The 72089-nt window shown below is 46.2% G+C and overlaps 1 protein-coding gene across 1 annotated transcript; it reads right to left on the minus strand.

Moving 5' to 3' along the window:
- Positions 1–18903: 18903 nt before the first annotated feature.
- Positions 18904–23743, minus strand: LOC144734430 (carbohydrate sulfotransferase 6-like). The gene has a single exon (XM_078616618.1). It carries the CDS (start codon positions 23608–23610, stop codon positions 22405–22407), a length of 1206 nt encoding a protein of 401 aa, XP_078472744.1. The 5' UTR covers positions 23611–23743; the 3' UTR covers positions 18904–22404.
- Between the last annotated feature and the right edge of the window lie 48346 nt (positions 23744–72089).

Here is a 72089-nt window from a genome sequence, read left to right on the forward strand (position 1 = left end):
GGCCGCACATGAACGCCTCTTGCATTTGGGAGTAAACAAAACGCTTGCTCTGCTTCAGCGTGACTATTATTGGCCGGGGATGGGGAGTGACGTGGTGAATATTCTAAAGGGATGTGTTGATTGCGCCAGACGGAAACCACCGCCCGTGGCATCTAATCCACCGCTGCAATCTATTCAGGTCTCGCGCACTAACGAGCTCGTTGCGCTCGATATTTTGGGGCCTTTTCCAGTCACGCCTAGGGGTAATAAGTACCTGTTGGTGGGTGTCGAATATTTTACCCGGTGGCCTATGGCGTGGCCACTAGCCAACCAGTCGGCGGCGGCTGTGACGGACGCCTTTGTCCAGGGCTACGTCCTGGACAAGGGGGCTCCCGAACGCTTGCTGACCGACCAAGGGAAACATTTTTCAAGTAAATTGCTGCAAGAGGTGTGCGACCTATTGGGTACTAAGAATGTGCGTACATCCCCGTACCACCCACAGACGGACGGGATGGTGGAGAGACTCCACAGGACTTTGACTTCTATGCTGTGCCAGCAGGTGTGTGAGGCACATGTTGATTGGGACCTGCAGGTCCCGGGGGTCCTCGCCGCGTATAGAATGGCCCCCCATTCAGCAACGGGATTTTCCCCATTCTATCTGATGTACGGTCGGGAAGCCGACCCGCCCATGGAAACGCAGCTGGGCCTGTCCGCACCACAAACAAATTCGAAATTGGCAGAACATATTAAATTTAATATCCATAAGCTGACAGAGGCAAGGGAGGCCGCACGGCTTAATTCGCGGGCTCGCCAAATTGCAAACGAGCGGTTGCGTGCACGGAAGGTGTCCGTGCACGACTGGAAACCAGGTGATAGGGCCTGGCTGCATTGCCCTCAGGCACCTTTGGCTACGTCGCCTAAATTGTTGAAGCCATGGCGGGGACCCGTGGAGGTCGTGCGGGTTGCTCGCCCCCAGTGCGTTCAAATAAAATGGGGAAAGCGCCGTTGGTACGTCCACCCCTCCCCACTGAAACCATTCTCGCCTCCATATGGCCTCCCTTTGTGTCGTGAGGGCCGAGCATGTGACGTGACCGACGACCCAAGGGGGGAAATGTCTCTGCCTGATCCTCACATGTCTCCGCCTGATTTGCTCCCAGGTGTCTCGGAACTGACAGCTGCCGACCACCGGCGGCCGGATCTTCGCGGCGCGGCCGGTCCTTCCAGGCCCGATCCGCGCCGTCCAGAGCAGCCGGAGCCACCGGACGGTCGTCAGCGTCCCGTCCCATACGTCGAGGCGGCCGGAGCGCCTCGTCACTGCATGTAGTCGCAGAGACACTGGACGCGTTCATTTTCTGGAATTCGCTTTTATTGTGTTGTTCGTCGGGCTGTACATAGCTTCTTATCTCGGTGTTGTGTGTGTTGTTGTTGACTTTTATTGTGTTGGTTGTCGATTTGTACATAGCTTGTTGTTGTTGTTGTTGTGTTGTTGTTGTTGCGTTACAGGGCACACTGGGGGGTGGGGTTTTTCTTGTGTTGACGTTGTGTTGTGTTGTTGTTTAGCAGCCGGGCCGGCTGCGAGCTATGTGGGAGGGGGTGATGTAGTGGTGATACGCGCTGGGGTAGGGATCGTGTGTCAGCGCGTAGTGATTGGCTGTGTGTGTTGGTGACGCGCGCTGACGGTGAAGGATCAGGGGTCAGCGCGGGGTCATGGGTTATGTGGTAGTGATTGGCTGTGTGCCGGTGACGAGCTTGAGAGGGAGTGATCGTGTGGCAGCGCGGCGTGATTGGTTGTGTAGTGGTAACACGCGCTGGGGAAAACGGATCGTAGGAACAGCGCGTCGTGATTGGTCAACTAAGGAGCGATGCTCACGTCGAGGTCCGCATACACTCCGTCTCCCGTGAGCGGGGACTATATAAGGGGATGCGCACAGGCGCACGGGAAGAGGAGTACCAGCGAAGACTGAAGACGGAGGAGGAGGCGGAACCCTGGGACCCGGGGCCGAACGTCCGTGAGAGGGCCGGCTCGTGGGACTCAGAGGTTGTGGCCCACGCCCAAGCTGGGGTGGGCCTGTAGGCTCCACGGACGTTACGGGGTCAAGTGAAGTGTGTGTAGCCGGAGGAATAGAAGCTACACGAGTCAAGTGAAGTGTGTGTAGCCGGAGGAATAGAAGCTACACGAGTCAAGTGAAGTGTGTGTAGCCGGAGGAATAGAAGCTACACGAGTCAAGTGAAGTGTGTGTAGCCGGAGGAATAGTAACTACACGTGTCGAGTGAAGTGTGTGTAGTCCGAGGAATAGAGACCACTCGTTGTATAGTGACAAGTCAAGATTTAATAAAAAGTGTGTTACCCGTCAAGGAGTTTCCTGCCGTCATTCAAATACTTCACAGGTAACAAACTGAGATTAGGAGCACTCCCTTTAAGAGTGTGCTCCTAATCTCAGCTCGTTACCTGTATAAAAGACACCTGGGAGCCAGAAATCTTTCTGATTGAGAGGGGGTCAAATACTTATTTCCCTCATTAAAATGCAAATCAATTAATAGGATTTTTGACATTCGTTTTTCTGGATTTTGTTGTTATTCTGTCTCTCACTGTTCAAATAAACCTAACATTAACATTATAGACTGATCATTTCTTTGTCAGTGGGCAAACTTACAAAATCAGCAGGGGATCAAATACTTTTTTCCCTCACTGTATGTATGGCCTTATCTCACCAGTGTTAGACCAGAGAACAATGGCAAAAGACAAAGGTAATTCCAATATCAAAGCATTAATAGCTTATATCTATAAGTATCAAGACTTGATGCCTTATTTATTTGGTGTTTAAACATCTCAACACCTGTATTGCCTTTTTATTATGTTGTCATCATCTTGATACCAGCAAATTAGCATCCCACAGAAATGTCTTGTTGGTGTCACTGCACTTCGTTCATCTCGTTTGTTTAGCTGGAGCCCGGACGAGAGAATTACTCCACACGATGCTCTCCTGCACCCCTGGATGACTTCGGAGGAGACAGCAGCAGCAGCTGCCAACTCTCCCGCTGCCCTCACCCCGAAAGCGATTACAGAAGCCGAACTTCCAGGACCGGGTGTCTCATCCGACTGCCAGAAAAGACCGCCTTCCTCCAAGAGCGAGGATAAGGCCCGTCGGAAGAAATCCAGCATGGTAGAATCATCACCACCATCGCCATCACCACCAGCAGCGGCGGCGGTGACCTCAAATGCTGTTCTGGCGGCCGCCATCAGCCCCCGCTCAGCGACAGCCACGGTTAGGGACACTGCCCCGCCGCGGCCGGCGGTTGAGAGGCGGGAGATGTCCCCGGCGCCGGATCCGGGAGCTGTCCCCATGACCCCCTTGCCGGCCAAGCTACTCCACCCCTACCGGGAGACGGCCGGATCCGGCTCCTGCCGAGCCGAGCCAGGCCACGCGGAGGGGGCGGCCGCCGCCGCTGCCGAGATGGGCAGTGGGTGGCAGGGCCGGGTGACTGACGTAGGAGAGGAGCCGCCAGCTGCGGTGGGCACATTCTTCGGACGTCTCTTCTGCTGCTCCTGCTGCTACTACTACGGAGACTATGAATAGAGCGCGGGGCCCTGCCTGTAGAACCAACCACCACCAGCGCCTTCACTCATGGCACTCTATGACATGGTTTAACACAACAAAAAAAATGACAGTGTAGAATTATTTAGGTGGCAGGGGCGTGCGAAGTATCGAGGAATGAGCGACCGCGAAAGAGGGTGAAGGAGGGGTAAGGAAAGGGGAGGGGGGATGGAAGAGAAAAGGTGAACTTGAGAGGAGCAGAAGGAGGTTAAGAAGGGGGACTGCTCACAGAAGGACTAGGAATGGGATTGGGCACGGAGAAGGACCGGGAGAGGAACTCTCTCTTCCACCACACACACACAGCAGCCGCATTCAAGCACAATCGCCTTGCGTGAGGGATCAACGCTCTATACCGCACGTGCAGACGGACACAGATGGCGATCAGTCTGCTCGCTGTCCCCTTTTCATCCTGACAGTGGTGGCTGTGGCTGCATGTGGCTGCCCGTGGACCCAGCGCTCTGGAGGCGAGGGTCGTGGATCGCACAGTGGAAATGCTGGGGGAACTGTCTTCCCCGTGGGTGGGTGTCAAGAAAGGGCCGTACCCCCTGGCTCTGCCAGGAGAAGGCGGTTCAGCAGGAACCTGAACTCCAGCTGCTGTTTCTGTACGATGGGATGAAGTGCTGTTGCCCCATCGTGCTCCCGCGTGCGTTTTCTCCGGGTACTGTTGGTTTCCTCCCTAACATATAATGAACACTTATTTTTCGCTGGCCCGGACATCTTAATATAAAGGGGACTGCAGAGCTCGGGAAATTGTTGGTAGTGCTTGCTCCTCATTATCATGTGTCTGCTGCTGCTGATGGCTTCCCGATCTTCTGTGATTCTGCACTCCTGGGGCTTTCTGAGTTGTTCTCTTTCTGAGAGTGAGTGAACATTGTGTGGCATGGTACCTGTGTAATAAACGACTTCCACGACGACTCTGGACTGGTGTCTTTTAACAGAATGTCTGCACAGCTCCGCGCTGTCTCTCTCTCTGGGTAGTTATCTTGCTCCCTCGTCCACTGCTGCGGTATGTCTCTCTCTCCTTCCGCGCTGCTGGCTGGCGGCGTGCCCGGAGAGACGGCTTCACTGGAGGTTCGCCACGTGGTCGTTGGCGAGGAGAGGTAGAGCGGCGATGCAGTCTGGACCCGAGGCTTCCCACACCGACCACGAGTCCTCTCCTGCCTCTGCTTATATGCCCCCCGGTGGAGCTATGCTCCGCCTACGGCCACGCCCCCTCGTGGAATCCTCTAGATGGTTCTCGAATATTCCCCGTAGCTCCGCCCATTACCTTTGGCCTGGATTGAATCCGTACTCCAGATTGGACACTGGTTACCCAGCGGTGGCCATGCAAATGTCCCCTGTAACCCCCCAGGTGGCGCTCTCTCATTGCACCTGTAAACGTTGCATATGTATTGTACGTTGCTGTTCATGAGCGTGACCGATGTTTAGGCTGTCGTGGAAGTTGAACCTCTGATAAAACCTTGTCGATATATCTATTACTCTTTCTCTTTATGCATTATATAGTTTCTTTGTATCCATCTTTCACAAACACGCTCCATTACAAATGCTACGTGTTAAGTGATTTCAGTGAATTGCGAAGCCATCCATTCATCCATCCATATTCTCACCAGCCAAGGGCTTAATGATACTATTTTTAAACGTTCAGAAGCCATCATACATTTGCAGAGAACCGGAATTGAAATTTTGCCATGACGAGTCGTGCTCCGTGAGGGCATCTCCAGGGTTAGAGTGTTGTAATCTCGCCCCTGGTTTACCATATCAATCCAGTCTCCCTGCAAGAAGAGCTGTGTGTGTTAGATCTAACTATCACAAACGAATTCAACTGTGAAGATTATGTGGAGTTATTTTTATCGTTTCAATTTCCATAGCTTGTCAGTCGCCTGAAGCGTCATTTAAAAGCGCGGCTGCCCTGCCCATTAATCCTAGAGGGACTGCTTGGACACAAACAAGATGGACCACATCCCATGCTTACGAGGTCTAAGAGCTCTCCAGAGTACAGCAGTCTCTGTGAATCTATGGCTCTTTATGTGAATCCATCAGTGTATATGTGAGTCTATAGGTCTCTGTGTGGGTCTATGAGTCTCTGCGAGTCTTTTGTGACCAGGTTGAGACCACCAAGTTGCTATGCTTGAGGACCCAGATTAGAAACCAGGGGAGTCTCAGCAGTGTCAGCTCTCACCTGAGCCACCCTGCCACCTCAGCACCCAAGGTTAGAGGACTGCTGATGATGCTGCTGCTGATGACGATGCAGATAATGAGGATGTAAGGCTGCTGATACTAACGGTGACGATCCATGAGTTCTCTGAGACGATGAGATCGGCTGCTGCCGAGTTCCTCGGCGTCTCGTGTCTCGAGTCCGTGGTGCTCTCAGAGTCACTGATGAGCTCTGGATCTCTGGAGGTCATGAGTGGAGCTCGGGAGCTCTAGGCCAATACTCAACCCGTTGGGCTATCGATACCCCCTTTGTTGAATTTTGTTTAAACCGAGTATAGACTCCTTTGCCTGACCCAACGTGCTTCTGAGAACTGACTGTATGAATAACGAACATCGATATAAAATTTCACACTTATAGATCATGCCACGTACCACTTGGGACATTGGCACGTTACCCCCAGGGGTCTTCCGCATACCGCCAGTTGAGAACCACTGCTCTGGAGCTGTACAAGTGAGAAGGTGAGGAGTGGAACTGTAGAGGTGAGGAGGTGGTCACTGCTTCTCGTTGTCGGCGTGCGTCTCTACGCACTCAGCAGCGCACAAAGTCAATGCTGTCCGTACCAGCATCGCCGTCTCCACCGCCTTGCCACGGCACATGGGGCACGGCACGCCTGGCATGGCACGGAACGCCGGGGCATGGAACGCTTGGCCACGACGTAATCCACTGTCACTACACTCCAGTAACAACTCAACAACAACACAGCTATTTTGCACATGCACGCAACTCACAACCACAACTCGATTGTTAATTTTTTTTTTAACTATAGATAGTGTCTATTTTCTCATTCTTTAGAGTGTTCTAAACATGTGCTTTGAGTGGCAGCTTTGTGCCACAAATGTACCCCGCATGACGTTGACTTGACACGGCATACAGCACGGCATAGAGAGCACACACACATAGTCACCACACACACACAGTTAACACACACAGTTAACACACACACACACATAGTCACCACACACACACAGTTAACACACACGCAGTTGTGATACCGCCGCCACGAAGCCGTTCAGCAGGCGCCCCATCTACGACCTTGCCACCACCAAGCGACGGAGCCGACCCCACGTCCCCCTCACCTCACCTCACATGAACACACCCGCACGCAATTTCCCCCCACCCATAGAGCTGGAAGGGGAGGTCACCTGATCAACCGGTTTTTATCCGAGAAGCCCTTCTTATCGGGATTGACTTTCACGGTTTCCGGCGACCAGGGAATTGGACGACCTCCCCCGACGCTACTTTGCACCGCGGCGCTGCGACCGGCCTTAAGATGGTATGGTCGCGGCGAAGGGCATTCGGCCACCGCGGTTGAAACGCATCCCCCCACACACACCCCCACGGGTCGACGAGACAGGCAGAGGAGGGACGGGGCGGCATAGTTTAGGGTGCGCAATTGATGGGGCAGGTGGTGGGGACATGCGGAGGCTCCGCGCTTAACTTCCGCAGCGGGCCGTGGTGATGGACGCCGCTGCATGGTGCGCAGGAGCACGGCGCCATGCATGAGAAGGGGATTAATTGGAATTGGCGCCGCACACGCAGCACATCCGATTAGCATATCAAAGGCGCCCGGAACCGCCGTGCGCGTGCTAGCGGGCGCACGTCCATTGTTAAAGAAAAACTGGGAGAGGGCCGCCACCACGCTCGGAGCCGCATTCCTTTGATGTAGGGAGGATAAAAAGGGGGCGCAAAGGGGAGATCGCTCTCTCACTCCAGCGCCAGGCGACAGGACGCTCTCCAGCCCAGCGACCCGAACGTCCGTGAGACGCATCGAGGTACGCTGCGAGTACGGGATCAACGGACCGCCGTGGGCACCTAACAGTGAGTAAGGAGGTGAAGTAGGATCATAGCCGATAAATAGGGAATAGGTACAGGGGTAGTGGAATAGGCCAGCCTCGTCGATTCATACTGATTTAACATCAATTCCCAGGTAGCAGACAATCAATCATTAATAGCTGACCGTGGCCTCGTGTGATATCGTTGAACAGTGTGCCGTGTGTGGAGCGGCGTGTGTGCACGTGCGTTCACTCCGTGTATGATACAGGTGCGCGATCATAACGTGAGTATTCAGTGGTGAGTGAGTGCCGCGGGGAGCTGGGTGCCTGAGTGCGCGTACATTCGCTACGTGTCGGATACGGGTGCGATTGGTAACGTGGTTATTCGACGTGGAGACGAGTGCTGCACAGGGTGGTAGACGGGTACACGCTCGCAGCATGCGAGAGCTGTACGTGACGGTGTATGACGTTTGATTGATGATGCTGTGCATACGTATGCTCACAGCATGGGAGCGCTGCGCGAGGCTGTAACGGTAGGGGCGTCGCGTTCGAATGCCGGCGAAACCCTAGCGGGTAATAGGTCGGTGCGGCAACGCAACTGGAATAGGGGATGCGTGAGGGAGAGACCCCGGGGGCCAACGGCCCCCACATTGGTGTCAGAAACGGGATGATCCCCCGCACCCCCAAGGGAAAGAGGCCCCCCAACCCAGATTAAAATCAAATGCACATTTACGGGCAAAGGAATTCCATCATGGAAATCGTTTGCCCGCAGCATCAGGGGGGCTAAAAAGGTTAATGGGTGGTCAGATGAGGAGGCGTTGCAGCAGTTAGAGCTACATTTAGATGGGCGGGCAGCTGACTTTGTAGAAGCTTTGCCCGCAAGCGCACAAACACAGTGGGAGGAACTAATGTGCCAACTCGAACGGCACTTCGGCACCTATGACGAAGAGGAGGCGCAGGCGGCCTTAGAGGCACGCCGCCGCCAACCCGGCGAGGATCTGCGAGATTACGCCGAAGACGTACGCATGCTGACCCAGCTCGCGTACCCAGAGTACGAGTCAAAAATAATTGAGGGCCTCGCCGCCGGGAAAGTCCAGTGATATTTGGCACGCACCCCGTGGTGGCAGCCAAATGTAGACGTTGCACGCATCTCCTTTAACACCCTCGTCGAGCGCGCGCGTAAATGCGAGAAGCTCTCTGGTGAGCGCGCGCAGCCTCGAGAGAGGGGACGAGAGTGCGCCGTAGCAAGCCTACTCTCGGACGAGGAGGAGGAGCTCGCCATCGCAGTAAGGGGACGGGCAAGGGAGCCCCAGAGACCCAGCAAGACAACCCCGGGGTGGGTAGCCGGGTTACAGGCCGGCATGGGAGATATGATAACCCAAGTAGACGATAAAATGAGCCGAAATATGGCCAAGCTACAGTCTACCAATGAGACTGAGATGGGGGAACTACGCTCGACCGTAGGGGGGCTGGCCGGGAGGGTAGCCCAATTAGAGTCCGATGTGGGACAACTGCGTACTGGGGGAGGGAGCGGGCAGGGTACCCGCTACGGAGCCGCCACCCTTCCCCCTACATGCCATATATGCGACCAACGGGGACACCGAATGAGGGACTGTCCTCAGGTCACTCAAGCTAGACAAGAGCTAAGGTCAAACACCAAGGCCCCCCTAGAGAGGGGACCACCGGGGGGTTAAATCGATGTAGCCCCGACACAAACAAGCTGTAGTGATAATGGCGAGCGAGTGATCTCCACACAGGTTCCAGCAACAACGCCCACGGAAACGGTGACTCCTGGCGACTGGCTACGGGAGCTGGTGGCGGGGATCACGGGGGCCACGTCGCTGGTGGAAGGGGAGGTAAACGGAATGCGTACCCGAATCCTGCTGGACACGGGGGCGGTGGCCTCGCTCGTGAGCGCAGCGCACTGCAGCGCGATCGGGGTCGACGTGCGTCACCTGCAGGCCCCGGACCGCGCGCTGCACACGGCGAGCGGAGCCGGAATGGGGTTGCTGGGGAGAGCCACCCTAGAGGTCCGTATAGGCAGCCAGGTGTGCACCCAGGAGTTCTACGTGTCAAGTGCGTTGTGTCACGAGTGTATTGCAGGTACCGACCTCCTAGAAAAGCTGGGACTCAACGTGCAACCCCGCCAGCGATGCGCCACCATGGAGAGCAGTGGCGAGCGGATTCCGTTCCTGGGACGAGAGCCGACGCACCCCCGCTTCGCACCTGTGGCCGCTATCCTGGCGACGGCAGTCACCATCGGGCCGCTTACCGAGATGCTGGTGCCGGTGGCAACATCCCCCATCGACCCCGCGCTCCGACCATCAGGGGAGGTAATGTTAACTCCTCACCCGGAGTTGGCAAAACGGTATGGGGTCGTGGGATCCGCCACGTTGGTAAACGCAGATGGGGACCGATTGTTTATGCGGATGTTTAACCCTCATAGTACCCCAGCGATACTGCGACGGCGCACCCCGATAGCCACCGTACACCCCCTGCACGCACGCCACTCTGACGACTCGGTGTTCGCACTCTGGGCTGAGGACCCCGGTCGTCCCGAGGGTGACCAGGACCTGGCCTGGCGAGTCGGCCCGACTCCCCGAGCCGAGGTCGTTCCCCTGCTCGACGCGTTACATGTGCCATGGGCGGATTTACCTAAGGGAGAGGCCGATCGGCTGCGTGAGTTACTGCAGGAGTATGCCGACGTGTTCAGTGAACACGACTCGGACGTGGGTCGGACCGACCTTGTTAAGCACCAAATTGACACCGGTGCAGCCCGACCCATCAAACTCCCTGCGTACCGAGTGGGCTCACCCGAACGCGCCCAGATCAAAGAGGCGGTTGGGGACATGCTTCGCGATAACATAATTCAGCCCTCAGCGAGCCCCTGGTCAGCCCCGGTGGTACTAGTAACGAAAAAGGATGGGTCAACCCGGTTCTGCGTCGATTACCGTAAATTGAACGCAGTCACGTTTGGCGACGCCTTCCCCATACCCCGCATCGACGACACTTTTGACAGCCTCGCCGGAGCGCGATATTTTTCCACCCTCGATTTCGCATCCGGGTACTGGCAGGTGGAGATGGCAGAGGAAGATCGACCGAAAACCGCGTTCACCACCCCGATGGGACTATTCGAGTTTCGAGTACTCCCGTTCGGACTCACCAATGCGCCCGCGACGTTCCAGCGGCTGATGGAGTTGGTGATGCGGGGCTTGCAATGGGAACAGTGCCTGATTTACTTGGATGATGTGATAGTGTTCAGTAGATCTTTGTCTGAGCACTGGTCCAGGTTACGAGAGGTGTTCCAGCGACTGCGAGCGGCTCATCTCAAGCTTAAGCCACGTAAGTGTTACATTGCACAACGCGAGGTGGGGTACCTCGGGCATCGCGTCAGCGAGGCAGGCGTGCGCACCGATCCGGAGAAGGTACGCGCCATAGTGGAGTGGCCACGGCCAAGGAATCTGACGGAGATCAGATCATTTTTAGGGCTAGCCACCTTTTATCATCGATTTGTAAAGGGATTCAGCGAGATTGCATGCCCCCTCACCCAACTCACCTCCCCTAAGCACCCCTACCAGTGGACGGGGGCCTGCCAGACGGCCTTCACCACTCTCAAAGACCACCTCAGCCACGCCCCCACCCTCGCTTTCCCCGATTTTACCACCAATTTTATTTTGGACACCGACGCCTGCAGCAGCGGGCTGGGCGCGGTGTTGTCACAGGTACAGGATAGGGCGGAACGGGTCATCGCGTACGCCAGCCGGACCTTGAGTGGGGCCGAGCTGAACTATTGCATGACCCGCCAAGAGTTATACGCCGTGATTTTCGCATGTAAGCCGTTCCGGCCGTATTTGTACGGCAGGAAATGTCGCGTACGCACTGACCATTATGCTCTGCAGTTTCTTCTTACATTCAAGGAGCCGGGGGGGCAGATGGCTCGGTGGTTGGCGCAGTTGCAGGAGTACAACCTGCAAATCGAGTATTGGGCTGGCGGACGCATGCAAATGCGGACGCCTTGTCGAGGCGGCCCACGGTGTACGCCGAGACAAGGGCGGAGGAGGCCTGCCCATGTTTCATGGGGGGACGCTCCCGGCAGGCACCGGACCCCCGAGAGGCCGCGGCCACTGACCCCCTCCCAGCGAGAGAGAGTGCAGTGTGCGCCACAGAGACCCTCAAAGGTGGCACCGAGGATCCCGTCGACCGCCCGGCAAGCGCGGGACCCACGGCTCGGGACCCGGCGGATCACCCCGCCCCGATCGGACGGATCCAGGAGGACGTCGGCTGCGCCTTCCCGGGCCTGAACGATGAGCAGCTGAGACAGACCCAGCAGCGGGATCCCGATCTGGCGGCATTGGAGGCGGCACTGCGGGAGGAAAAGAGCGCCCTACCAGGACCCTGGAGCGGTTTGTATGGCCTGTTGTGTGTGCAGAACGGGGTGGTACGGGAGTTAATCGAGGCCGCCAGCCGGGGTGCATCTGTGTTCCTGCCCAGGTACGACCCCAGCTGCTACGGCTGGTGCATGACCACCCACTCGGGGGCCACGATGGGGAACGACGCACTCGAGAGACCCTGCGTCGCCAGTATCCCTGGCCCAAATTGGCACAAGACGTGGCCACCTGGGTACAGGGCTGCCGCGCCTGTCAGCAGTGCGGGCCGAAACCGGTACGATACCAGGTACCCCTAAGACCGTTCCGCGTCAGCCGCATGAACCAGCTGGCTGGGATCGACCTACAAGGGCCATTCCCACGGTCCCATCGAGGCAACCGGTATATCCTAGTCGCAGTAGAGTATTTCACCCGCTACCCCGTGGCAGTGGCCATCCCTGACAAAACGGCCCTGGTGGTGGCCCGGGCATTCGTGGAGCATTACGTACTTAAGCACGGGATCCCAGAACGAGTCCTCACCGACCAGGGTAGCGAGTTCGAGGCCGAGCTGTTCCAGGCACTGTGCCGAGAATTCGGAATCCAGAAGGACCGAACCACAGCGTACCACCCCCAGGCGAACGGTATGGTGGAGCGCATGAATCAGACCTTAGCGGGGAAACTCAAACGTATGGCGGCCGCAAATCAACGGGATTGGGACGAACACCTCCCCTACGCACTTTACGCCTGTGCCACCACCATACACACGTCGACGGGACAAACCCTGTTTTTGATGATGTTCGGCCGTGAGTCTCGTTTACCCGCAGATCTGCTGTTCGGCGTTCCTTCCCCCCAGCCGGAGGAGGGAAGCCGCCCCGTGGAACACCTGATGGAGACCCTGCGAGAAGCCCGAGGCCGAGCATTCCCGCAAGGGGAAGCCGCGCATCGGCGGCAAGAACAGGGCTCCCGACCCCGCATGGAACCCCCCTTATTCCTGACCGGCGCTAAGGTGTGGCTACACACCCCTCGCGTCGGGGCCAGGCAGGTGGGGAAACTGACGACCTACTGGCGAGGACCCTGGACCGTGGTGCGGCAGATCTTCCCCTGGATGGTACTAATCTATGGCAGGGAGAGGGGTCGAGAGACGGTGGTCAACGTCCGCCGCTTAAAACCATGTAAAGCGGCCCCGGCGAGAGAGAACCCCGTCGCCCGAAGGCCCCGAAATCCCGGGGTACCCGCACCCCTCGTGTTGGGGGGCCTCGCACACTACATGGGCCCCGCCGGGCCCCCGAGACGCCCCGATCCAGTCAGGAGATGACGCGGATGACGGCTCCTAAATCCTTCTGCTGCTGAGTTTGTGCCCCAGCCCGCAGGTACCAAGGGACAGGGAGAGCCGCTGGAGTGGAGGAGGACGCCACCGCAGGAGCTACAGAAGATGGAACCACCCGCCCCGAGACCAGCCACAAGGTCCGGACGGATCCCCCGAACCCCGCAGCGTTTCCTCGTGGGCGCGGCCCAAGCAAGGTGCTCCAGTCAACCCGGGACAGGGACTGAAACCTCGGGGGGCTATGTGATGCCGCCGCCACGAAGCCGTTCAGCAGGCGCCCCATCTACGACCTCGCCACCACCAAGCGACGGAGCCGACCCCGCGTCCCCCTCACCTCACCTCACATGAACACACCCACACGCAATTTCCCCCCACCCATAGAGCTGGAAGGGGAGGTCACCTGATCGACCGGTTTTTATCCGAGAAGCCCTTATCGGGATTGACTTTCACGGTTTCCGGCGACCAGGGAATTGGACGACCTCCCCCGACGCTACTTTGCACCGCGGCGCTGCGACCGGCCTTAAGATGGTATGGTCGCGGCGAAGGGCATTCGGCCACCGCGGTTGAAACGCATCCCCCCACACACACCCCCACGGGTCGACGAGACAGGCAGAGGAGGGACGGGGCGGCATAATTTGTACCACATCACTCCATCGCATAGAGAAGGGAGGGAATGACTGTGGCTGAGAAGACCTGAAGCTTCGTGCGGAGCGACAGACCAGGTAGCTTCCACACAGCGTTACGCAACCAATGAAAAGATATTGCTGCTCGACTGATTCGGAGTGAGACCTCTGCTGTTAAACTGGAGCCGGTCATAAGCACACTGCCCAGGTATGGGAAACTCTCCACTCTCTCCACTACTGCCCCATCACCGATTGGGAGTTGTGGGGGTGGAGTGTCTGATGGTACAAAATACCCAGGCAGGTGCTTAGTTTTGGTGGGGCTGATGGTAAGGCCTCACCCTCTTAGTGGCATGCTCGAGTCTCAGCAGCAGCGTCTCCAACTCCTCTTCTGAATGAGCAGCTATTACCAAATCATAGGCATACATAACGTGGTTGACCAATAAGGAGCCATCCCTTGATCACACCCGGGCGTCGATCAGCCTCCCATTATATCTGTACCAAATGGAAATTCCCCCGGTACAGCTATTGAAGGCTTCACGAACTACGCGGTCAAAATAGATGTTAAATAATGTGGGAGCCAGAGGACATCCCTGTCGCACCCCAAGGTGTACAGGGAAAGGCTCTGACTCCCAGCCACGTAGTTTTACCCGGGCCCACTCACCATCATGAAGGTCCTTAATGATCGTGAGCAGAGGGACTCCGAAAGCACGAAGAACAACCCAGAGCCCAGGCCTACTGATGGTATGATAGGCCTTGACCAGGTCAATAAAGCAGAGATGTAGGTCTTGTTGGAATTCCCTACACCTCTGCTGTAGCAGACGGACAGAAAATATGGCATCTGTGCAGGACCGCCCTTTCCTGAAACCGCATTGGGGCTCCGCAAGCCTCTCCTTAGCGTGCCTAGCAAGGCAATGTTGAATAATCCTTGCCAGGACCTTTCCCGGCACACTGAGGAGTGAGATGCCCCTGTAGTTGTTACAGTCTGTGCGGTCCCCCTTCTTAAAGAGGGGGACCACCAGGGCATCCTTCCAATCCTGCGGAACCCGTCCAGTGGTCCAGACTGTTGTTATGATGTCATATAGGGCAGTCTGTGCACAAACGCCACCCTCCCTCAGCATTTCGCTTGGGAGATCATCTCTGCCCGGTGCCTTTCCTGGTCTCAGACTCCGGATCGCCTTCAGAACTTCCTCAACAGATGGCACCTCAGCCAGCCACTCACAGGGGGTAACCTCTTCCAATATTTGAGGCACCACAGCCTCAGCAGGGTTATCCCCACGTTGTGCCTCCGAAAGCACGAAGAACAACCCAGAGCCCAGGCCTACTGATGGTATCATAGGCCTTGATCAGGTCAATAAAGCAGAGATGTAGGTCTTGTTGGAATTCCCTACACCTCTGCTGTAGCAGACGGACAGAAAATATAGCATCTGTGCAGGACCGCCCTTTCCTGAAACCGCATTGGGGCTCCGCAAGCCTCTCCTTAGCGTGCCTAGCAAGGCAATGTTGAATAATCCTTGCCAGGACCTTTCCCGGCACACTGAGGAGTGAGATGCCCCTGTAGTTGTTACAGTCTGTGCGGTCCCCCTTCTTAAAGAGGGGGACCACCAGGGCATCCTTCCAATCCTGCGGAACCCGTCCAGTGGTCCAGACTGTTGTTATGATGTCATATAGGGCAGTCTGTGCACAAACGCCACCCTCCCTCAGCATTTCGCTTGGGAGATCATCTCTGCCCGGTGCCTTTCCTGGTCTCAGACTCCGGATCGCCTTCAGAACTTCCTCAACAGATGGCACCTCAGCCAGCCACTCACAGGGGGTAACCTCTTCCAATATTTGAGGCACCACAGCCTCAGCAGGGTTATGCCCACTTTGTGCCATGATGTTTTCCTGGCTGAGAGATTTCCCCTCCCCCAGGACCTCACAGAAATGCTCAGCAAATCTGCAAACCTGTTCCTGGGGGTCGGAGATTGGATCACCGTTTTTTCCAATAATGATGGTAATAGGTGTGGCGCTGCAGGTTACTTTTTAGATGGAGTTAAATAGTGGTTTGTGATCGCGGGCCACTGAGGCAGACTCTATCTCCTCAGCAACCCGCGACCACCACCCATCCTTGCAGCGCCTTACGGCTCTCCGAACCTCCGAGCGAAGGCTGCGGTAAACCTCCTCATTCTCTGACGTGGGATGCTGTAGCCGATGAGAGTGGGCTTGTCGCTTTTTCTCAACTAACCTGAACACCTGTTCTGTCAGCCAGGGTTTCTGGGAAGGTCTGGACCGCGTACCCAAAGCAGCCATTGCAGCTGCATGAGTCACAATCCTAAACCTCGCCCATTTACCCTCGACATCAGAAGGAGTGGGGGATGATGCCAACCCCAGCTGCAAGCGATGATGAAATTCTCGCTTGCAACTTTCATCAGCTAACTAAGACCAGGCCTCTTTTGGTTGGAATGGGGTCCTGGGTGTACACCCACCACCGGAGTGGAAGAATGGCAGGCACATCTTACAGATGATTAGTCGATGGTCAGAGGGCAGATATGGTAGGTCCTGGTGTCAAGGACATGGGCTCGCATCCGCTGGTCCGTCACTATGTAGTCCAGCAGATGTTCTTGCTTGGACCCGGCATGCATCCATGATGTTGTGTGGATGCGCCGATGCCGGAAGAGCGTGTTGGTAATTACAAGCCTATGGGCTGCACAAAAATCTAGCAGCCTCCTACCGTTGTTATTGAGCTGATCTGGCCCATGCCTTCCAATCACTCCAGACCAGGTGCCAGCATCATGACCAACTCGGGCATTGAAGTCACCCAACAAGATGACTCTGTCCCAAGTGGCCACTTTAGCCAGCACCTGTGACAGGAGGTCATAGAAGGCATCTGACTCATCGGCTTTGCCTGCATCCCTCCACAGATGTTCGTCTTCGGTTGGGGCATAAGTAACCACGACCACACACACACACATACACACAGTCATACACAGTCACCACACACCTACACGCAGCCACTACACACCTACACCCCTATGGAAGCCCCAGTGAGTAACACTGACCCCTTTGGGCGTCTGTCTGCTATGTGGTTCCCTGCTGTTTCTGTTTAATGAACCACAAGTTTGGACAGAAGGGCCATAGTCTGAAACGTCACCTATATATTTATTTATATTTCGGCAGTGTTGTTGAATGTATTGAGGTTGTTGTTGTTGGCCGTGCCTGTGCCCCATTGCCCACGTAGCACGGTAATACCTCGATAAGCAACCGTTATACGACGTTTTCAGAACGAACTTCCGTATATTACCGTAATATTGGTGGTAAAGCAATTTAGTAACCGAACAAATCACGGTCCATGGGCAGGTGCCCACTGCACGTTTACGTAATTTTGTTGTTTCTACATTCCTCCGTCTTGTAGTGCCATTCTGGCCCAAGCAGCGGCCACATCTTCCTGGCACAAATCTCTGATGTGGTCGTCGTTATTGAGTCATTCTCTGTGTAGCTCTTCCTCTCCGACGGGCTCCTTCCATTTTTCCGAACGACGACGACGACTTTATTGTTCCTGTTGTTGTCCATCCTACTACGACTAAATAAATGTACTGAAATAAAATGCACTTTTTCTATGTACGGCACTATATAAAGAACAATACAATTGGGACCTTTTTGCCAGACACTGGTGAAACTGGGCCCTACAGAAGCCTGTCTCCGGTGTAGGCCAATCAGTTTCAAAGGCAATGCAAATATATAATTATCAGAGCATTTTTGTTTTCATGGTCACCACAAGTACCGCGTGTGGTTAATGCAGTAACACTATTCCTTGCAAAATGTTTCTATTTGGTGTTTTTTGCAGGAAAGAATAAAACCTATTCTTAGCTTTCCTTAACAATACAATTATAACGGATCAGAAAATGCGTGTTGACATTCGTCTCAACCAATCAGCGCACAGCTACGCACTACGTCACAGAGCGCTGGTGTGTGGTGCTTACAAAAAATAGTTGACACTTCTGAGAATTTGCAACAATACCACAGGCTCTGGAGACCACCTGGAGAAGATTCCATGCATGCGTTGACAATGATGGCGAACAAGTGGAGACTCTTTGACTTTCTGAAGCTATTAACATACATTTGTTATGTTACAGTGTATTATCCGTTATTTTTCTATTAAAAACTATATAGCCCATATAAGTGTTTACATTATTTTGAAGCGTATTTTACGGTCCACTATGTTTATTTTATCTTAGTCGTTCTTTTATTGTTAACTAGCGGCAAGTACCCGGCGTTGCCCGGGTCCTAAAATATTTCAAAACTACTCTTAAAAATGTAACAGCAGTGCATACTGTGGTGGTACCTGCTTTCACTGCAGCAGTGCATACTGTGGTGGTACCTGCTATGATTACAGCAGTGCATATCGACTGTGGTGGTACCTGCTATCACTATAGTAGTACATGCTGACTCGAAAGCAGTATTTATGGACTGTATAGCACAAAGTACTCACCTGACAGAGTGGCGTGGTGAGGCCTACTCCCGTGCAGAGCCTCCGGCCTCGCCTAGATTGTCCAGCCGGCCGAGGTGTCACCTTGGCAGGCTAGGGCTGGGCTGCTAGCCCCCCCCCCCCCGAGCCACGATCTCCCCGGCCGCTCTGCAGTAATATCTACGGCCTATAGTGGTAGCATCTAGCGACTGTATAGTAGTAATAACTGCACGCATCGGGGTGGGGGGGGGGGACATTACACAGTGAAAAATGTACCTGAGCGTTTAGTGTATTTTTTAATAGCATTTTTAACGCGAGAAAATGTCCCCCTCACTCCCACCGAAGGTGTGCGACTTGGCATGGGCCGTTCCCCCCACCAAAGGCGCGTGAGTTGGTATGATCGTGCACACGTCATAAATAAATGAAAGCACGCAAACATCGCACTAAATCGCTAGTTAAACTAATTTAAAGTTGACGGATGTGAAAAATGAATAGCGCTTGATCACCGCGGGGTTTACGGCGTGCGACCTGGCTATTTTTTTTCACGAAAACCCCACCGTTGGAGAGCGACCACACACAAACCCACACACAACTTTTGACTTTTTTTTATATATAGTGTACAGTATAAAATATTACATTCATATTCAATATAATTAGTCTTTGTTTACAATTTTAATCGTCAGTTATGAAGTGCGTACAGTGGGAAATGATAAGTTACGAAGGCTGGGAACGAATCCTCACAGTGGTAATGTTATAAGTTGTCATAAGTTCAATATACGACGTTTCAAACAAAGGGCTCCAGCAACGTACCTACTATCGAGGTTTTACTGCATTATCGAAATATTCTGTAGAAATAGATTTGTAAGAAAACTAATTTTTTTATGTCACCAGGTAAGGCCCCGCTGAGCTGTGCAACTCTTGTTCAGAAGCGACCTGGTCATCACAGATGATAGCTCAACGAAGTGGCTTATCATCATGTCGAAATGTATATCAGCCAAATACTCAAAACGCGTGACGTCGATTCTAAATGTGGAGGGGGAAAACTGGAGGAGACCCGGAGACAAATCTCCGCCTGCCCGCCGTACCTTTCTTCATTATTGACAACTTGCAGCTCAGCACACGGCAGATGCATGCGCCGCGCGACTCACGACCTCCTCTTGATACCAAGATCCAGGATGGTCATGTCTATGCGCCGCTTCTCGGTGGCAGCCCCAACATTTTTGAACGATATCCCTCTGCACATTCGCAGCATCACCTCAATCGCCTCCTTCAAGAGAGACTTAAAAACTCACCTCTACAATCATGCTTTTGAGCGACTCTGAGCTTGGCTCCGCGCCTCTGAGTTGCGGCCACTACGTCTGCAAATTTGCGCGCGTTACAAATTGAACTATTATTATTATTACCACGGGGAAAGAGAGACATGCACGGAAACTCTAAATATACAGCAGCAGGCGTCAGGGTCGGGATCGAACCCACGGCCTCCTGTGTACTATGCGAGGTAGTTAACATCTCGCCACCACGGCGCCCCAAATACCAGCAGGATCAGACTTTTTTTTATCGCGCTATATAGTTTTTGTGTTCAACTAGGATCCATGTCTAACAGTGGACCCTTACATATAACATCCGGCAGTTCAATGCCATTAGTTTGAGCGAGCCTGACTCCACCGTGGAAATCTTTACAGAGTATGGCTTGTGTTAAATCAATGTTACTGACAAGGCTGTGTCGCTCACATGATATGTAAAGCACTTTGTATCGTTTGTGGCGAGACAGGTAAGTGAAGGAGGATGAGAAGTTGTGTCTTCTAAGTGCCGTAATGCAGTAGTGTAGATTGTGCACTTGTCCACGTCGCCGTGTGTAGTAGCTGTAGTACACATGCCTGTCCACCAGCAGGCGACACCACGAACCCCAAACCTGACAGAACCGAAGCCCTAAACTCGAACTCTGATAACCTCAAACCCTTACCCTGATAACCTCAAACCCTAACCATGCCCTAATCCAAACCATGCCCCTGACCATAATCCGAACCCGAACCTCGTACCCTGTTTTAGAATCCGTATTAATCCTGGAGCAATCGGATGAGCTATGAAGCTCTTTTTCAAAGATATCCACAAGGGACACGGGGTGAGCAAAGTTGCAAGAACCCCTAAGCCTATCAACTAACCATAACCCCTAACCATGATGGACGAGCTAAGTTTGTGTTGTGTTGTTAACTGGACTGGCTGGTGCACCACTGCAGCAGCAGCAGGGGTCGCGGTGGCAAGGGGATGTTAACTCCCTCGCCTGGTACACATGTCGTGGGTTTCGAACCCGACCTGATGCCTGCTGTATGTTAGAAGTTTGCGGTGTCTCCCTGTGGTCGCGTGGATTTTTCTCTGGGTCCTCCGATTTTCCCCTCCACGTTTAGAATCAATATCACGTGGTTTAAAGTATTTGGCTTCGACAAGCTCCCTCGTGATGATGATAAGCCCACTTTACCGAGCTATCATTTGTGATGGGCAGGTCGCTTCTGAAAAAGATTTACGTAGCTCAGTGGTTCCTTACCCAGGAGGTCGCGTGGCTGATGGGATGTGTAAAATAAAAAAATGTCTGCAGACACAGGTACCATATGGAGGCTTATTCTCTGATTATGTCTCGTGAGACTTTTATTGTTAAGAGTGCACGAGCCGCTGTGACGTGGTGCAGGCATGTGGCGGATAGCGAACAACAACAACGACACGGAGCAACAACAAAAACACGGAACAACAACAGCACGGAACAACACGGAACAACACAGAACAGCAACATCACAGAATAACACGAGAAAACACCAACAATACGGAAAAACAACAGCAGCACAGAAAAACAACAACACGAGACAACAGCACGGAACAACAGGAACAACAACAGCACGGAACAACACGGAAACAACAACAGCACGAAACAACACGGAAGGACAACATCACGGAACAATAACAACACGGAACAACAACATGGAACAATAGCAACAACATCAAGGAACAACAACACATAACAACAATAACACAGAACAGCAACACGGACCAACACAAACAACATGGATAAACAACACTGAACAACCACAACACGGAACAATAACACAGAAGCACAGCAACAACACGGAACAACACTGAATAACAGCAACAACAGAACACCAGAAATAACAGAACCGGAACAACAACACGGAACAACAGCAACAACAACACGGAACAACAGCAACAACAACACGGAACAACAGCAACAACACGGAACAACAAAAACAACACGAAACAACAAAAACAACACGAAACAACCGGAACAACAACACAGAACATCAGCAACAACAACACGGAACAACCGGAACAACACAGAACAATAACAACACAGCACAATAGCAAAAACACGGAACTACACTTCTTCTTTTCTACAGTTACATGCTAATCCTTCACATTAACATTACTAGCCCCGGCCACTTCTTTATAACCCTTGAGGTACTCCCATTTCAAACCTTTTTTTAAAACAGTCTGCCTCAGCAGCAGACCATGCTTTCCCACCTGATGATGGACGCTTGTGTTACGCCCGAAACGTGATTTATTTTATACCTACGTGACTTTACCGAAAGAACCAAAGAGTATGGATTCCTGCAGTCACGAAAGCTTCAAATCAACACGATAATTACTTAAAACAACACACACGAACACACACACATCTTACTTCCGCATATATATTGAGAGAAGTGGGTGCTTAGACCGTGACCTCCCTGTGGATCTCAGGACACTAAGGACATGAACGCATAGCATCTAATCAGTGCAGCAGATAACAATAATGAATGCCACATAACTCTCCATCATTCGCATCACCCCATCGACCACTCTCTATCACGTCCACGCTCTATCACCTCCATCGCTTCATCACACCCTCGATTGATCACATCCATCCCCATCACTCTCCATTCATCTCCCCTATTTTACTACCACCAATCGACATCATCCTCCATCTCTCCCATCACTCTCGATCATCCCATCTCCTATCACCATGACCCTCCATCACTCTCCATCTCTCCTACCACCATGACCCTCCATCACTCTCCATCACCCCCATCTCCCCCACCGCCGTCTATCTGTAGAAGGCGTCGATGCTCGCGTTGCGGAGTTCGCCCGCGCTCGCGAACTCGCGGTAGCGAAACCTCCGCATGGCCGCGCGACATGCGCTCTGCACGGCGCGCGCCTCCTCGAAAGGGAGGCTTCGGCGCCACTTGCGCGCCACGGCGGGCGACTGCAAACTCACGACGTCGAACTCTCCCGCGCCATCTCTCTGCCCATGCGTCATGACCTCGACCCAGGCCGCCACGGCGTCGGGCAGCTCGATGCCGGCAAAGCGGAACATCTCCCGCGTCATCCTCGCGGGCTCGCTCACCAGGTCCTCGTAGCGCACCGCCATGTAGGCACCGCTCAGCCCCCCGTCGACTCCCGGTGTCCGCCCCTCCCGGCGATCTCCCTCGGCGGCGGCGGCGACGTCGTCGTTGCTCCGGCAGATCGCCTCCATTACGTCGACGTCGCGCGACGGGCGGCCGGCGTCGGCGCGGCCAAGCACCGCGCGGTCGTCCTCCTCGAGGCTGACGCGCGACAACTTGCGGCGCGACGCGAGGACGGCGCGCGGGTCCCGCACCAGGTGGATGATCCGGAGGCGCACGCCGGGGTCGGCCACGAGGGGACGCAGGGCGCGCCCGTCGAAGAGCCGCACGCTCTTAACGACGGCGTGGCGGCTCCGCTCGCACGCGCGGCCGATCCCCGCGAAGGGCGCGGCGCTGCACCGCTGCAAGCACCCGTGGGCACCGCTCGCGTTGGCCGCGGTGGCGGCGGAGCACGCAGGGAGCCGACAGAGAGCCGCGCTGTGGTGGAAGAGGAAGAGGGAGCCGAGTCGGCGAGGCGGAGCGATGTAAAACTCCAGCGCCGTCTCGTCGCAGGCGCACAGCGAGCGCAGGAGGTCGCGCGTGGCACCCCGCAGCGCCCGCTCGCCGCTCGTTGGCACGGCGGTCCACACGTGCTTCAAGGGCTCCATCAGGTAGAAGACTTCGGGGTGCTGGTTGAACACCTGGCCCAGGAAGGACGAGCCAGAGCGCCAGCTGGACAGGATGAGGGTGTTGGTCCGCTGCTGCTGCTGCGGCTGTTGTGGCGGCTGTGTGGGTGTGCTGCAAGCGCCCAGCAGCCGCCACGGAATGGTTCGTGCCAGGCCCGGCGTTTGGTAGAGCATGGAGACGATGGCGGCAAGAGAGAGAGCGAGGAACCCTAGCAGCAGATGGCGACACGATGGGAACGCCATGGCGATAGCGCGAGAACAACAACCAGTCTTCTCCTAAACTCTCCCCTTAACTCTCTCGACCGAACCCTCGCTCTCTTCCCCCTCCTGCCCCTCCTATGCACTGCATCCTCTCCAGAACGCGCGCTCTCTCTCTCTCTCCGTCCCCTCCCCTCCCCTGCAGAGTTTCCCAGACAGCGGAAGATTACCTTGTCCTGCCCCCCCCGCCGCACCTCCGATTAGCACGGTTGGCTACGCACGGTGCGAATGAGGTTCAACGTCAACACAATCTACGTACTAACATCTCGATCTTGGCCCGCGCGGGGAGCGGGGAGGTGGCGTTGCTGGAGGCGCCGAGTCGCCAACCAGCAGAAGCAGCAGACTGTGTGATGTTGTTGGTGTTGTATGCAGGACACGTGTGGTATTATATAGCCTTTAACAAACTGTTGGGGCAAAAGTGCTGTTAGCGAGTAGCAGCACCTATTAAGGCCGGAACGGCAACACCAGAGGGTGGGTAGCCAGCACCACGCCCGGCCGCCTTTGTCTCCCGAGTGGCACATTTACACACCGCACCAGGTACTCATTTGAGGCTGAGTCGACCTAGGGGCGGAGGCCCAGGAACAATTCAAATCATTTTCTTGGTTCTTTCGGTAAAGTCACGTAGAAGGGAAGTAATAAAATAATAAAAATAAAACATAATAAAATAATTCTCACGACGTTTCGGCCACAACGCAAGCAGCCGTCCTCAGGTGGAGAACTGGTCCGTCAAGTAGACAGAGTCTGAATGGCACGCTCCACGCTTGGAGCGACTATTTATGCTGGGATGGAGGAGCGAAGAGCGTCTTGACAAAATAATTTGCATATCAAGAGGAATTTAGCATATTTATGGGAAATGCAGATATGCGATTAGCACTACTTGTGAAATGCGTAGGAGGTTTGGCGAGGGGTTTAAAGTCATTATGCCCATGCATTATGCAGGATTAGCAGCATCAAAGGGAGGGAGTAAGGTCAGAATTAATAAAGGGAAGGAATGTTAATAATATGGCGCCGCAGCAACTAATATGCTTATTGACTATACCTTGTCATATTACACTATGTTTTATTCTACCCACTCAACTGTATAGCACACTGCTATATATTCACTATAACATTACGATACTATATATTACCTTATACATTGTATTAAACATTACACTTTAATACTATTTATTATTATATAATATGCTATACACTATACCATAAACCGTCGCGTGAAAGGTACTAAGAGGAAGCAACGAAAAATGTCAATGGGAGAATGGTGGTCCGAAGCTTGCAGCGGAGCAAAGAATGCATTCCCTGTGGAGTGCATATCAAGAGGAATTTATCATATTTACGGGAAATGCAGATATGCGATTAGGAGGATTGGCGAGGGGTTTAAAGTCATTATGCCCATGCATTATGCAGGATTAGCAGTATCAAAGGGAGGGAGTAAGGTTAGAATTAATATAGGGAAAGAATGTTAATAATATGGCGCCGCAGCAACTAATATGTTTTTAGACTATAGATTGTAATATTACACTATGTATTATTCTACCCACCCAACTGTATACCACACTGCTGTATATTCACTATACAATTACGATACTATATTTATTACCTTATACATTGTATTAAACATTACACTTTAATACTATTTATTATTATTATTATACAATATGCTATACACTATACCATTGACCGTCGCGTGAAAGGTACTAAGAGGAAGCAACGAAATATGTCAATGGGAGAGTGGTGTTAAGAAGCTTGCAGCGGAGCAAAGAATCCATTCCCTGCGGAGAATACAGGATATATAGTCAATGTCAGTGAGTGGAACGCGGTCTGAAAGTCAACGTAAACGTGGACACAATCAGTTAAGATCCGAAATGGTTTATTACGTCCTTCCAATGATTGCTAAGCCGGAATCTCGGTTTTTATTATTTTATTACTTCCCTTCTACGCGACTTTACCGAAAGAACCAAGAAGATGAATCCCTGCAGTCACGAAAGCTTTAAATCAAAATTTAATTCAAATCATTGTCACCGGTGTTGGCGGTGAGCGGGAATCTAACTCGGGTCGCCGAGTTCACGCAGCGCAGCGCAGTTCCTGCAAACGGCAAAAACAGCTATATCGCGGTCTATTCACTGGGACTCGCCTAACCTGTATGCCATTTATTCATACAGGTGCTGTACTTGGGTATTAACATATTATCTTATAATGTATACCAATATATAATATATAATAATGTACACCAATATATAATCTATTACAATCACTGGCGGAGCCAGTGGGGAGGGAGAGGGGGGTGGCACGTGCCCCCCCCAATGATCCGATGGAATCGATCGGATAATTGGGGTTTATTAGTAATAAATCGGCATTTTGCGACCCCCACTGCCATATTATTATGTGAGTCCATAATTGGCAATAAGTAACGGCAAAGCAGTTACAAGTGACTCAGAATTGTGCGCAGTTGCATATACAGTACACGACTTTCCTGAAGGCAAACATCTTCAGCGAGCGGGATGCCAATCACACACGGTTCGACTTCGACCCTCGATCGATGGCTGTGCCATCGCCGCACACGCGTCAAATAAAAAGCAAGGGACAAGTCGTTACTAACAACTCCTATCATTTTTCATGGCTGGAGGGGTTGTCCACCCCTACCTGAAAATCCTGGCTCCGCCATTGATTACAATATATACCAATATGTAGTGGATTCAACGGAGTCGCAGACGTACTTATTGGAGGAAACACATTGATTAACGCCAACACATTCATACAAATGGGTTACTGCCCCTTTACCAGATAACCTATGGTGGTGGACCACCAGGTTAACTACGCTAGTTACTGGGAGTAGCTACAACGGAAAGGACCCTGGCTTGGGTACTCGTCCACGTGTTGGTGACTTCTTCTTGGACGTAGTAAGTAGATCGTAGATCTTCAGATGACAACAGCAACGCTGAACTCTGGTCCCTGTGCGTACCCGGTTTATATGCTCCCAGGCCGTGGCTGGCCACGACCACCTTCGGGAAACGTCTATTCGTTTCTCGACCCTTCCCCTAGGATCTCACCCTGACAACCCCCTAGCCCCCACCTGGGGCCCCTGTGTAGATCTTACTGGTCACGTGCCTTCCAGGCTCAAGCAGAGTGCCATGGCCTAGGGTAATCTCATCCCATGGCTGACACTCTCACACTCCCTTCTTGTAGGAGTCAGCACTGCGCGCCACGTGTGGTGCTACTACGCTATCCCGGCGCTCACCGAGCCCCCTCTAGGGCTGATACTACACCCACCTACGTGATCTCCGCGATGTGAGTACATCGCACGCCGTGCCCCTCTAGGGCCGGCACCACACAGTGACATTCGCGATGTCATTACACTGGTACAGCACACACCGGTTGTGTGTTGGAGAGCAAATCCGCAACATTTACAATCTGAGTATGACGTTTTGCCTGTAATTACAACCAGCATCATCAGGCGTGAGCCTGCACTGCGGATTGTAAATGCTGTGGATTTGCTCTCCAACACACCGGTGTGCTGTACTAGTAACGAATTGGTATGTTCTGTTTACATGACAAATCCTTCCTGGCATCTGAGATAAGAATACAACGCATCATCGATGCTACATTATGAGGTCGTTATGCACAAAGTGCCCGCCAAAGATAAACCACAACACCTCTGCTTCTGGCTCAACCATCGAACAACAAAGGCGACGGTGGTGGTCACTTCATCATCGTCATCATCATCATCCTCTTCATCATCGTCGTCATCATCGTCATCATCGTCGTCGTCGTCATCATCATCGTTATGGCGCGGCGCTTTCAGATGCGCTTCTGCTGCAGCCGTCTGGAACGCTCTTCTCCTTCCGATATTAGGAAGCCACTGGAGCTGTGCCACTTTAAAATCATCTGCTTTTTGTTGTTCTTATTTAGTTTACTGGCTTTCCCCCCCGCACCTCTGAGTAGCATGGTAGGCTACGTGCGGTGCGAAGGAAGTTTTAACACGCAGGCTTTCGCGACCAATATCATCCATAATACAGGTTTTTTTTTGTTAGATTGCGTAAATATAAATGTGTCTGGCTGCTGCCTGATGAAACTAGTAATTAGTGGCGACACGTCGTACTCAGATTGTAAATGTTGTGGATTTCCTCTCCACTACACCGGCTAGTGCTGTACTAGTGAAGAGTAGTGTGATGACGTCATGTCATGAGCGCCGTAAGGTGTGATAACGTCATGTCATGAGCGCTGTAAGGAGACACCCTCAAGAACGGGGGCGGGTCCGTGTGAAGGGGAGGAGCCGCCCAAGGGGGTACTTAAGGGGGACCCGTGACGAAGGCGGGGTCGTTGTGGGAGCCCAGGGTGTGGATCGGCTGAAGGAGTTTTCTCCCACTCGTGACCAGACGGTGTTGGCTGAACCCCTGTCCGGGCTCGACGAGTGGGAGAGCCGAAGGGATAGCCGAGAGTAGGGCTCGAAGAAGTCTGTGAGAACCAGCTGAGAGTGAGTGTGGTTCTTCTCTCCTCGGTCGGGCGGTGTTGGATGAACCCCCGTCCCGACCCGAGTGAGAGAGCCCAAGGGATAGCTCAGGTTAGAATGAGGAGAGCCTGGGAGTCCACGGGAAGGACCGAGCATAGCGATCACCTACCTCTGGTGTGACCCGAGTGTTAAACCTTGTTAATAAACAGCGAAAATCCTTATATTAAATTCCGTTTCCGCATGGTTCTACGCCTCAACACTAGTGTAATAGAGTTCACGACTCTTGGACGCCGGAGTTGGAGGCACACGGGTTTTATTCACACAGCACGGTTCTGGCATACAACACTAGAGGGGGTGTCGGCCCCCTCACCCGGCTAGCTGGGGATACACGCGCTAGCTACTTCCTAGCCTGCCTCCTAGTCCTCCTCTAACGGGCTAGGGGAGGCTATCTGGCCCGACACTGGTAAGTCGGGCCCGGTACCCTGAGTCCCAGACCAGCGCTGACAAGAGCACCGGCTCTGGATCTCGGGACCACGCCACTGGCTCGGTCCTGTTCGGCCCTGATAAGGACGGCAAACCAGGGGAGTCCAGGGCTCTAGCTAAGACGTCTTCAGTCTTCACTGGTTAGCGTAACAAGAACCCCGAGCCCTCCGATACATCCCCTTTTATACCCAACCCCCCGCTGAGGGGTGGGGCCCCCCCGGGGTGCCTGGCGCGGACGTCGTAGAGATCACCTCCCCGTGCACTCACGTAGCCCCGCCCACTGTGTTTGTTTGCCATAAGCTGCCATGCATAACGGGCTCTTTCTCTAACACCCCTACACTAGTAACAAATTGACATGTTCTGTTTACGTGACAAACCTTACTAATTGGCTGTGTCGGGTGGTGGCGGGTTTAACGACACATTTATATTTATCCCAAAAAATCCTCTTATGGGTGCGAAATAATTAAACATACATACTGTACATTTTCTAAGGCTCTGACTAAGCCATTAACTTTATCAAGACCGTGATTACGACTTCGCCTGTCGGGGCAAGTGCTGTTCGTAGCGAGCAACAGCACCTATAAAGGCTGGCAAAACACAAGAGGGGGTGGGTGACCAGCACCACACCCGACCGCCTTTGTCTCTCGAGTGGCGATCTTTACCCAGCGGAGCCTCAACTTCGCCTCGCGACTTCTCGTCAGGGTGATTCAAGTCGAGTTCCATTAACGCTCACCGACCAACATCAGTGGCAAATATATGAACCGGTCGTGGGCCTCCCATAGGTAGACTGGCTTAAATTAGTACCTGTTGCGTTGGGGAGGCGAAGGCCGGCACCCACCCACCAATGTGCCGTGCTGCCCTTAATGGGAGCTCTCTAACGAAAGTCTGTTGAAGCCCTTACGGTGAGGAATCGTAGAGTGAGTCTGTGCGCACGTGAGTGGCAGTGAACATCCGCTGCAGTACGGGTAGGACTTAAGGATGGCTACGTCTCTCCTGACTGCTGCTCATACAAATACGCATATACAACAACAAACACGCAAAAACAACAACAAACACGCATATACAACAACGAACACGCAAATACAACAACAAACACGCATGTACAGCAACAACAAACACGCATATACAACAACAAACACGCATATACAACAACAAACACGCAAATACAACAACAAACACGCATATACAACAACAAACACGCATATACAACAACAAACACGCATATACAACAACAAACACGCAAATACAACAACAACAAACAGGCATATACAACAACAAACACGCATATACAACAACAACAAACACGCATATACAACAACAACAAACACGCATATACAGCAACAAACACGCAAATACAACAACAAACACGCATATACAATAACAAACACGCATATACAACAACAAACACGCAAATACAACAACAAACACGCATATACAACAACAAACACGCATATACAACAACAAACACGCATATACAACAACAAACACGCATATACAACAACAACAAACATATACAACAACAAACACGCAAATACAACAACAAACACGCAAGTACAGCAACAACAAACGAGCATATACAACAACAAACACGCATGTACAGCAACAACAAACACGCATATACAACAAACACGCATGTACAGCAACAACAAACACGTATATACAACAATAAACACGAAAATACAACAACAAACACGCATGTACAACAACAAACACGCATATACAACAAACACGCATGTACAACAACAACAAACACGCAAATACAACAACAAACACGCATTTACAACAACAAACACGCATATACAACAACAAACACGCATATACAACAACAAACACGCATATACAACAACAAACACGCATATACAACAACAAACATGCATATACAACAACAGCAAACACGCATATACAACAACAAACACGCAAATACAACAACAACAAACACGCATATACAACAACAAACACGCAAATACAACAACAACAAACACGCATATACAACAACAACAAACACGCATATACAACAACAAACACGCATATACAACAACAAACACGCCAATACAACAACAATCACGCATATACAACAACAAACACGCATATACAACAACAAACACGCATGCACAGCAACAACAAACACGCATGTACAACAACAAACACGCATGTACAGCAACAACAAACACGCATATACAACAACAAACACGCATATACAACAACAAACACGCATATACAACAACAAACACGCATATACAACAACAAACACGCAAATACAACAACAATACACACGAAAAAACAACAACAAACACGCATGTACAACAACAACAAACACGCATATACAACAACAAACACATGTACAGCAACAACAAACACGCAAATACAACAACAAACACGCATATACAACAACAAACACGCATAGACAACAACAACAAACACGCAAATACAACAACAAACACGCAAATACAACAACAAACACGCAAGTACAGCAACAACAAACGAGCATATACAACAACAAACACGCATGTACAGCAACAACAAACACGCATATACAACAACAAACATGCATGTACAGCAACAACAAACACGTATATACAACAATAAACACGAAAATACAACAACAAACACGCATGTACAACAACAAACACGCATATACAACAAACACGCATGTACAGCAACAACAAACACGCAAATACAACAACAAACACGCATTTACAACAACAAACACGCATATACAACAACAAACACGCATATACAACAATAAACACGCATATACAACAACAAACACGCATATACAACAACAAACACGCATATACAACAACAAACACGCAAATACAACAACAACAAACTCGCATATACAACAACAACAAACACGCATATACAACAACAACAAACACGCATATACAACAACAAACACGCATATACAACAACAAACACGCCAATACAACAACAATCACGCATATGCAACAACAAACACGCATATACAACAACAAACACGCATGTACAACAAACACGCATGTACAGCAACAACAAACATGCATGTACAGCAACAACAAACACGCATATACAACAACAAACACGCATATACAACAACAAACACCCATATACAACAACAAACACGCATATACAACAACAAACACGCATATACAACAACAAACACGCATGTACAGCAACAACAAACACGCATATACAACAACAAACACGCATATACAACAACAAACACAGTTATACAACAACAAACACGCATATACAACAACAAACATGCAAATACAACAACAACAAACACGCATATACAACAACAAACACGCAAATACAACAACAATACACACGAAAAAACAACAACAAACACGCATGTACAACAACAACAAACATGCATATACAACAACAAACACGCACGTACAGCAACAACAAACACGCAAATACAACAACAAACACGCATATACAACAACAAACACGCGTAATACAACAACAAACATGCATATACAATAACAAACACGCATATACAACAACAAACACGCAAATACAACAACAAACACGCATATACAACAACAAACACGCATATACAACAACAAACACGCAAATACAACAACACCAAACACGCATATACAACAACAAACACTCAAATACAACAACAAACACGCATATACAACAACAACAAACACGAATATACAACAACAACAAACACGCATATACAACAACAACAAACACGAATATACAACAACAACAAACACGCATATACAACAACAACAAACACGCATATACAACAACAAACACGCATATACAACAACAAACATGCATATACAACAACAAACACGCATATACAACAATAAACACGCAAATACAACAACAAACACGCATATACAACAACAAACTCGCAAGTACAGCAACAACAAACGAATATGATAATTGGTTCTTTACCCTTCTATCTGGCAACAAAACTGACACCTTTTTACAAGTGTAATGCGGGCGAAAGCGACCTTCCAGATGTGACGTCACGAGGAGGCGGAGCCAGGTGACGTGGGTGAAAGGTAGGGGGTCCTTAAGCGCGTAAACCGGAAGGAGAAGGCAGTCGGGGTGTGAATGGAAAGGTGTGGGGCCACGCGGGCGTACGAGCCGAGGGGGCACCGTCAGAAGCGGGAGCCAACCCTGGGAACAGTAGGGAGCTACTGGGAGGTGTAAAGCTGCAGACAGAGATAGGCAGTAAGGCTGTGTGTGAGGGGCAGCGAGGTGGCTGCCAAGAGTCGCAGGAGCAACGAGAAGGCGAGACAGCACGAGGCTGTCAGAGCTGCAGCAGGAACAGCCAAGGGAGCTGTGTGAGAGTACAGCAGCGGAGCTGCTGTGGGGCTGCAAGAGCGACAAGAACAGCAGCGGGGCTGCTGATGTGGACTGGAGTGACATCGGAACCAGCACAGAGAGAATAAGAGAGACAGCCGTGTGGGAACGCAGTACGGACCGAATAAAGGACACTGAGCCAGAGATCGTGGTCAAGTCTTTTATTACACTGGGGTCAGAAGTGAAACGGCATGTCTAAGCAAGTAAGGAAGAAAATTCCCCCGGCGCCAGCATCGGCTTCTTCGTCCGACGACGACGAATTCCCTCCGACCACGGATTCTGCTGGGGTGGTGGAGGAGAGCCCTGCTGAGGGGAGCACGGGGACGGGCGTGGAAGATGTCGGCGCGATGGCGGGTCCGTCAACAACATCGGACGCTGACCAAAGATGGCAACAGGTGGCAGAACAACTGAAGACACTCAAGGACGTCCTGGCGCATCTATGTCACCTCGTTACGCCAAGGACGACGATGGAACGAGAAGGTGCTCCACGGGCCGCCACGTTGCCTGCCCTGCCGCCGCCATTGGCCACGCGGCAAGAAGACGCCATCTTGCGCGCTCCGCGGCGCCAAACCGCCATCTTGGCCACGCCGCGGGCCGACGCCATTTTGAATTTGCCTCCCGAACAACCATCATTGGAAGACGGCGTAAAGAGGAGTCGGAGTCGCCACCTTACTACAGTTAAGGAATTCTCTATCGGGGGCGATTGGAGCGCTTTCGCCTGCCGATTTTTGGCGGCGGTTCGTTCAGCAAGATGGACCGATGCGGAGGCCTTGGAAGTGTTGCCGACTCTACTGGACGACGAATCTGTTCGATTTTTCCGTTCCATAACGGCCGATAAGAAGAAGACTTTATGTGGAGTTTTTGAGGAAATGGCCGACGCCTATGAGCCACCTGACGACGCGCATCGGCGATTCGCTCAACGACAACGAGCACCCGAAGAATCGCCCGTGGCGTTCAGGGGTGCGGTGTTGGAGCTGGCCATGGCAGCATATCCTGACACGCCACAGGATCTGCTCGAGCCTCTCATATTGGGGAAAATGCTGGAGCTGTCTCGGGATCTGGGGATCCCCATGCCTGTGTGTGGGCATGAGAAGCTCACGTCCCGGGCGGCAGCAAAGTGTCTGGATGCGCAGTTTAATCTCCGTCGCTGGAAGCAAGTGGCGGCATGGACGGGTGGGCCCGTCAAGGAAGGAGGCGCGATGGGGTGGGACCCCACAAGGGCGATCTATGTGCCGGATGAGCGGGGTCCACAGGAGCTGACGGCTGCCTCCTCTCCATGGCCGGGGCCGCGCGCTACGCCATCGGGACGGGGCCGCCGGGATGCAAGACCTGCGCTTCGGCGCAACGAGGCCGATTGCTTCCGCTGCGGCCGTAGGGGCCATTACGCCAAAGATTGCTGGGCCCGCTTCCCGGGTCCGCCGCAGCAGGAGCCCACAACACCGGACAAGCCGACCAAGGAACCTCCGAAACAGGCATGTCGGCACGCACCAGACACTCGGCAAGGCTTTACACCTCACCCACCACCTTTGTTGCGCGATCCTATTGTTGTTGTTAAAGAAAGGCCATCGACGGGGCCTTGTCATTCAGTTACGCAGTGGCGCAAATTGGCACGGAGAGTTGTCGCGGCCGCTACGGGTTCGTCCACTGTACCGGGGTCCATACAAGGTGTGGACGTGCGCATTTTGGTCGACTCGGGAGCGTCTGCAACTATTATATCGGATGTCATTTTCCATCTGTTGGGCATTCCGCCGGGGGCTGTGCGTCCGGTTTATGGGTCTTGCGTCGCTGCGAACGGGGGTAGTATGGGTATCGTGGGCCAGGTGGATGCTAAGATATCTATAGGGGATGTGTCGGCTTCGGGCGTTGTGTTAATATCGAGATCTTTGGCGGTTCCTTGCTTACTAGGCACGGATTTTTTGGCTAAGATGCCCATTTTGATTAAAATCAATGAGAATTGTATTGAATTGCCGGGGGGCCGTCGAATCTCGTTTCTGCCGTCGCCCTGGGGGCGACCTGCTTCGGCCGTACAGGTGCAGGCGCTGTCCGTCGCATCTGTGGACATCCCACCTGGTTCACAGATGCTTATACCCTTGCGGTATCGGAAGCCCCTGCCCAATCGGCTAGGAGCACAAGGGGTCTTGTTGTCACCATCCGCCACGATAACAACGGGATTGGCGTTAGTTGGGGCACAGACCATCGTCCGGCCGGATCAATTACCGGTTTTACAGGTGCTTAATGCGGGGGTGGAAAACATCCGTGTTCCGGCCGGTACGGTTGTGGCACATGCCACTACAGCGTTTGCGACGCACGATTGTCCGCATCGCCGGGGAGTGGTCGCTGGTGTTTCCGAGCCAAGGGGTTCGGATAATCGTTGGATCGCTACCTTATGTGACGAAAATTCTTCCCTGTCCGTGGGGCAACGTGATGCGCTGCGTAAATTGTTGCTGATGTATTCGGATGTGTTCAGCTCCGACGATTTGGATTTCGGACGCACATCGTTGCTTTCCCATCACATTGAGACGGGCGACGCTGCCCCTATTCGGTTAAATTCGCATCGGATGAGTCCAGCGGAGCGAGAACACGTTCGGGGGGCGGTGGAAGACATGTTGGCTGCGGACATTATATCGCCATCTAACAGCCCATGGGGCGCTCCTGTGGTCTTGGTTAAGAAAAAGGATGGCAACTTGCGATTTTGTGTCGATTTCCGGAAATTGAATAAGATATCGGTGGCAGATGCGTACCCCCTGCCGCGTATGGACGACTCCCTTGACGCATTGTCGGGGGCTAAGTTCTTTTCCACACTGGACCTCTCTTCGGGATTTTGGCAGCTTCCCCTTGACGAGTCCTCACGGGAGAAAACCGCATTCCGTACGCCGCAGGGGTTATTTCAATTCAACTGCCTCCCGATGGGATTGAATGCGGCCCCTGCTACATTTCAAAGATTGATGGAGCTCGTTTTGACGGGGTTGCAGTGGGAGACGTGTCTTATATATTTGGACGATATTATTGTGTTCAGCCGCACATTTGAGGAACATTTAACGCGGCTGGAGACAGTGTTCACGAGGATGCGCTCTGCCAATTTGAAATTCAAACCAAAGAAATGCCACCTACTGCAACGGTCCGTCCGTTATTTGGGGCACATTGTGAGTGCAGAGGGGGTGTCCACGGACCCGGAAAAGACGGCGTGTGTCCGGGATTGGCCGACTCCGGCCTCTGTAGGGGATGTTCGGCGGTTTTTGGGATTTGCCTCGTATTACCGAAGATTTGTGCCGGGGTTTGCGACGATTGCGAGGCCCTTGCATCTCCTTACGGGTAAAGGACGGAAATTTGTTTGGGGAGAGCCGGAAGAGGGGGCCTTTCGGAGTCTGCGTGATCTATTGGCTACGGCCCCGACATTGGATTATCCCGATTTTGATCGCCCTTTCATTCTTGATACGGACGCGAGTGACACAGGTATTGGGGCGGTATTATCACAGTCTAAAGGGGGCGTAGAGCGCGTCGTGGCGTATGGTAGCCGAGTCTTGTCGCCTGCGGAAACACGCTACTGTGTCACTCGTAGAGAACTTTTGGCGGTTGTTTTTTTCCTACGGCAATTTCGACCGTACCTTTACGGTCGTTCTTTTATTGTGCGTACGGATCATGCGGCCTTGCAATATGCACTTAAAATGGACCAGCCATCGGGACAGTGGGCACGTTGGTTGGACACGCTGCAGGAATTTTCCTTCCAAATTCAACATCGGAAGGGAGTGCGCCATGCGAACGCTGACGCACTTTCTAGATTACCAGGGCGCGCCCCTTGTAAATGTGCGTCGGGGACGCATAGGTGTTCGCCGATTCTGAACCCCCCTCAGCCGCTTACGTTGGCCGTCGGGAAGTCGGATACTCCGATGGAACCGGGACCGACTGATGGGGTTTTGAATCTGCCGCGGTCTGTCTGGATTCGGGAACAGATGATGGACGAGTCGTTGTTGTCCATGCGGAAGCGGTCTATGAGGGACAATGGGAGTCCGAGTTCGGCTGTGGGGCCGCGAACCGCTCTCCGAGATGGTCTGCTTATGTGGCAGGAAAGGTTCCAGGAAAGCTGGCGTGTGGTGGTACCAACGTCCTTGCGATTTGAGTTGATTAGAACTCTCCATTGTGACACACTATTGCATTTAGGGGTGCAGAAGACCTTGTTGACGTTACAACGTCATTATTTTTGGCACGGCATGGCGACAGATGTCGTAGGGCACGTGCGCGCGTGCCCTGAATGCGCCCGGCGTAAGCCGCCTAAACATCCTTACGTGCCGCCTCTCCAGTCGATTCAGGTGTCTCGAGTCAATGAATTGGTGGCACTGGACATATTGGGACCCTTCCCACCATCGGCGAGGGGAAATAAATATTTGCTGGTAGGGGTTGAGTATCTCTCCCGTTGGCCGATGGCCTGGCCGTTGCCCGATCAGTCGGCCGCGGCCATCACCGACGCCTTTTTGTTTGGGTACATTATGGACAAGGGGGCGCCGGAGAGACTCCTCACGGACCAGGGCCGAAATTTCTCTTCTAAATTATTGGCTGAAGTGTGCGCAGGCCTTGGGACTAAGAAGATACGGACATCTCCATACCATCCGCAGACGGATGGTATGGTTGAGCGGCTGAACAGGACATTGTCTGCCATGCTTTGCCATACTGTGAGTGAACAGCAATCGGATTGGGATCTGCACATCCCCGGAGTGCTTTCGGCGTACAGGATGACGCCCCATGCGGCTACAGGGTATTCGCCGTTTTACCTTATGTATGGTCGGGAAAACGTGCCTCCGGTGGATGTGCAATTGGGTACTGGGGTGAAGGGACCTCGTAAACCACTCCCTGAATACATTCAGGACACGGTTCGCCGGGTTACGGAGGCGCGGGAAAACGCCCGCGTGGCTACGGCCAAAGCCCAGACCCGGAACGAGCGGTATGCTCGGCGGTCTGAGGGGGAGTGCCCCTGGAAGGTGGGAGACCTGGCCTGGCTCCATTGCCCGCAGGTGCGGCCGGGGACCTCTCCTAAATTGCACAAACCTTGGCATGGTCCTGTGCGCCTCATTGAGGTTCCCAATCCACAGTCGGCGCGCGTTCAGTTTGGTTCTCGCCGTTGGTTTGTTCATACGTCACGGTTGAAACCATATGTTGCTCCCCTACGTGATGCGTCATCTCCCAATGTTGCCTTGCCGGGGTCTGTTGCTGCTGACTCTGACTCTTCCCCGCCTGCGTCCATTGATCTTGCTGGAGCGCCTGTCGTACCTGTTCCAGACAGGCCGACCGTGACACCGCGGGGGAGGAGTGGGCCTGTTCGGAGGGCGCCTGCCAGGGCTGCGGTACCTTCAAGCCCGGCGACCCTTCCGACCCCGCTGCAGGCGCATTCGCGGAATACGACCAAGACTGATTCGTCAGGGACACGAGATGTCGGTGGACTTCCAATCGCAGCAGGGGAATTACCCCCTGTCATTTCTCGTGTTCCATCGCGTCCCCGTTCTACAAGTGGGCCGCCGACCGTCCGGGACGGGCCGGCGACCCGCACTCGTTCCAAATCGCTTACGTTTCGTTGATTGTATGTTGTTATTGTTCTTGTTCTTGCCGTCGTATTTATCGCATGCTTTCGTACGTTCGTCGATGTTACTTGTGTGTTGTTCTTGTTGTTATATTGCATGCTTAGTGTCCTTTAAGGGGGAAGGTCGGTTCACCGCATTACGCTTTGGTGTTGTTCAGCCGAGGTCGGCTGGGTTTTTTCTATGGGGGAGGGTGGTGTAATGCGGGCGAAAGCGACCTTCCGGATGTGACGTCACGAGGAGGCGGAGCCAGGTGACGTGGGTGAAAGGTAGGGGGTCCTTAAGCGCGTAAACCGGAAGGAGAAGGCAGTCGGGGTGTGAATGGAAAGGTGTGGGGCCACGCGGGCGTACGAGCCGAGGGGGCACCGTCAGAAGCGGGAGCCAACCCTGGGAACAGTAGGGAGCTACTGGGAGGTGTAAAGCTGCAGACAGAGATAGGCAGTAAGGCTGTGTGTGAGGGGCAGCGAGGTGGCTGCCAAGAGTCGCAGGAGCAACGAGAAGGCGAGACAGCACGAGGCTGTCAGAGCTGCAGCAGGAACAGCCAAGGGAGCTGTGTGAGAGTACAGCAGCGGAGCTGCTGTACACTCTCACAGCAGCGGAGCTGCTGTGGGGCTGCAAGAGCGACAAGAACAGCAGCGGGGCTGCTGATGTGGACTGGAGTGACATCGGAACCAGCACAGAGAGAATAAGAGAGACAGCCGTGTGGGAACGCAGTACGGACCGAATAAAGGACACTGAGCCAGAGATCGTGGTCAAGTCTTTTATTACACAAGGAGTCATGTTTGCATAGACCGCAATACCTGCAGTCATAATACAAACAAAAGAACATAACTCTGATAATGTGCACTGTCCTTAAAGTTGATTGATCCACACCCGAGACAGCTTTCCTTAGAGCCTAGTCTCATATGGGTTGGACCAGATGACGCCAAAAGGCGCACAACTCAAATACAATGCACCATCAGAGTATGAGAGCTCGGGGCAAGCATCTACACTATGGGAACCTCATTTGCCAGTAAAAATATGATAATTGGTTCTTTACCCTTCTATCTGACAACAAAACTGACACCTTTTTACAAGGAGTCATGTTTGCATAGACCGCAATACCTGCAGTCATAATACAAACAAAAGAACATAACTCTGATAATGTGCACTGTCCTCAAAGTTGATTGATCCACACCCGAGACAGCTTTCCTTAGAGCCTAGTCTCATATGGGTTGGACCAGATGACGCCAAAAGGCGCACAACTCAAAGACAATGCACCATCAGAGTATGAGAGCTCGGGGCAAGCATCTACACTATGGGAACCTCAAGGTGTCAGTTTTGTTGCCAGATAGAAGGGTAAATAACCAATTATCATATTTTTACTTGCAAATGAGGTTCCCATAGTGTAGATGCTTGCCCCGAGCTCTCATACTCTGATGGTGCATTGTCTTTGAGTTGTGCGCCTTTTGGCGTCATCTGGTCCAACCCATATGAGACTAGGCTCTAAGGAAAGCTGTCTCGGGTGTGGATCAATCAACTTTAAGGACAGTGCACATTATCAGAGTTATGTTCTTTTGTTTGTATTATGACTGCAGGTATTGCGGTCTATGCAAACATGACTCCTTGTAAAAAGGTGTCAGTTTTGTTGCCAGATAGAAGGGTAAAGAACCAATTATCATATTTTTACTGGCAAATGAGGTTCCCATAGTGTAGAACAAACGAATATACAACAACAACAAACACGCATATACAACAACAACAAACACGCATATACAACAACAAACACGCATATACAACATCAAACATGCATATACAACAACAAACACGCAAATACAACAACAAACACGCATATACAACAACAACAAACACGCATATACAACAACAAACACGCAAATACAACAACAAACACGCATATACAACAACAAACACGCATGTACAGCAACAACAAACACGCATGTACAGCAACAACAAACATGCATATACAACAACAAACACTCATATACCACAACAAACACGCATATACAACTACAAACACGCATTTACAACAACAAACACGCATATACAACAACAAACACGCATATACAACAACAAACACGCATATACAACAACAAACACGCAAATACAACAACAAACACGCATATACAACAACAAACACGCATATACAACAACAAACACGCAAGTACAGCAACAACAAACGAATATACAACAACAACAAACGAATATACAACAACAACAAACACGCATATACAACAACAAACACGCATATACAACAACAAACACGCAAATACAACAACAAACACGCAAATACAACAACAAACACGCATATACAACAACAACAAACACTTATATACAACAACAAACACACAAATACAACAACAAACACGCATATACAACAACAAACACGCATATACAACAACAAACACGCATGTACAGCAACAACAAACACGCATGTACAGCAACAACAAACACGCATATACAACAACAAACACGCAAATACAACAACAAACACGCATATACATCAACAAACACGCATATACAACAACAAACACGCATGTACAGCAACAACAAACACGCATATACAACAACAAACACGCATATACAACAACAAACACGCAAATACAACAACAATAAACACGAAAAAACAACAACAAACACGCATGTAAAACAACAACAAACACGCATATACAACAACAAACACGCATGTACAGCAACAACAAACACGCAAATACAACAACAAACACGCATATACAACAACAAGCATGCGTATACAACAACAAACACACATATACAACAACAAACACGCAAATACAACAACAAACACGCATATACAACAACAAACACGCATATACAACAACAAACACGCAAATACAACAACAACAACAAACACGCATAGACAACAACAAACACGCAAATACAACAACAACAAACAGGCATATACAACACCAAACACGCAAATACAACAACAACAACAAACAGGCATATACAACAACAAACAGGCATATACAACAACAAACAGGCATATACAACAACAAACACGCATATACAACTACAACAAACATGCATATACAACTACAACAAACACGCATATACAACTACAACAAACACGCATTAACAACTACAACAAACACGAATTAACAACTACAACAAACACGCATATACAACAACAAACACGCATATACAACAACAAACACGCAAATACAACAACAAACACGCATATACAACAACAAACACGCATGTACAGCAACAAAAAACACGTATATACAACAATAAACACGAAAATACAACAACAAACACGCATGTACAACAACAAACACGCATATACAACAAACACGCATGTACAGCAACAACAAACACGCAAATACAACAACAAACACGCATATACAACAACAAACACGCATATACAACAAACACGCATGTACAGCAACAAACACGCAAATACAACAACAAACACGCATATACAACAACAAACACGCATATACAACAACAAACACGCATATAGAACAACAAACATGCATATACAACAACAACAAACACGCATATACAACAACAAACACGCAAATACAACAATAAACACGAAAAAACAACAACAAACACGCATGCACAACAACAAACACGCAAATACAACAAGAAACACGCATATACAACAACAAACACGCATATACAACAACAAACACGCAAGTACAGCAACAACAAACGAATATACAACAACAACAAACACGCATATACAACAAGAACAAACACGCATATACAACAACAACAAACACGCATATACAACAACAACAAACACGCATATACAACAACAAACACGCATATACAACAACAAACCCGCATATACAACAACAAACACGCAAGTACAGCAACAACAAACGTGCATATACAACAACAAACACGCATGTACAGCAACAACAAACACGCATATAGAACAACAAACATGCATATACAACAACAACAAACACGCATATACAACAACAAACACGCAAATACAACAATAAACACGAAAAAACAACAACAAACACGCAAATACAACAACAAACACGTATCCACAACAACAAACACGCGTATACAACAACAAACACGCATATACAACAACAAACACGCAAGTACAGCAACAACAAACGAATATACAACAACAACAAACACGCATATACAACAAGAACAAACACGCATATACAACAACAACAAACACGCATATACAACAACAACAAACACGCATATACAACAACAAACACGCATATACAACAACAAACCCGCATATACAACAACAAACACGCAAGTACAGCAACAACAAACGAGCATATACAACAACAAACACGCATGTACAGCAACAACAAACACGCATATAGAACAACAAACACGCATGTACAGCAACAACAAACACGTATATACAACAATAAACACGAAAATACAACAACAAACACGCATGTACAACAACAAACACGCATATACAACAAACACGCATGTGCAGCAACAACAAACACGCAAAAACAACAACAAACACGCAAATACAACAACAAACACGCATATACAACAACAAACACGCATATACACCAACAAACACGCAAGTACAGCAACAACAAACGAATATACAACAACAACAAACACGCATATACAACAAGAACAAACACGCATATACAACAACAACAAACACGCATATACAACAACAAACACGCATATACAACAACAAACACGCATATACAACAACAAACCCGCATATACAACAACAAACACGCAAGTACAGCAACAACAAACGAGCATATACAACAACAAACACGCATGTACAGCAACAACAAACACGCATATACAACAACAAACACGCATGTACAGCAACAACAAACACGTATATACAACAATAAACACGAAAATACAACAACAAACACGCATGTACAACAACAAACACGCATATACAACAAACACGCATGTACAGCAACAACAAACACGCAAATACAACAACAAACACGCAAATACAACAACAAACACGCATATACAACAACAAACACGCATATACAACAACAAACACGCAAATACAACAACAACAAACACGCATATACAACAACAACAAACACGCATATACAACAACAAACACGCATATACAACAACAAACACGCAAATACAACAACAAACACGCATATACAACAACAAACACGCATATACAACAACAAACACGCATGTACAGCAACAACAAACACGCATGTACAACAACAACAAACACGCATATACAACAACAAACACGCATATACAACAACAAACATGCATATACAACAACAAACACGCATGTACAGCAACAACAAACACGCATATACAACAACAAACACGCATATACAACAACAAACACGCAAATACAACAACAATAAACACGAAAAAACAACAACAAACACGCATGTAAAACAACAACAAACACGCATATACAACAAAAAACACGCATGTACAGCAACAACAAACACGCAAATACAACAACAAACACGCATACACAACAACAAACACGCGTATACAACAACAAACACGCATATACAACAACAAACACTCAAATACAACAACAAACACGCATATACAACAACAAACACGCATATACAACAACAAACACGCATATACAACAACAAACACGCGTATACAACAACAAACACGCATATACAATAACAAACACGCATATACAACAACAAACACGCAAATACAACAACAACAAACAGTCATATACAACAACAAACACGCATATACAACAACAAACACGCGTATACAACAACAAACACGCATATACAATAAAAAACACGCATATAGAACAACAAACACGCATATACAACAACAAACACGCATGTACAGCAACAACAAACACGCATGTACAGCAACAACAAACACGCATATACAACAACAAACACGCATATACAACAACAAACACGCATATACAACAACAAACACGCATGCACAGCAACAACAAACACGCATATACAACAACAAACACGCATATTCAACAACAAACACGCAAATACAACAACAATAAACACGAAAAAACAACAACAAACACGCATGTAAAACAACAACAAACACGCATATACAACAACAAACACGCATGTACAGCAACAACAAACACGCAAATACAACAACAAACACGTATCCACAACAACAAACACGCGTATACAACAACAAACACGCATATACAACAACAAACACGCAAATACAACAACAAACACGCATATACAACAACAAACACGCATATACAACAGCAAACACGCAAATACAACAACAACAACAACAACAACAAACACGCATATACAACAACAAACACGCAAATACAACAACAACAAACAGTCATATACAACAACAAACACTCATATACAACAACAAACACGCATATACAACTACAAACACGCATTTACAACAACAAACACGCATATACAACAACAAACACGCATATACAACAACAAACTCGCATATACAACAACAAACACGCAAATACAACAACAAACACGCATATACAACAACAAACACGCAAGTACAGCAACAACAAACGAATATACAACAACAACAAACGAATATACAACAACAACAAACACGCATATACAACAACAAACACGCATATACAACAACAAACATGCATATACAACAACAAACACGCAAATACAACAACAAACACGCATATACAACAACAACAAACACTCATATACAACAACAAACACACAAATACAACAACAAACACGCAAATACAACAACAAACACGCATATACAACAACAAACACGCATGTACAGCAACAACAAACACGCATGTACAGCAACAACAAACACGCATATACAACAACAAACACGCAAATACAACAACAAACACGCATATACATCAACAATCAAGCATATACAACAACAAACACGCATGTACAGCAACAACAAACACGCATATACAACAACAAACACGCATATACAACAACAAACACGCAAATACAACAACAATAAACACAAAAAAACAACAACAAACACGCATGTAAAACAACAACAAACACGCATATACAACAACAAACACGCATGTACAGCAACAACAAACCCGCATATACAACAACAAACACGCAAGTACAGCAACAACAAACGAGCATATACAACAACAAACACGCATGTACAGCAACAACAAACACGCATATAGAACAACAAACACGCATGTACAGCAACAACAAACACGTATATACAACAATAAACACGAAAATACAACAACAAACACGCATGTACAACAACAAACACGCATATACAACAAACACGCATGTGCAGCAACAACAAACACGCAAAAACAACAACAAACACGCAAATACAACAACAAACACGCATATACAACAACAAACACGCATATACACCAACAAACACGCAAGTACAGCAACAACAAACGAATATACAACAACAACAAACACGCATATACAACAAGAACAAACACGCATATACAACAACAACAAACACGCATATACAACAACAAACACGCATATACAACAACAAACACGCATATACAACAACAAACCCGCATATACAACAACAAACACGCAAGTACAGCAACAACAAACGAGCATATACAACAACAAACACGCATGTACAGCAACAACAAACACGCATATACAACAACAAACACGCATGTACAGCAACAACAAACACGTATATACAACAATAAACACGAAAATACAACAACAAACACGCATGTACAACAACAAACACGCATATACAACAAACACGCATGTACAGCAACAACAAACACGCAAATACAACAACAAACACGCAAATACAACAACAAACACGCATATACAACAACAAACACGCAAATACAACAACAACAAACACGCATATACAACAACAACAAACACGCATATACAACAACAAACACGCATATATGTAATGTAGTAACTCGGCGGGAGACGACTTCACGGGTAACACACTCTTTATTTTATCAAACTCGTTCACAGGTGACTAACACCTACTTTGTATCTCTGGTGACAAACACCCACTTAGTATCTCGGGTGACAAACACCCACTGAGTATCTCGGGTGACAAACACCCACTTAGCTACTTGGCGACTAACGCCCACTGAGCTACTCGGATGACCAACATCCACTTAGTATCTCGGGTGACAAACACCCACTTAGCTACTCGGCGACTAACGCCACTGAGCTACTCGGATGACCAACATCCACTTAGCTACTCGGCGACTAACGCCACTGAGCTACTCGGGACACTCCCTGCCCGGGGTATCCGTCTCGACTGTGGGTCCCCAGCCCGACCCACGGGGGCGTCGGACCCCGGGTCCCACAGCCTCGCCTCCGAGCCACACAGGGCCCCGGTCCCCACAAGGACGGCGGGACTAGGGGTCTCGGGCACTAGGTCTTCAGCTCCGTCTTCGGGTCTTCAACTGGGTAACTCTCCCCGAGTGCTCTCGCGCGTCCCCCTTTATACCCCACCTGCGGACGTCGCTGCGAGCACCCACTTATTCGACCAATCGCTGGGCGCTGGCTACGATCCTATTTTCCCACATCTCATCGTGCCTCACCACCCACGCCGCGCCGCCCCGTCATCTGTCACTCCCGGCGCGCGCGTCCACACCACGCCCACAACGCGTGCCCAACCCCGCACCCCGGGCCGCCCCGTGATCCATCACTGTCACAGTCGGCGCACGTCAACACCACCACTACATCACCCCCTACCACATAGCTCGCAGCCGACCCGGCTGCTATAAAAATATACAAACCGCCCTGTGTGCCCCGTAACACAACACAACAACAAGAACAACAACTAACGTAACAACACAACACGACGCGAACACTACCATCCGCAACCATCAACCAATGCCACCGCGACAATAGAACAATATATACAAACCGGCGAGTGACAATAGCAATGTGTATGCAGAAAGGAAAATAAATGGAAAATTTTTTTTTTTTCTTTCGACTCGTGCAGTGTCCCCTTTTTTCCGAGCGTCCCTACAACGGGACATTACCCCGGCAGAGGGGAACACCGGGCGAGCTCGGTGTAGAGAAAAAACGTCTTCATGAAAATTGTTGAGCCCTAGCCCGAGTCCGCCTTGCCGGTCCGTCGTACGGCACCAGACGCGGTTGAACGTCCGGTGGTGCCGGCGGTTCAGGAAGACATCGGCCAGGCATCGAGGACCCGTGCGTGCCCCGGGGTTCAGGCTCCCGACGGTCAGCAGCCGTCAAGCCCGAGGCACCTGGGGGTGGGTCAGGTGGAGACACGTGAGGATCAGCCTGCGACACCTCCCTCCCCGAGTCGATGGTCACATCACACGCCCGGTCGTCACGGCACAGAACGGGGTCACACGGTGCCGCATAGGGCTTCAGCCGGGAGGGGTGCACGTACCAACGGCGTTTCCCCCATTTAATCTGTATACTCTGGGGTCGTGCAACCCGCACAATTTCCACCGGTCCCCTCCAAGGTCTCAACAACTTGGGGGACGTAGCCAACGGTGCATGTGGACAATGCAGCCAGGCCTGCTCCTGATCCGCAGCTGGCTGAGGTTCGGCGATCGTGGCGGCCAGTGCCGCGTTCCCCGTCCATTTGCAGACGACCCCCGGCTTGCGTTTGAGGACCTCGTACGCGTGAATGCTCGTGGCGATCGCCAGGGAGCAGATATCCATCTCGTCCGCCACATTGATGGGGACCCCCAACTCGTGGGCCAACGCCAGCAGCTGCTCCGTCACCATGGCGTCCTTCCCCTCCTTATCCATGCGGGGAAAAGCTGCGTCCGCCAAGGCGAGTAGTGCCGTGCGATAGGCGAGCGTCGTTTCTCCAGCCACCTTCCGCCGATCGTAGAACTGGTGGCGACACGTGGAGGGCGGCCCGAACACCTTCGCCATCAAGTGTAGTGCGGCCTGGAGCGTAGAGCGGGACGACCTTGCAGCAGATGTGAAGGCTGCAAGCGCGTCGTCGTCAAGCATCGCTGGCAACGCACGCAGGGCAGTGGTGTCGGACCACCCCGACATCTCCTGATGAGCGAGGAACCTTCGTTGGAAGGCTCCCCAGTCGCCCCCATCCGCCTTGAACGCCGACAGCGCGGGCAATCTTTGCTGGAGGACCCGATCGTCGTCGACGTCGGAGAGATTTTCCCGCGCTCCGCTGTAGTTGTGTAAAATGTCGGCTCGGTTGTCAGGCGCAAAATGGAGAGCTCCGGCGCGCGCTGATGACGTGGGCTGCGCTGAGCGGAGGTGTCCGGCCACGTGGCGTCCGTCTTTCCCGCCAATCGGTGGCGGCCCCCCAAAAACGGCGGCAACTTCCAGACTTTTGGCGCGAAGCGCCTTTTGGCGGGATTCCTCCAACGTCGCTTCCTCCACCAACCCCGCAGCCGTTTTTCCGCTCGCCGGAACGGAGATGTCGGCCAAGACAGCGGCGGCGGCGAGTAGCAACTCCGCCAACCGGGAGTGCGCGTCCTGGAGGCTGGTGTCGGAGGCAAGCGGAGCGTCGGCCATCACCGCGAAGTGCTGCATCGGCGGCAACTCCTCGTCCTCTCCTCCCGAGGTTGGTGTCCCCGGTACGCCGTCGTCGTCCCGACCTCGCTCGTGGGTACGGGTAGTCTTCCTCGTGTCCATACTTCTTGAAGACAAGTTTACTTCTGACGCCAGTTGTAATGTAGTAACTCGGCGGGAGACGACTTCACGGGTAACACACTCTTTATTTTATCAAACTCGTTCACAGGTGACTAACACCTACTTTGTATCTCGGGTGACAAACACCCACTTAGTATCTCGGGTGACAAACACCCACTGAGTATCTCGGGTGACAAACACCCACTTAGCTACTTGGCGACTAACGCCCACTGAGCTACTCGGATGACCAACATCCACTTAGTATCTCGGGTGACAAACACCCACTAAGCTACTCGGCGACTAACGCCACTGAGCTACTCGGATGACCAACATCCACTTAGCTACTCGGCGACTAACGCCACTGAGCTACTCGGGACACTCCCTGCCCGGGGTATCCGTCTCGACTGTGGGTCCCCAGCCCGACCCACGGGGGCGTCGGACCCCGGGTCCCACAGCCTCGCCTCCGAGCCACACAGGGCCCCGGTCCCCACAAGGACGGCGGGACTAGGGGTCTCGGGCACTAGGTCTTCAGCTCCGTCTTCGGGTCTTCAACTGGGTAACTCTCCCCGAGTGCTCTCGCGCGTCCCCCTTTATACCCCACCTGCGGACGTCGCTGGGAGCACCCACTTATTCAACCAATCGCTGGGCGCTGGCTACGATCCTATTTTCCCACATCTCATCGTGCCTCACCACCCACGCCGCGCCGCCCCGTCATCTGTCACTCCCGGCGCGCGCGTCCACACCACGCCCACAACGCGTACCCAACCCCGCACCCCGCGCCGCCCCGTGATCCATCACTGTCACAGTCGGCGCACGTCAACACCACCACTACATATACAACAACAAACACGCAAATACAACAACAAACACGCATATACAACAACAAACACGCATATACAACAACAAACACGCATGTACAGCAACAACAAACACGCATGTACAACAACAACAAACACGCATATACAACAACAAACACGCATATACAACAACAAACATGCATATACAACAACAAACACGCATGTACAGCAACAACAAACACGCATATACAACAACAAACACGCATATACAACAACAAACAAACAAATACAACAACAATAAACACGAAAAAACAACAACAAACACGCATGTAAAACAACAACAAACACGCATATACAACAACAAACACGCATGTACAGCAACAACAAACACGCAAATACAACAACAAACACGCATACACAACAACAAACACACGTATACAACAACAAACACGCATATACAACAACAAACACTCAAATACAACAACAAACACGCATATACAACAACAAACACGCATATACAACAACAAACACGCATATACAACAACAAACACGCGTATACAACAACAAACACGCATATACAATAACAAACACGCATATACAACAACAAACACGCAAATACAACAACAACAAACAGTCATATACAACAACAAACACGCATATACAACAACAAACACGCGTATACAACAACAAACACGCATATACAATAACAAACACGCATATACAACAACAAACACGCAAATACAACAACAAACACGCATATAGAACAACAAACACGCATATACAACAACAAACACGCATGTACAGCAACAACAAACACGCATGTACAGCAACAACAAACACGCATATACAACAACAAACACGCATATACAACAACAAACACGCATATACAACAACAAACACGCATGCACAGCAACAACAAACACGCATATACAACAACAAACACGCATATACAACAACAAACACGCAAATACAACAACAATAAACACGAAAAAACAACAACAAACACGCATGTAAAACAACAACAAACACGCATATACAACAACAAACACGCATGTACAGCAACAACAAACACGCAAATACAACAACAAACACGTATACACAACAACAAACACGCGTATACAACAACAAACACGCATATACAACAACAAACACGCAAATACAACAACAAACACGCATATACAACAACAAACACGCATATACAACAACAAACACGCAAATACAACAACAACAACAAACACGCATATACAACAACAAACACGCAAATACAACAACAACAAACAGTCATATACAACAACAAACACGCATATACAACAACAAACACGCATATACAATAACAAACACGCATATACAACAACAAACACGCGTATACAACAACAAACACGCATATACAATAACAAACACGCATATACAACAACAAACACGCAAATACAACAACAACAAACAGTCATATACAACAACAAACACGCATATACAACAACAAACACGCGTATACAACAACAAACACGCATATACAATAACAAACACGCATATACAACAACAAACACGCAAATACAACAACAAACACGCATATAGAACAACAAACACGCATATACAACAACAAACACGCATGTACAGCAACAACAAACACGCATGTACAGCAACAACAAACACGCATATACAACAACAAACACGCATATACAACAACAAACACGCATATACAACAACAAACACGCATGCACAGCAACAACAAACACGCATATACAACAACAAACACGCATATACAACAACAAACACGCAAATACAACAACAATAAACACGAAAAAACAACAACAAACACGCATGTAAAACAACAACAAACACGCATATACAACAACAAACACGCATGTACAGCAACAACAAACACGCAAATACAACAACAAACACGTATACACAACAACAAACACGCGTATACAACAACAAACACGCATATACAACAACAAACACGCAAATACAACAACAAACACGCATATACAACAACAAACACGCATATACAACAACAAACACGCAAATACAACAACAACAACAAACACGCATATACAACAACAAACACGCAAATACAACAACAACAAACAGTCATATACAACAACAAACACGCATATACAACAACAAACACGCATATACAATAACAAACACGCATATACAACAACAAACACGCATATGCAACAACAAACACGCATATACAACAACATACACGCAAATACAACAACAAACACGCATATACAACAACACACACGCATATACAACAACAAACACGCAAATACAACAACAAACACGCAAATACAACAACAAACACGCATATAGAACAACAAACACGCATATACAACAATAACAAACACGCATATACAACAACAAACACGCATATACAACATCAAACATGCATATACAACAACAAACACGCAAATACAACAACAAACACGCATATACAACAACAACAAACACGCATATACAACAACAAACACGCAAATACAACAACAAACACGCATATACAACAACAAACACGCATATACAACAACAAACACGCATGTACAGCAACAACAAACACGCATGTACAGCAACAACAAACATGCATATACAACAACAAACACTCATATACAACAACAAACACGCATATACAACTACAAACACGCATTTACAACAACAAACACGCATATACAACAACAAACACGCATATACAACAACAAACACGCATATACAACAACAAACACGCATATACAACAACAAACACGCATATACAACAACAAACACGCAAATACAACAACAACAACAAACACGCATATACAACAACAAACACGCAAATACAACAACAACAAACAGTCATATACAACAACAAACACGCATATACAACAACAAACACGCATATACAATAACAAACACGCATATACAACAACAAACACGCAAATACAACAACAAACACGCAAATACAACAACAAACACGCATATAGAACAACAAACACGCATATACAACAATAACAAACACGCATATACAACAACAAACACGCATATACAACATCAAACATGCATATACAACAACAAACACGCAAATACAACAACAAACACGCATATACAACAACAACAAACACGCATATACAACAACAAACACGCAAATACAACAACAAACACGCATATACAACAACAAACACGCAAATACAACAACAAACACGCATGTACAGCAACAACAAACACGCATGTACAGCAACAACAAACATGCATATACAACAACAAACACTCATATACAACAACAAACACGCATATACAACTACAAACACGCATTTACAACAACAAACACGCATATACAACAACAAACACGCATATACAACAACAAACACGCATATACAACAACAAACACGCAAATACAAAAACAAACACGCATATACAACAACAAACACGCAAGTACAGCAACAACAAACGAATATACAACAACAACAAACGAATATACAACAACAACAAACACGCATATACAACAACAAACACGCATATACAACAACAAACATGCATATACAACAACAAACACGCAAATACAACAACAAACACGCATATACAACAACAACAAACACTCATATACAACAACAAACACACAAATACAACAACAAACACGCAAATACAACAACAAACACGCATATACAACAACAAACACGCATGTACAGCAACAACAAACACGCATGTACAGCAACAACAAATACGCATATACAACAACAAACACGCAAATACAACAACAAACACGCATATACATCAACAAACAAGCATATACAACAACAAACACGCATGTACAGCAACAACAAACACGCATATACAACAACAAACAGGCAAATACAACAACAAACACGCAAATACAACAACAATAAACACGAAAAAACAACAACAAACACGCATGTAAAACAACAACAAACACGCATATACAACAACAAACACGCATATACAACAACAAACACGCATATACAACAACAAACACGCAAATACAACAACAAACACGCATATACAACAACAAACACGCAAGTACAGCAACAACAAACGAATATACAACAACAACAAACGAATATACAACAACAACAACAAACACGCATATACAACAACAAACACGCATATACAACAACAAACATGCATATACAACAACAAACACGCAAATACAACAACAAACACTCATATACAACAACAAACACACAAATACAACAACAAACACGCAAATACAACAACAAACACGCATATACAACAACAAACACGCATGTACAGCAACAACAAACACGCATGTACAGCAACAACAAACACGCATATACAACAACAAACACGCAAATACAACAACAAACACGCATATATATCAACAAACAAGCATATACAACAACAAACACGCATGTACAGCAACAACAAACACGCATATACAACAACAAACACGCATATACAACAACAAACACGCAAATACAACAACAATACACACGAAAAAACAACAACAAACACGCATGTAAAACAACAACAAACACGCATATACAACAACAAACACGCATGTACAGCAACAACAAACACGCAAATACAACAACAAACACGCATATACAACAACAAGCATGCGTATACAACAACAAACACACATATACAACAACAAACACGCAAATACAACAACAAACACGCATATACAACAACAAACACGCATATACAACAACAAACACGCAAGTACAACAACAACAACAACAAACACGCATAGACAACAACAAACACGCAAATACAACAACAACAAACAGGCATATACAGCAACAAACACGCAAATACAACAACAACAAACAGGCATATACAACAACAAACAGGCATATACAACAACAAACAGGCATATACAACAACAAACACGCATATACAACTACAACAAACATGCATATACAACTACAACAAACACGCATATACAACTACAACAAACACGCATTAACAACTACAACAAACACACATATACAACAACAAACACGCATATACAACAACAAACACGCAAATACAACAACAAACACGCATATACAACAACAAACACGCATGTACAGCAACAAAAAACACGTATATACAACAATAAACACGAAAATACAACAACAAACACGCATGTACAACAACAAACACGCATATACAACAAACACGCATGTACAGCAACAACAAACACGCAAATACAACAACAAACACGCATATACAACAACAAACACGCATATACAACAAACACGCATGTACAGCAACAAACACGCAAATACAACAACAAACACGCATATACAACAACAAACACGCATATACAACAACAAACACGCATATATAACAACAAACACGCATATACAACAACAAACACGCATATAGAACAACAAACATGCATATACAACAACAACAAACACGCATATACAACAACAAACACGCAAATACAACAACAATAAACACGAAAAAACAACAACAAACACGCATGCACAACAACAAACACGCAAATACAACAACAAACACGCATATACAACAACAAACAGGCATATACAACAACAAACACGCAAGTACAGCAACAACAAACGAATATACAACAACAACAAACACGCATATACAACAAGAACAAACACGCATATACAACAACAACAAACACGCATATACAACAACAACAAACACGCATATACAACAACAAACACGCATATACAACAACAAACACGCATGTACAGCAACAACAAACACGCATATAGAACAACAAACACGCATGTACAGCAACAACAAACACGTATATACAACAATAAACACGAAAATACAACAACAAACACGCATGTACAACAACAAACACGCATATACAACAAACACGCATGTGCAGCAACAACAAACACGCAAAAACAACAACAAACACGCAAATACAACAACAAACACGCATATACAACAACAACAAACACGCATATACAACAACAAACACGCAAATACAACAACAAACACGCATATACAACAACAAACACGCATATACAACAACAAACACGCATGTACAGCAACAAAAAACACGTATATACAACAATAAACACGAAAATACAACAACAAACACGCATGTACAACAACAAACACGCATATACAACAAACACGCATGTACAGCAACAACAAACACGCAAATACAACAACAAACACGCATATACAACAACAAACACGCATATACAACAAACACGCATGTACAGCAACAAACACGCAAATACAACAACAAACACGCATATACAACAACAAACACGCATATACAACAACAAACACGCATATATAACAACAAACACGCATATACAACAACAAACACGCATATAGAACAACAAACATGCATATACAACAACAACAAACACGCATATACAACAACAAACACGCAAATACAACAACAATAAACACGATAAAACAACAACAAACACTCATGCACAACAACAAACACGCAAATACAACAACAAACACGCATATACAACAACAAACAGGCATATACAACAACAAACACGCAAGTACAGCAACAACAAACGAATATACAACAACAACAAACACGCATATACAACAAGAACAAACACGCATATACAACAACAACAAACACGCATATACAACAACAACAAACACGCATATACAACAACAAACACGCATATACAACAACAAACCCGCATATACAACAACAAACACGCAAGTACAGCAACAACAAACGAGCATATACAACAACAAACACGCATGTACAGCAACAACAAACACGCATATAGAACAACAAACACGCATGTACAGCAACAACAAACACGTATATACAACAATAAACACGAAAATACAACAACAAACACGCATGTACAACAACAAACACGCATATACAACAAACACGCATGTGCAGCAACAACAAACACGCAAAAACAACAACAAACGCAAATACAACAACAAACACGCATATACAACAACAACAAACACGCATATACAACAACAAACACGCAAATACAACAACAAACACGCATATACAACAACAAACACGCATATACAACAACAAACACGCATGTACAGCAACAAAAAACACGTATATACAACAATAAACACGAAAATAAAACAACAAACACGCATATACAACAACAAACACGCATATACAACAACAAACACGCATATATAACAACAAACACGCATATACAACAACAAACACGCATGTACAACAACAAACACGCAAATACAACAACAAACACGCATATACAACAACAAACACGCATATACACCAACAATCACGCAACTACAGTAACAACAAACGAATATACAACAACAACAAACACGCATATACAACAAGAACAAACATGCATATACAACAACAACAAACACGCATATACAACAACAAACACGCATATACAACAACAAACACGCATATACAACAACAAACCCGCATATACAACAACAAACACGCAAGTACAGCAACAACAAACGAGCATATACAACAACAAACACGCATGTACAGCAACAACAAACACGCATATACAACAACAAACACGCATGTACAGCAACAACAAACACGTATATATAACAATAAACACGAAAATACAACAACAAACACGCATGTACAACAACAAACACGCATATACAACAAACACGCATGTACAGCAACAACAAACACGCAAATACAACAACAAACACGCAAATACAACAACAAACACGCATATACAACAACAAACACGCAAATACAACAACAACAAACACGCATATACAACAACAACAAACACGCATATACAACAACAAACACGCATATACAACAACAAACACGCAAATACAACAACAAACACGCATATACAACAACAAACACGCATATACAACAACAAACACGCATGTACAGCAACAACAAACACGCATGTACAGCAACAACAAACACGCATATACAACAACAAACACGCATATACAACAACAAACATGCATATACAACAACAAACACGCATGTACAGCAACAACAAACACGCATATACAACAACAAACACGCATATACAACAACAAACACGCAAATACAACAACAATAAACACGAAAAAACAACAACAAACACGCATGTAAAACAACAACAAACACGCATATACAACAACAAACACGCATGCACAGCAACAACAAACACGCATGTACAGCAACAACAAACACGCATATACAACAACAAACACGCTTATACAACAACAAACACGCATATACAACAACAAACACTCAAATACAACAACAAACACGCATATACAACAACAAACACGCATATACAACAACAAACACGTATATACAACAACAAACACGCGTATACAACAACAAACACGCATATACAACAACAAACACGCATATACAACAACAAACACGCATATACAACAACAAACACGCGTATACAACAACAAACACGCATATACAATAACAAACACGCATATACAACAACAAACACGCAAATACAACAACAAACACGCATATACAACAACAAACACGCATATACAACAACAAACACGCAAGTACAGCAACAACAAACGAATATACAACAACAACAAACACGCATATACAACAAGAACAAACACGCATATACAACAACAACAAACACGCATATACAACAACAAACACGCATATACAACAACAAACCCGCATATACAACAACAAACACGCAAGTACAGCAACAACAAACGAACATATACAACAACAAACACGCATGTACAGCAACAACAAACACGCATATAGAACAACAAACACGCATGTACAGCAACAACAAACACGTATATACAACAATAAACACGAAAATACAACAACAAACACGCATGTACAACAACAAACACGCATATACAACAAACACATATGTGCAGCAACAACAAACACGCAAAAACAACAACAAACACGCAAATACAACAACAAACACGCATATACAACAACAACAAACACGCATATACAACAACAAACACGCAAATACAACAAACACGCATATACAACAACAAACACGCATATACAACAACAAACACGCATGTACAGCAACAAAAAACACGTATATACAACAATAAACACGAAAATAAAACAACAAACACGCAAGTACAACAACAAACACGCATATACAACAAAGACGCTTGTACAGCAACAACAAACACGCAAATACAACAACAAACACGCATATACAACAACAAACACGCATATACAACAAACACGCATGTACAGCAACAAACACGCAAATACAACAACAAACACGCATATACAACAACAAACACGCATATACAACAACAAACACGCATATATAACAACAAACACGCATATACAACAACAAACACGCATGTACAACAACAAACACGCAAATACAACAACAAACACGCATATACAACAACAAACACGCATATACAACAACAAACCCGCATATACAACAACAAACACGCAAGTACAGCAACAACAAACGAGCATATACAACAACAAACACGCATGTACAGCAACAACAAACACGCATACACAACAACAAACACGCATGTACAGCAACAACAAACACGTATATACAACAATAAACACGAAAATACAACAACAAACACGCATGTACAACAACAAACACGCATATACAACAAACACGCATGTACATCAACAACAAACACGCAAATACAACAACAAACACGCAAATACAACAACAAACACGCATATACAACAACAAACACGCAAATACAACAACAACAAACACGCATATACAACAACAATAAACACGCATATACAACAACAACAAACACGCATATACAACAACAAACACGCAAATACAACAACAAACACGCATATACAACAACAAACACGCATATACAACAACAAACACGCATGTACAGCAACAACAAACACGCATGTACAGCAACAACAAACACGCATATATAACAACAAACACGCAAATACAACAACAAACACGCATATACAACAACAAACACGCATATACAACAACAAACACGCATATACAACAACAAACACGCATGTACAGCAACAACAAACACGCATATACAACAACAAACACGCATATACAACAACAAACACGCAAATACAACAACAACAAACACGTATAAACAACAACAACAAACACTCAAATACAACAACAAACACTCAAATACAACAACAACAAACACGCATATACAACAACAACAAACACCCATATACAACAACAACAACAAACACGCATATACAACAACAAACAAGCATATACAACAACAACAAACACGCATATACAACAACAAACACGCATATACAACAACAAACACGCATATACAACAACAAACACGCATATACAACAACAAACACGCATATACAACAACAAACACGCATATACAACAACAAACACGCATATACAACAACAAACACGCAAGTACAGCAACAACAAACGAGCATATACAACAACAAACACACATGTACAGCAACAACACACACGCATATACAACAACAAACACGCATGTACAGCAACAACAAACACGTATATACAACAATAAACACGAAAATACAACAACAAACACGCATGTACAACAACAAACACGCATATACAACAAACACGCATGTACAGCAACAACAAACACGCAAATATAACAACAAAAACGCAAATACAACAACAAACACGCATATACAACAACAAACACGCATATACAACAACATACACGCAAATACAACAACAACAAACACGCATATACAACAACAAACACGCATATACAACAACAACAAACAGGCATATACAACAACAAACACGCAAATACAACAACAAACACGCATATACAACAACAAACATGCATATACAACAACAAACACGCATTTACAACAACAAACACGCAAATACAACAACAAACACGCATATACAACAACAAACACGCATATACAACAACAAACACGCATATACAACAAACACGCATGTACAGCAACAAACACGCAAATACAACAACAAACACGCAAGTACAGCAACAAACACGCATATACAACAACAAACACGCATATACAACAACAACAAACACGCATATACAACAACAACAACAAACACGCATATACAACAACAAACAAGCATATACAACAACAACAAACACGCATATACAACAACAAACACGCATATACAACAACAAACACGCATATACAACAACAAACACGCATATACAACAACAAACACGCATATACAACAACAAACACGCATATACAACAACAAACACGCATATACAACAACAAACACGCAAGTACAGCAACAACAAACGAGCATATACAACAACAAACACACATGTACAGCAACAACAAACACGCATATACAACAACAAACACGCATGTACAGCAACAACAAACACGTATATACAACAATAAACACGAAAATACAACAACAAACACGCATGTACAACAACAAACACGCATATACAACAAACACGCATGTACAGCAACAACAAACACGCAAATATAACAACAAAAACGCAAATACAACAACAAACACGCATATACAACAACAAACACGCATATACAACAACATACACGCAAATACAACAACAACAAACACGCATATACAACAACAAACACGCATATACAACAACAACAAACAGGCATATACAACAACAAACACGCAAATACAACAACAAACACGCATATACAACAACAAACATGCATATACAACAACAAACACGCATTTACAACAACAAACACGCAAATACAACAACAAACACGCATATACAACAACAAACACGCATATACAACAACAAACACGCATATACAACAAACACGCATGTACAGCAACAAACACGCAAATACAACAACAAACACACATATACAACAACAAACACGCATATACAACAACAAACACGCATATACAACAACAAACACGCATATATAACAACAAACATGCATATACAACAACAACAAACACGCAAATACAACAACAATAAACACGAAAAAACAACATCAAACACGCATGTACAACAACAAACACGCAAATACAACAACAAACACGCATATACAACAACAAACACGCATATACAACAACAAACACGCAAGTACAGCAACAACAAACGAATATACAACAACAACAACAACAACAAACACGCATATACAACAACAACAAACACGCATATACAACAACAACAAACACGCATATACAACAACAACAAACACGCATATACAACAACAACAAACACGCATATACAACAACAAACACGCATATACAACAACAAACACGCATATACAACAACAAACCCGCATATACAACAACAAACACGCAAGTACAGCAACAACAAACGAGCATATGCAACAACAAACACGCATGTACAGCAACAACAAACAAGCATATACAACAACAAACACGCATGTACAGCAACAACAAACACGTATATACAACAATAAACACGAAAATACAACAACAAACACGCATGTACAACAACAAACACACATATACAACAAACACGCATGTACAGCAACAACAAACACGCAAATACAACAACAAACACGCAAATACAACAACAAACACGCATATACAACAACAAACACGCAAATACAACAACAACAAACACGCATATACAACAACAAACACGCATATACAACAACAAACACGCATATACAACAACAAACACGCAAATACAACAAACACGCATATACAACAACAAACACGCATATACAACAACAAACACGCTTGTACAGCAACAACAAACACGCATGTACAGCGACAACAAACACGCATATACAACAACAAACACGCAAATACAACAACAAACACGCATATACAACAACAAACACGCATATACAACAACAAACACGCATGTACAGCAACAACAAACACGCATATACAACAACAAACACGCATATACAACAACAAACACGCAAATACAACAACAATAAACACGAAAAAACAAAAACAAACATGCATGTAAAACAACAACAAACACGCATATACAACAACAAACACGCATGTACAGCAACAACAAACACGCAAATACAACAACAAACACGCATACACAACAACAAACACGCGTATACAACAACAAACACGCATATACAACAACACGCAAATACAACAACAAACACGCATATACAACAACAAACACGCAAATACAACAACAACAACAAACACGCATATACAACAACAAACCCGCAAATACAACAACAACAAACAGTCATATACAACAACAAACACGCATATACAACAACAAACACGCATTTACAACAACAAACACGCATGTACAGCAACAACAAACACGCATATAGAACAACAAACACGCATATACAACAACAAACACGCATATACAACAACAAACACGCATATACAACAACAAACACGCATATACAACAACAAACACGCAAGTACAGCAACAACAAACGAGCATATACAACAACAAACACACATGTACAGCAACAACAAACACGCATATACAACAACAAACACGCATGTACAGCAACAACAAACACGTATATACAACAATAAACACGAAAATACAACAACAAACACGCATGTACAACAACAAACACGCATATACAACAAACACGCATGTACAGCAACAACAAACACGCAAATATAACAACAAAAACGCAAATACAACAACAAACACGCATATACAACAACAAACACGCATATACAACAACATACACGCAAATACAACAACAACAAACACGCATATACAACAACAAACACGCATATACAACAACAACAAACAGGCATATACAACAACAAACACGCAAATACAACAACAAACACGCATATACAACAACAAACATGCATATACAACAACAAACACGCATTTACAACAACAAACACGCAAATACAACAACAAACACGCATATACAACAACAAACACGCATATACAACAACAAACACGCATATACAACAAACACGCATGTACAGCAACAAACACGCAAATACAACAACAAACACACATATACAACAACAAACACGCATATACAACAACAAACACGCATATACAACAACAAACACGCATATATAACAACAAACATGCATATACAACAACAACAAACACGCATATACAACAACAAACACGCAAATACAACAACAATAAACACGAAAAAACAACATCAAACACGCATGTACAACAACAAACACGCAAATACAACAACAAACACGCATATACAACAACAAACACGCATATACAACAACAAACACGCAAGTACAGCAACAACAAACGAATATACAACAACAACAACAACAAACACGCATATACAACAACAACAAACACGCATATACAACAACAACAAACACGCATATACAACAACAACAAACACGCATATACAACAACAACAAACACGCATATACAACAACAAACACGCATATACAACAACAAACACGCATATACAACAACAAACCCGCATATACAACAACAAACACGCAAGTACAGCAACAACAAACGAGCATATGCAACAACAAACACGCATGTACAGCAACAACAAACAAGCATATACAACAACAAACACGCATGTACAGCAACAACAAACACGTATATACAACAATAAACACGAAAATACAACAACAAACACGCATGTACAACAACAAACACACATATACAACAAACACGCATGTACAGCAACAACAAACACGCAAATACAACAACAAACACGCAAATACAACAACAAACACGCATATACAACAACAAACACGCAAATACAACAACAACAAACACGCATATACAACAACAACAAACACGCATATACAACAACAAACACGCATATACAACAACAAACACGCAAATACAACAAACACGCATATACAACAACAAACACGCATATACAACAACAAACACGCTTGTACAGCAACAACAAACACGCATGTACAGCGACAACAAACACGCATATACAACAACAAACACGCAAATACAACAACAAACACGCATATACAACAACAAACACGCATATACAACAACAAACACGCATGTACAGCAACAACAAACACGCATATACAACAACAAACACGCATATACAACAACAAACACGCAAATACAACAACAATAAACACGAAAAAACAACAACAAACATGCATGTAAAACAACAACAAACACGCATATACAACAACAAACACGCATGTACAGCAACAACAAACACGCAAATACAACAACAAACACGCATACACAACAACAAACACGCGTATACAACAACAAACACGCATATACAACAACACGCAAATACAACAACAAACACGCATATACAACAACAAACACGCAAATACAACAACAACAACAAACACGCATATACAACAACAAACCCGCAAATACAACAACAACAAACAGTCATATACAACAACAAACACGCATATACAACAACAAACACGCATTTACAACAACAAACACGCATGTACAGCAACAACAAACACGCATATAGAACAACAAACACGCATATACAACAACAAACACGCATATACAACAACAAACACGCATATACAACAACAAACACGCATATACAACAACAAACACGCAAGTACAGCAACAACAAACGAGCATATACAACAACAAACACACATGTACAGCAACAACAAACACGCATATACAACAACAAACACGCATGTACAGCAACAACAAACACGTATATACAACAATAAACACGAAAATACAACAACAAACACGCATGTACAACAACAAACACGCATATACAACAAACACGCATGTACAGCAACAACAAACACGCAAATATAACAACAAAAACGCAAATACAACAACAAACACGCATATACAACAACAAACACGCATATACAACAACATACACGCAAATACAACAACAACAAACACGCATATACAACAACAAACACGCATATACAACAACAACAAACAGGCATATACAACAACAAACACGCAAATACAACAACAAACACGCATATACAACAACAAACATGCATATACAACAACAAACACGCATTTACAACAACAAACACGCAAATACAACAACAAACACGCATATACAACAACAAACACGCATATACAACAACAAACACGCATATACAACAAACACGCATGTACAGCAACAAACACGCAAATACAACAACAAACACACATATACAACAACAAACACGCATATACAACAACAAACACGCATATACAACAACAAACACGCATATATAACAACAAACATGCATATACAACAACAACAAACACGCATATACAACAACAAACACGCAAATACAACAACAATAAACACGAAAAAACAACATCAAACACGCATGTACAACAACAAACACGCAAATACAACAACAAACACGCATATACAACAACAAACACGCATATACAACAACAAACACGCAAGTACAGCAACAACAAACGAATATACAACAACAACAACAACAAACACGCATATACAACAACAACAAACACGCATATACAACAACAACAAACACGCATATACAACAACAACAAACACGCATATACAACAACAACAAACACGCATATACAACAACAAACACGCATATACAACAACAAACACGCATATACAACAACAAACCCGCATATACAACAACAAACACGCAAGTACAGCAACAACAAACGAGCATATGCAACAACAAACACGCATGTACAGCAACAACAAACAAGCATATACAACAACAAACACGCATGTACAGCAACAACAAACACGTATATACAACAATAAACACGAAAATACAACAACAAACACGCATGTACAACAACAAACACACATATACAACAAACACGCATGTACAGCAACAACAAACACGCAAATACAACAACAAACACGCAAATACAACAACAAACACGCATATACAACAACAAACACGCAAATACAACAACAACAAACACGCATATACAACAACAACAAACACGCATATACAACAACAAACACGCATATACAACAACAAACACGCAAATACAACAAACACGCATATACAACAACAAACACGCATATACAACAACAAACACGCTTGTACAGCAACAACAAACACGCATGTACAGCGACAACAAACACGCATATACAACAACAAACACGCAAATACAACAACAAACACGCATATACAACAACAAACACGCATATACAACAACAAACACGCATGTACAGCAACAACAAACACGCATATACAACAACAAACACGCATATACAACAACAAACACGCAAATACAACAACAATAAACACGAAAAAACAACAACAAACATGCATGTAAAACAACAACAAACACGCATATACAACAACAAACACGCATGTACAGCAACAACAAACACGCAAATACAACAACAAACACGCATACACAACAACAAACACGCGTATACAACAACAAACACGCATATACAACAACACGCAAATACAACAACAAACACGCATATACAACAACAAACACGCAAATACAACAACAACAACAAACACGCATATACAACAACAAACCCGCAAATACAACAACAACAAACAGTCATATACAACAACAAACACGCATATACAACAACAAACACGCATTTACAACAACAAACACGCATGTACAGCAACAACAAACACGCATATAGAACAACAAACACGCATATACAACAACAAACACGAAAATACAACAACAATAAACACGAAAAAACAACAACAAACACGCATGTAAAACAACAACAAACACGCATATACAACAACAAACACGCATGTACAGCAACAACAAACACGCAATTACAACAACAAAGACGCATAAACAACAACAAACACGCGTATACAACAACAAACACGCATATACAACAACAAACACGAAAATACAACAATAAACACGAAAATACAACAACAAACCCGCATGTACAACAACAAACACGCATATACAACAAACACGCATGTACAGCAACAACAAACACGCAAATACAACAACAAACACGCAAATACAACAACAAACACGCATATACAACAAACACGCATATACAACAACAAACACGCAAATTCAACAACAACAAACACGCATATACAACAACAACAAACACGCATATACAACAACAACAAACACGCATATACAACAACAAACACGCAAATTCAACAACAAACACGCATATACAACAACAAACACGCATATACAACAAACACGCATGTACAGCAACAACAAACACGCATGGACAGCAACAACAAACACGCATATACAACAACAAACACGCAAATACAACAACAAACACGCATATACAACAACAAACACGCATATACAACAACAAACACGCATGTACAGCAACAACAAACACGCAAATACAACAACAAACACGCATATACAACAACAAACACGCAAATACAACAACAATAAACACGAAAAAACAACAACAAACACGCATGTAAAACAACAACAAACACGCATATATAACAACAAACACGCTTGTACAGCAACAACAAACACGCAAATACAACAACAAACACGCATACACAACAACAAACACGCGTATACAACAACAAACACGCATATACAACAACAAACACGCAAATACAACAACAAACACGCATATACAACAACAAACACGCATATACAACAACATACACGCAAATACAACAACAACAAACACGCATATACAACAACAAACACGCAAATACAACAACAACAAACAGTCATATACAACAACAAACACGCAAGTACAGCAACAACAAACTAGCATATACAACAACAAACACGCATGTACAGCAACAACAAACACGCATATACAACAACAAACTCGCATGTACAACAACAACAAACACGTATATACAACAATAAACACGAAAATACAACAACAAACCCGCATGTACAACAACAAACACGCATATACAACAAACACGCATGTACAGCAACAACAAACACGCAAATACAACAACAAACACGCAAATACAACAACAAACACGCATATACAACAAACACGCATATACAACAACAAACACGCAAATTCAACAACAACAAACACGCATATACAACAACAACAAACACGCATATACAACAACAACAAACACGCATATACAACAACAAACACGCAAATACAACAACAAACACGCATATACAACAACAAACACGCATATACAACAACAAACACGCATGTACAGCAACAACAAACACGCATGGACAGCAACAACAAACACGCATATACAACAACAAACACGCAAATACAACAACAAACACGCATATACAACAACAAACACGCATATACAACAACAAACACGCATGTACAGCAACAACAAACACGCAAATACAACAACAAACACGCATATACAACAACAAACACGCAAATACAACAACAATAAACACGAAAAAACAAAAACAAACACGCATGTAAAACAACAACAAACACGCATATACAACAACAAACACGCATGTACAGCAACAACAAACACGCAAATACAACAACAAACACGCATACACAACAACAAACACGCGTATACAACAACAAACACGCATATACAACAACAAACACGCAAATACAACAACAAACACGCATATACAACAACAAACACGCATATACAACAACAAACACGCAAATACAACAACAACAAACACGCATATACAACAACAAACACGCAAATACAACAACAACAAACAGTCATATACAACAACAAACACGCATATACAACAACAAACACGCGGATACAACAACAAACACGCATATACAACAACAAACACGCATATACAACAACAAACACGCAAATACAACAACAAACACGCATATAGAACAACAAACACGCATATACAACAACAAACACGCAAATACAACAACAAACACGCATATACAACAACAAACACTCAAATACAACAACAAACACTCAAATACAACAACAACAAACACGCATATACAACAACAAACACTCAAATACAACAACAACAAACACGCATATACAACAACAAACACGCATATACAACAACAACAAACACGCATATACAACAACAACAAACACGCATATACAACAACAACAAACACGCATATACAACAACAAACACGCATATACAACAACAACAAACACGCATATACAACAACAAACACGCATATACAACAACAAACACGCATATACAACAACAAACACGCAAATACAACAACAATCACGCATATACAACAACAAACACGCATATACTACAACAAACACGCAAGTACAGCAACAACAAACGAATATACAACAACAACAACAAACACGCATATACAACAACAACAACAAACACGCATATACAACAACAAACACGCATATGCAACAACAAACACGCATATACAACAACAAACACGCATATACTACAACAAACACGCAAGTACAGCAACAACAAACGAATATACAACAACAACAACAAACACGCATATACAACAACAACAAACACGCATATACAACAACAACAAACACGCATATACAACAACAACAAACACGCATATACAACAACAAAAAACACGCATATACAACAACAAACACGCAAATACAACAACAAACACGCATATACAACAACAAACACTCAAATACAACAACAAACACTCAAATACAACAACAACAAACACGCATATACAACAACAAACACGCATATACAATAACAACAAACACGCATATACAACAACAACAAACACGCATATACAACAACAACAAACACGCATATACAACAACAACAAACACGCATATACAACAACAACAAAAACGCATATACAACAACAACAAACACGCATATACAACAACAAACACGCATATACAACAACAAACACGCATATACAACAACAAACACGCAAATACAACAACAATCACGCATATACAACAACAAACACGCATATACTACAACAAACACGCAAGTACAGCAACAACAAACGAATATACAACAACAAGAACAAACACGCATATACAACAACAACAACAAACACGCATATACAACAACAAACACGCATATACAATAACAAACACTCAAATACAACAACAAACACTCAAATACAACAACAACAAACACGCATATACAACAACAAACACGCATATACAATAACAACAAACACGCATATACAACAACAACAAACACGCATATTCAACAACAACAAACACGCATATACAACAACAACAAACACGCATTTACAACAACAACAAAAACGCATATACAACAACAACAAACACGCATATACAACAACAAACACGCATATACAACAACAAACACGCATATACAACAACAAACACGCAAATACAACAACAAACACGCATATACTACAACAAACACGCAAGTACAGCAACAACAAACGAATATACAACAACAACAACAAACACGCATATACAACAACAACAACAAACACGCATATACAACAACAAACACGCATATGCAACAACAAACACGCATATACAACAACATACACATAAATACAACAACAAACACGCAAGTACAGCAACAACAAACGAGCATATACAACAACAAACACGCATGTACAGCAACAACAAACACGCATATACAACAACAAACACGCATGTACAGCAACAACAAACACGTATATACAACAATAAACACGAAAATACAACAACAAACCCGCATGTACAACAACAAACACGCATATACAACAAACACGCATGTACAGCAACAACAAACACGCAAATACAACAACAAACACGCAAATACAACAACAAACACGCATATACAACAAACATGCATATACAACAACAAACACGCAAATTCAACAACAACAAACACGCATATACAACAACAACAAACACGCATATACAACAACAACAACAAACACGCATATACAACAACAAACACGCAAATACAACAACAAACACGCATATACAACAACAAACACGCCTATACAACAACAAACACGCATGTACAGCAACAACAAACACGCATGGACAGCAACAACAAACACGCATATACAACAACAAACACGCAAATACAACAACAAACACGCATATACAACAACAAACACGCGGATACAACAACAAACACGCATATACAATAACAAACACGCATATACAACAACAAACACGCAAATACAACAACAAACACGCATATAGAACAACAAACACGCATATACAACAAACACGCAAATACAACAACAAACACGCATATACAACAACAAACACGCATGTACAGCAACAACAAACACGCAAAAACAACAACAAACACGCATATACAACAACAAACACGCAAATACAACAACAATAATCACGAAAAAACAACAACAAACACGCATGTAAAACAACAACAAACACGCATATACAACAACAAACAAGCATGTACAGCAACAACAAACACGCAAATACAACAACAAACACGCATACACAACAACAAACACGCGTATACAACAACAAACACACATATACAACAACAAACACGCAAATACAACAACAAACACGCATATACAACAACAAACACGCATATACAACAACAAACACGCAAATACAACAACAACAAACACGCATATACAACAACAAACTCGCAAATACAACAACAACAAACAGTCATATACAACAACAAACACGCATATACAACAACAAACACGCAGATACAACAACAAACACGCATATACAATAACAAACACGCATATACAACAACATACACATAA

The sequence above is a fragment of the Lampetra planeri genome, chromosome 51 (genome assembly GCF_965212315.1).
Source record: "Lampetra planeri chromosome 51, kcLamPlan1.2.h2, whole genome shotgun sequence".
Taxonomy (NCBI): Eukaryota; Metazoa; Chordata; class Hyperoartia; order Petromyzontiformes; family Petromyzontidae; genus Lampetra; species Lampetra planeri.

Excerpts from the sequence above, each read along its gene's own strand:
- LOC144734430 (XM_078616618.1), bottom strand. The coding sequence starts at position 23,610 with ATGGCGTTCCCATCGTGTCGCCATCTGCTGCTAGGGTTCCTCGCTCTC.